At 42.8% G+C, this 60,948-nt stretch overlaps 1 protein-coding gene across 1 annotated transcript; it reads right to left on the bottom strand.

The window, feature by feature from the left end:
• Positions 1-250: 250 nt before the first annotated feature.
• Positions 251-21,811, bottom strand: YWHAQ (tyrosine 3-monooxygenase/tryptophan 5-monooxygenase activation protein theta). The gene is made up of 6 exons (XM_036381410.2): positions 21,681-21,811; positions 20,293-20,671; positions 5,349-5,472; positions 2,835-2,998; positions 2,374-2,469; positions 251-1,320 (listed from the first exon to the last, which is right to left on the bottom strand). The coding sequence occupies exons 2-6, from the start codon at positions 20,584-20,586 to the stop codon at positions 1,261-1,263; spliced, it is 738 nt and encodes a 245-aa protein (XP_036237303.1). The 5' UTR covers positions 20,587-20,671; positions 21,681-21,811; the 3' UTR covers positions 251-1,260.
• Between the last annotated feature and the right edge of the window lie 39,137 nt (positions 21,812-60,948).

Genomic DNA, 60,948 nt, shown 5'->3' with positions numbered 1-60,948 from the left:
TTGGCTATCTTTTCTTAGTTCACTACTAAGGTGAATCCATTTCCTCCAGTAAATTTAGTTATTAAGAAGTCCACATGTCAGATTAACTATGAAAAGTTATCCAGGGTATTTTTTTTAAACAAGTTCCTTTAAAGGCAGACTTTTAAGAAGTATGCAATAAATTTGAGAAAGACATTTCCAGCACAAGATACTTACTTTTTAAGTTCAGCCCTTAAGTTACTATATGGAATTGTTACAAGTCAACAGTAGGTGGTTTATAAAATGTAATTTTATTTAATGTTACTTTGCTGTTACAGAGGGCATAACATTTTCACAAGGCTTTTTTGGGACTACAATCAATGATTAGCAACACACAATAGTGGTCCAAACTCTCTAACAATCACTGGACAAACTTGACACCTTCTCACATGTGCACAAACCTGCATGGAAAAGTACTAAATTTTATACTTGGACATGTGAACTTCAATTGGTTTTCCCATTCCAGTGTATTAAGAAATGACATGCACTTTAGTCTGCCAAAAAGCACTGCCTGTACTCCAGCAGTAACATGCTGCTTCTAATACATAGTAAAGTGAATACCAGAACTACAAAGGCAGGAGTGTAAGTGAACTTTTATTGGGAAGGGATATCAACTTAAACAGCAGCAACTGAAGATTAAGAGAAGCCCCTGTTTTTGAACACACAAGCTTCTGTATTACATGATACGGGAAGCAACTCAATTTGTGGTTTTCCAAACTTTAAATGCTCAACTTGATCTGGCCCAAAACTTCCATATTCCTACTGAAATGAATACACAGTAGCATGTGAAAGTCAATTATGGAAAGGAAACCCTGCAGAATAAGAAGGGAATGTGGAGAATTAAATGCTATGTGGAACACTCTTTAGTTGCAATTAACTACATTTTCATATCTTACTGTAATACAAAACACAGTCAACTGGCAGGAACTGGTTCAGATTTGTTTTTAAATACCAGGTACACTTTAGTCCGCTACATAAGTGTTTGGAAGTTACTCATGTTTATATGAAATGAAGCTATTAATACTTTTCTACAGCAGTAACCGCACACCAGGAAGGCCAGGACAAACACAAATCAAGGAATGGAGTTTTCCCAAAGCTGCAGTGTGAAAAGACTATAAATTGATTTCCATACACATGGATGGGTTTTCTTTGCTATAGGAAATCCAAGTGGAGCTATAAGGAATGGAGACGTGTAAAAAGGTTTTTTGAGAAGGAAAGGGAGAATGACGCCCCACGTGCAGTTTAGTTTTCTGCACCTTCTGCAGCATCACATTCTTCTCCTGCACTGTCTGATGTCCATAACTAGAAAGAAAAGAAGAACAGTGTCAGCTTTCAGAAGTGTAGCTTGAATTCCAAAAAGAGACAACTACTGAGTGTAAGGAAAAGATAATGAATTAGACTTAAGGATGCCCACAGAGCACCAGTGCACTGCACTGCACAGCCCTGGCTGCCAGCACTTGCTGGGGCAGAGGTAACTGGACAGAGCTCCCCACGCAGGGCAGGGCACAAGGAGCTTTTCCCCTCAGGCACAGCAGACACGTTCTCAATGGCTCCAGCTCTTGTGCCTAACAGTGAGCTCTGCCATAGATCCCAAGCCATTCAACAGCCTCAACAGCACCTCCAAGGGCAACTTCCATTTCAAACACAGCAGGCTGAATTCTGCAAGTGTAGATTGCCACTCTGGCTATCGAAGCTAAGCACTTCACTCTGCTAACAACAGATACTTCTACTGAAGGACTACTGAAAAATAATAAATGTTGTTGTAATTTTAAACACAGTAATTATTCAGAGAGGATATTCCCCAAAAAACTGCCATAGTTGCATATTTTAATACAATTTAGTTGTTCCATAAAGCAGTTTCTTAAATGGTTCAACATTATAATAACATACTCAAACAAATGATTTTATTCTTAGCACACTGAAATTTCAGAGCTTTTGAATGAAAATCACAACAAGTCAAGCAAGCTACACTGGATGCACACCAGGAGAAACTTTGTTTTGAGGTAGTCATCAAAAAAGTTTGAGTAAAATTCCCTGATAGGTCACAGATGACCTTTTTCAATTCCTTGTCCTATCTTATACATTAGGTTGGGCTGAATGCCCCTTCTCCCCTCTACCATAAACACCAGGAAGGATGTGAGCTAACCAGGCTGCTTTTCCACATTACACAGCATGAAGTTGTACATCAACTTACACAACATTCAAACTAGGTTATGAAAAGGTATCATAGGCAAACAGCCCAAGTCAGTGCTGTGCTGTGTCTGAGAGGAAAATAAGTGTTTTTTTCCATCACAAATTCAGTCTAAGCAAACACCTGGAGAACAGAACCAGATAATACATAAAAAGGCAACTTACTGTTAGGTTGTCTCTAAGCAACTGCATGATGAGAGTACTGTCTTTGTATGAGTCTTCGTTCAGTGTATCAAGTTCTGCAATTGCCTCATCAAATGCCTGGAATAATTAAATCATCTTTAGCCTTCCTATTAACTGATCATTAAGCAAGCAGAAGCTAAACCTATCAGAAAAGGTAGCTTAAAAAAAAGGTAACATCAGACATTAAATGACCTGCTCTACTTGAAACAAAACCATATTAAAGACATAATAAATTTTCAGCAGCATGGGAAGCTTTTAAGTCACATTGTAAATACAGCCTGCTTGTACCCCTTCAATCCCACTAACAATACGAGCTAGGAAATCAGAAACTTTAAACATGATTATTTCATTCCCAAACTCTAGGAAGCAATAATTCATGCAGTTTTAAGCATAAACTCTCTTCTAATTTCCCTGCAGGTATACTGGGAAAAAAAGTTACTTACTGTCTTTGCCAGTGTGCAGGCAAGCTCAGGATTGTTGAGAATCTCATAATAAAATACAGAGAAGTTAAGAGCTAGACCCAAGCGAATTGGATGTGTTGGCTGCATCTCCTTCTTGCTGATATCAAATGCCTCCTGATAAGCTCCCTGTGAGTTTTCTATTGTTTCTGTAAAAGAATGACAAACAAAGTGGGTTTGTTTAAATTTTTTAAAGATATTTCTACCTAGATCACTCCATCTGTAGGAGACTCTACAGTGCTGCATGTAAACTGGTTCTTAGGAAAACAGTGCACTTAACTTTAATCAAAGTAATGATTATACACCCATCTTAAGTACAGCTGGCACACTGACAAAGCACAAGGAGCAAACTAAGCTACTACAAAGGTATTCAAGAGAATAAATACGCAGAACTTGGTAAACACAAGCATCCAAGACTACTTCAGTCTTCAGTGGTCTCTGATACTTTGGGGGTGCGGACAGGGGAAGCATTTGTTCATTACTTTTTCTACAGAACTTGTACTTCATTCCTTTCTCAGGATGGACAGGTTCATGTGAGTTATGTGTGCAGAGTAAAGAAGGCCCAATTCCTTGAGGACGTTTGGAAGGCATGTACAGTATGTTCCTGAAAAACTGAAGGTTTGCCTCCAAAATCTGCATGTAGACAGGTCAAGATTAAAAGCCCCAATGTTGTGCCCAGAATAACTGGGACAAACACCACAGAGAAAAGAGGTTATCAGGTCAGAGAGTACTTCAGGAGTGCTACCTATAATCTATTCCAGATTTACTTCTGATAGACAACCAAAGGCCAACAGCTGCCCTAAACATGCTGCAGAATGCAAGAAAAAGAAAGGTCATTGTCAGAGCTCAAAATACTCTGTGAGGGAGCCAGCTAGTACTGGCACTGCTCCAGCAAATGCTAGTAAAAGAACTTGGTAAGTAAAATATAATAAGTATTGAAAAGAGTCAAGACTCAAGTAATGAGTACCCAAGGACTATCCATTAGTTGAGAACAGGTGAAAGAAGGCAAAAGGCTAGCAAATCCTGGAGATAAATTAACTTTTAAGTACATAAAATCTATTTGAAGCTGAGAAAATAAACAGATGTTTTGAGGTGGAACATCAGAAACGCTTAAGGTCTTGAAGTTTGTAAGAAGTTCAGCAGAAAAGTCCGCATGGTGATACACGAACTGTAACTTCAGAGCTAAACCCCAGCAGGATCTGCTAACAAGGTTGTATCAATCAACCTCTCCTGCACTGTATCCCTATCAGCACGTGTGGCATTTAACTGCAGTCATTTTAGCAAACAGGAGCTGGTATTTCTATGCTTGGACAAGCCCAGATTTGTAGCTGTTGCTTGAAACAAAGTATAAATCAGATCATCTTTGGGAAAGCCAAAGGCAGTTTTTTTCTCTGCTACCCATGGACTTGTTGCTGGCACTTGAATCAAATTAAGGGTTAAGAATTTCTAAATGCAACACATTAATGCAAAGACTTTTACTCCATTCTGTATATTTTCATCTTTGAATGTGAATGCTCCTACAACAGAGGCAGACTAACAAAGCCTTTACTGAAGAGACAACGAGCCCCATCCTCCCACTATGCACTGCCACTGGTTTCAGGCGGCCAACAAGGACAGATCCTGCCACACCCAACCCCAGGGGACACCACAGCATCCACGGGTTCCAGCAGTCCCTCTCCTTGGTGTCACAGCATTACTGCACAACTAATTTTAGTCTGTTATGTAGAAACAGATCACTAGCTTATGCCATTCCAAGAGTTTTTAACATCACAACACTATCTGGGCACCTTGCAAGACAGTTTTAATAATTAATTCAATACATCTGCTCAATACAGAGTTAAAATCTTCCCCAGAAGAGGCTCCCGAGGTACTTACAACTACCCATGCACCTGTTCTAATTCCTAGGAAAGGACTACAGTCTCAAGATGCCCAGTATCAAGTGGCAGTTTCCAGGATTTTCCTGCTGAATCCAAAAGGGCAAACTAAAATTCCCATTAAAATCAATCATTTTAGAGTACAGCTCATGCTTTTTTGCTAGAGTATCAGCCTAGCAATTTTGTTGCTTCTTTATAAACACAGGTGACTGCAATGAAGTCTGCTTCACAGTGAAATGGTTAAATTTTAAAGACCAACAGGAATCAACCATGGAGTACAAAATGTTACAGAGATTTGTTTACTTGCCCCAACCAACTTAATTTTAGTAAACCATTATAAAAAAGCACCATTAAATATATTATCGTACCTTCACCTACATTGTTTTCCAGAAGATTTGAATAAGCATTACGGAACAACTCTTCAGGAATTTAGGGTAGATGACAGGAACACCAGCTAAAATTCCCAGGCATACTTAAGGCCTAGTCAGATTTTGCTCTCAGTCTGTATGAAAACTGGAGCTTTCTGACTGAAACACAGCTAACTTATGTGAATTTGGAGTCTGTGTATTTCATTTCCTGGCCCCTCACCCACAGACCAGAGCTGGGAAAGACCCAAGGTACTTACGTTTTCTGTCATCACCACAGGCAACCTCAGCAAGGTATCGGAAGTAGTCTCCCTTCATCTTCAGGTAGAATACCTTGCTCTCTGGATTAGTTGCATTAGCTATTAAATATTTGTCCAAGAGCTCCTGAAACCACAACAAAACACACATTGACACATGGCAAACACCACTGCAACTAAGTTCAATCTACTCTCCCAGATTTGAGTTCATCCAGTTTGGATGGACTCAAACGTTTGCTACAAGGCTAAACGGAGTTCTAAGGCACATTTAGAGCTAGAATAGGTGCACACTTATTCCAACAAACTGAGTTGGCACACAACCACTAAGATGAACAGCCAACTGGCCTATCAGACTGCAAGTAACAAGGAAAGGTTTACTGATGTACAGTTTCAGGACCAAATTTAGTTTCGGGATATACACTTCTCATTTCAAAAATGCTGCAAATGAGTAAGCTTTTACAGGAAAAGCAAAACACGACACAAAGTTTCAAAGCTACTTTTTTTTTCATCAATTCTGTTTATTAGACTTGTGATAAGGAATCTCCAGCCCACCTACCACATGGAGTCAAGGATTCAAACCCATTCAGTCAGCAGCCAACCTCACCAAACTGCACCAGCTCTTCACAAGGTTCTAAAGGAACACCTGGCTGCAGCACAGCAGGGAGGCATCCTCATATCCACCTTGCTATTCCCAGAATGGAAAGAGCTATACAGTGCTCTCCAGCACACCCTGAGCACCCTGAGCTGCTGCAAACATCACTCCCCTTGTCCACAGCTCCCCTACCTGATACCAGAAGGACAAGGAAAAGTTTGCAAGCCTTCAGCAAGAGAAGGTAAGTCTCTCTCCAAGGCTGCAAGTCATCCTACGACAAGGGTGAAGAAAGGAGAGAAGAGGTACAGGACTTTCCCTCAGAGAACAGGGTAGCTCAGAGAACTGACAAGCAGCAGAACAGCTTCTGGCTGACCTTGCCCCTGAACTCCAGAGATTTTACCCAACTCATTACTACAACCACCCATGCTCTCCAGAGTTGACAAAAGATGCAAGTGAGTTCAGACACACTCAAGGAAACCCTGCAGTACTCAGAGAAATTTCACAGTAGGAATGTAAGTGATAAAGATCTGCATTTACTTATTTGGAAAGTGAACAGGTCAAAAAAGGAGCAGAAAGTTTCCACAAGGCTTGCAGCTGGCTAGTTAAGATTTTTGTTACATGAACATGTATCCAAATACATGAAGCAGCTACAAAGGAAATATTCAAGGAACTGTTAGCTTTCTGCACAAAAATCCTTAGCACTTTACTACTTGACTACTAAAGCACTATAATCAAATCAAGCTAATTTTAGACACAAACATACTCCCTATGCACACCACCACACCATTATTACTTCCTTTAATGATCAATAGAAGCAGAGCAGTCCAATTCAAAGTGTTTACTCAATCCAAGTCCATTTGAGGTTTTGGCAACTATTTTCAACTGACACTTGTGGAAGGGTACTTCAAATTGGGTTAAAAAAGCATTTTTGCATCCAAACTCTATGTGTCCCATGGATGCAACACTGCAGTGCCCAGACAAGCTGCCTCAGAGATCCCCACCAAGGCAGTAAGGCAAGCAGAGTGTCATACCTGCCCTTGATACCACCCTAGGGAAAGCAGCAGAAGGTAAGATGATACCAAGCCTGACACACCCTTGCACCTACCAAATCAAAGACAGACGTTTTTAGGAGTTTGTGTAAGGCTATAAAACCACTGCCAAAGCCCAGACACTGGCTATTTGGCAAAGGCATAAGTGAGGAATCTGTGTAACAGTTTAACACAGTCAAGCATGCAGGGGCTTGAGCAAACATATAGAACAGTACAGCTCACTGGTGTTATGGAAAAAGCAGCAAAACCTTAGGTCTGTTTCAAAAGAAGAGTTAAAAGGTAGTAGGCAGCTGGGTAATACAACATTGGATTAATACTGTTATTGTGCATGAATCATTCCATACTGGAATGAGTTATTCCCACTTTACAAATTTCTGCAAAGAAAAGAACTTCACATTTTGGCTCAATGTTTTCCTGCTACTTTTCTCCTATGACAATGTCCACGTCAGCCATAAAAGTGCAACACTGCACAAACCAGTTTCAGTCTCTGAGACAACAACGTGGTAACCTCAAGTCTAACGTCTGAGTTTGATTTTCCAAGAAGCTGCCCAGATTGATGAAATGTGACACATAATACACCTGTGGTTTAGAAAGGTTCCTTAAATCCATGATGTTAGAAGAGTAACCACCAGCCTCCAAAAGCCATCCTAGGGTTGGGACTGCATTAAATAGCAGAGATGTGACCTATCCATGTGCTCAGATGAACTGTGCCACAGTCTAAGGAGTGCTGACCAGAGAAGCAGTGAAGATACTATATAGCATTTTAAACCAGGTATTTTGCAAAACTCTATCTTTGAGTCATCTTTCAAATACTGAAATATAACTTTCAAGATGGTACAACTACATCAACAAGGAACAATCAGGCATTTTTCTTTTATGCTTTCCAAAACACAGAAATTTACTGTATACTTAGCCCACAATAAGTATTACACATTTCATTACAAAATTCTGTCTTTGGAGAAGCTCTAGCTCTAGAGCTGATATGGCTTGGTTATGGCTGAAAAACACTTAACCCCTGGCATCTAGTGCACACTAAAGAATGTTACAGGAAAGCTTTAGCGTGGCCAATTTAAGCCAAATCTGAAAGCTACACTCCCTACTCCCCCTGCCCCACCCCCGATGGCATAGGCCACACACTTTTTCTGGGAATATGAAAGGATTTTGCTGTGCCAGCCCTCCACAAGCAAGCAGCACTGTGGGCCTGTGTGTCAGTGCATCCCTAAAATGCTGCCTTCGTTACGCACATCTGATAACCAGTGGCTCTGTCCAAACTTCAGAGAAACTTAGAGAAAAAGTGATGCAGAGAATGAGCAGTAGTTTTTCAGACAGCAAAGAGTGGGTTATTTCCTAGGCACTTCTCAGGTGGAGAAGCTCAGTAGCCCAGCAGCTCTCACTCCCAGTTAAGGGCCTCCTAATCCTTACATAACACAAGTAGGGAAGAGACCTGTGTCTTTTCCTTCAGCTAGGGTGGAACATTCTCCTTCTGGACTTTACATATTCAGTTTTGGTTTTTTAATAGCCTCAAATGGAACAAGATCTCATTTATGAATCATGTAAGTTAGAACAGAATCCAAACAGACTTTGAGTGAAGCTGATTATTTATCAGGCCAGATGTTAATCTTTCAAATCAATAATTTATTTGGTGTACTTCATGAGCCATTCATCTCAGGATTATCGTAACTTCTTGGAAGGCATCTTACCCTCCCTCTCAGAGACAAAATGCTGGTGGGGTAGTGAGAGCAGACAGCACAGTAAGCCAAATTATTTGCTTTACACTGCTGTGAGTCAGTAAGAGCCAGGAAAACTCGATTTCCTGCATCTCTTCTCTCATCTTTCTTCACCTGGACATTTTTACCTTTCCAGCAGAGAGAAATTAGCCAGGAATCCTTATTTTCAACATCAGCTGATATTAAGTAAAATGGCTACGGGCAGGCAAAGCAATGAAGCAGACCACAGAGAGATCAAAATTTTTGTGATTTTACCTAGGCAGAGATAAGCACTGCAAGAGGCATGATTCTGGGATGAAGTAAGGCAATACAGTAGTAGGCTGCCATCCACGCTCACATCCAGTGAATCTGCCCATCCCTTTTATGTATTAAAATACAGCTGCCACCATCATTTAAGAATTGCAGCTCTTCCCATCACCTTCTAAACCAAGCCTTGAAAAACCAGCCATGATGTGCTCTGCAGCACAAAACATGCCTCAGAAGCTGCATGAAAGCCACACAATGTCCAAGCTGCTGATCTGCCCTGATGGGGATGCCTCTCAGAACCAGGAGCAGGAATCAAAGCTCTATCCTCAGACCAGACCCTTTGTGTCCCACTGCAGTTGCATTACAATGGGTTTGCAGTGTGACAGGCTGTGGTTGGCAGCTGCTGCCTCCCCCACACTGCCATATTACGCTCAAGTGGCACACTGGTCCTCCTAGAGCGTGACAAGATTTCCCACTCCTCTTCTCCTAAGTGTTGCTCATCCATCTCAGTTTACTTCTACCTTCACAGTGTGCAAACACTCTTGTCATCCTAACAGCATCATATTCTCATATATGATATTCTTTTCCCCTCCCATGAAAGGAAGGTTTATTTATCTACTATAGAGATGCCAGCAACAAAGGGCTGACGCTCCCTGGAACAGGTCTGCAGCTGCATGAAGAAGCCATGGGGAGCAGGCTGGGAGCCTGGCAGCTAGATACTTCTTTCCCTTTCTCTCTCCATTGGCAAACATATTCCTCCTCTACATGCAAATGAAACTTACATTTCAATTGCCTTTTTGGATCCTTCTCCACTCTACTCTTGCTCTTTCCCAGCTAGGTAAGTATCCTCTCAGTCCCCTTTCCCTTCTGTTTAAGTAGGCTCAAGGGTTGAGCACGCGGTACTCACTGACCACTGCAATTAACCTGAGCCAGAAATATTAAGTATATCTGCTCTCATCACTTCCCCATTTTTTCAGCTTTATGAAAAGCAAGCCCTGAAGGAATGTGAGGTATACCTTTACCTGAAGGTATGTCTGACACAGACAAAGCAGCTCCCTGAAGACAGAGCTCCTTAATAATAATTTTTGGTGTGTGCATCCAGCCAACCTCACCTTGCAACACACTGGCACACCTCCCCTGCAATTCATGTTCCAGTCCCACTCCACACATGCTTCCTGTTCTGTCTTTTCAGGGCAACACCTCCTTGAAAAAGCTGACATCATAACAGAAAGTCCCACTTTCTCCCCACCTAAGCCTATTTTAAAAGGCAAGACTGGTTGAGACATTAAGTTCAACCATAGTGTACACTAAATACTTTCTATACAGTCTAACTACAGGGTAGGTTCAAGTGGCAGAAAAATACCACTTCTATCTGGTCTGTGCTGTTCTCTCTTCCCACATATCCAGCTATAAAAAATCTCAACAGCAAAGATAAATTTGAAAAAAAAGCATCTTGAATACCCAACTGACCTTTTAAGTTTCCTTCAGCAGTTGTGCCATTTAGACTTGGGCTTCAGTAAGAGTAGCAAGTATATGAGTGTAAGTCTCCTCATATATTCCAATACCACGAGCTAGTGAACATATTCTTCACACTCAGCCATTCAATACCAGAGGATAAACGTGAACCAGGTCAGCTCCAGACATTATCTACTCATCACAACTAGTTTGAGGCCAATTTTCAAAGGACATTAAAGACATCATGTGCCTAGGTACAGACAGGAGTTCACAATGTGGTAAACTCAAGTAACCTAAAACATTTACAATGCCACCATCACTCAGATGTCAACACCTATGACATGTTTGGGTCACAACACCAGCACCAAGTTATTTAATGTTATGCTATTAAAAGACAGATCTACATTGTCATTTGCAGTCCTCACTGAGTACAGTTTATCATTAATTTTGTTCCACTAAAAGGAAAAAAGTCAATGTAAAAGCAACCATCAGAAACAGCAATGGTCTCCAAAAGTTTGTCCCATCAGTTAAGCTGCTGCATGGTATTTAACAAGGAGTGTGTTGATGCGCTAAACAGCTGGCACACAACTTTCTGAATGAAGTCTATGTTGGATAAAGTTTGATTTTTCAAGTCAGACTGTTTCAGCAATACTCTTGAGCCTTAAGCCCACGTATCTTACTTCAAGATGTCTAAAATTCCTTATTTCAGCACCATCTCCATCTTCTGTGAATGCAATTTTAAAGGCTATTTTTAAAAGTGAACATCTTAACAGTTTGTGTGAAGTAACTGGCATTTGCAGGTTTTAGTAATTAAAACAATGTCCTTCACCTGGCTTGAACTCATATGACACAAAAAGTATATAGAAAAAAACCCAAAATCTTATAGTAGTAATTTTTTGACAGAAGAACAAACTAGTAAATATCAGTACTTATAAAATCAAAGAAATTATATTCCTCCTTACTGCATAATGAAAAAGTTCAATTATATGGGGGAAAAAAAAGAAAGAAAAAAGAAACCAAGTTGAACTTCTGCTCAGCACCTTTTAGCTGTCCAAGTGTTCTCAGACCTGCCAGCAGAGGAGGTGCTGTCATTCCAGAATACCACTTTTTCACAGGTTTTACAGGAACTAGACTGAGTTTCATTGCTGTTTCCTAGATGTTTCTTTGTTTTCTCAACTGACACTGAATGTTCTCTATTTCGAGCTCTAAGTGTTTTTGGGTTGTTTTGTTTATCGAGGAGCACAGCCGCCAGGAGCACAGATGTTACCTGAGTCACAGCAAGTAACTGATTACTTAATGTTGTACCAAACACTAATTAGCCAAACCCCACAGAACCAAAAAGTCACATGTGAGTGAAGAAACTGTTTCAAAATAAACCTGTTTTGAGACAAGGTTCCTAAAAATAATACACAAGGCAGAGAGTGCATGTCAACACTTCTAGCAAGTTACCTCACCATCCTGAAACATGGATTCAACATCAGAGTCCCATCTAGATGAGCAGCCTGCATCTCACAGGAACACCATGAGTGAATGAGGCTACATGAATTCAGGGCTGCAGTATGCAAAACATTTGAAAAAATTATTCCATCTCAAGTATTTTTGATGGTCCATTCAGACTCAATATGAAAAAGACCTAGAAGCAGCATAGACAGAAATGGTTCCCACCCCAACTGCAGTCAAAAAGCAAAGCTAAAGATGGTGAGGCAGCTCAGACCAACATAATCACCTAATATAACTTAAATGTGAATTTAAACACATCAAATATTTCAAAGTCTCTGACAGCACAGATGATTGGGGTGGGCTCAGACCTTTCAATAAGGCTTCTACTCACAAATGACTGCCTGTTTTAATCGTCTAGCAGAGTAGTATTTAAGACTTCTTGACTATTTTAAGTAAAAATCAGTCATTCCAAAGTCCACAGTATGACTCACTGAAACCTAGGTGTTTTTTAACGTTCAGCAGTTGTTTTCTTGACAGGAAAGGGAGAGTCCCCTGCTGCAACAGTAAGATCACTTTACTTTCAACACTGTAATTCAGCGGAACCTTCAGGAGTTCTTCCCCCTTCAGGATTCAAGCTCTATGCATCAACTCCTTTTGGGAGAACATTAAGTGATTTTCATACAGACCTCTCCAGACTAACAGTGTTTCAGTTTATGTATTGAGGAAAATATGTGTGTACCTTTCCAGTAATGGCATGGCCTTAAGATGACCTGACAAAGCACTACTGAAAGCAGAGACAAACGTACCTGACATGAAAACAGAGAGGGTGACCTAATTCATCTTTTCCATTTGGTTCCATGTCTTTGTCCATACAGTTGTAAGAACTGGCAGCCAATACCTAGGATTGGCCCTGAATGAAGTATCTGGAATCTCACTTAACAAATGCACTGAAAGCCTGCGCTGCAGCACGTCTGCCCACACTATTCCCACCTGGGGCTGAGATTAATTTAATCTAGAATTTACACTCACTGCTTATACTTCTCCTCAAGTTAGAAAGTTCTGTGGTCCCCAGAGAACTATGTAAGCCAGGAACTAGAAATGTATGGAAATACAAGTTCTCCTTTCTACAGATTTTTCAGACAAGATGAACAATACAGTGAAAGTCAGAGAACTATTTAAGTTTTTATGGAAGACCCTAAAGCTTTCCAGTTTCCCTCCATCAAATGTAGAAATGAGTATTAAAAAAGAAGTCATTCCTCTTTTCAAAAATTATAAAATTTTGATGAATTAATGGCCATACAGCCAAAAGCTTTCAGAAAAATTCCTTGGTATCTGACATTTATCTCAGATTGATTCTAACATTCTTCCATGACTGCGTTTCACATATTTCTAATTCCTCAAAATACTTCCAAGTGCTCTTCTCCTCTTAGCAAACACACATTTTAGACACCAAATCCTTCCCTTCAGAATCCTGGCCATCTAAAAGCTTCTTTCAGCATCCACTCATGACATTGTATAATATGACAGAATCAAACAAAAAAGTCTAAATTTTCATTTGAAAACACTTTATGCTCTGCAGCTACAGAAGCCTAAAGGTAAGACTGAATGACTGGCCAAGGTATAGCTAGACTAACAGCACTCAAGAGGAACAGCAGCACACAGGAGTTATGTGGTCTTAGGTACATTGCCCTTACAGAAAGGGCAATTTTGACTTGCTTTAGTTCTCATCTCTCTTTGGGAGCTCTTGATCAGAGGCTTGGGATCACTGAAACTCAAAAGGGTAACACAACAGATGCACTTTCTTCCCATTGCATAGTGTAGCTTGGAAGAGCCTTTTGCATCATCCAACTTTATCTTGAAGGAAACCCAGCAATGTACTATTTTACTCAGTCTATTGGGACTGTGATTGGGAGCGTGCCAATAATTTGTTATTCCCCAAATGAGACAACCTACAACAACTTCCTGAAGAAGTTTTGTCCAGGAATGATGTGGCTGTCAGGCAGGTAAGAGTATATATAGTGTATTTAGAAAAGCTATTATTAAAGCAAATGCAAATTCTTCTGTTTTCAGAGCTGAACACTACTCATATATCAGGCTACTTCAGTGAATGGATCATATAAATTAAAGGAGAGAATAAAGAGCAATAGAGCAAATAATAAACCCTTATCAATATTAGAAACTGGTAAATCAAACCCTTGATTACTTAACAAATTTAGAGACAGGTACAAGCAAAATCATAGCTAATTCAGGACTTCCAGTTCTTAGATCTTGACACCTGATGTTTTGGTGGGTGCACAGACTACAAGATGTGAAACTCAGCACTCAAATTGTTTTGGTGCCTCTCCTATGTGCACAGCTCACACAAACTGGGCACTGTTATATATTCAGATATAGAGGATGGGTTAGCAAATGACAAGCTTACAAATCCTCAGTATGCACAGCTGAAGTGTTCTCATGTTGGTTCCAGCTTCCTGGGATGCAGAAAGGATGAGGAGGAACTTCTATATCCCTCCAATAAACTTGGTGGAGCTATACTGAGCATCACAAATGCAGTGCTCAAGAATAGTTATTACTTACCTTACCTTTGTGACAAAATTGGCTTCAAGTTTATTGGCAGTAAGAAAGCACCCGGCCCCTCAGTCTGAAAGGCCAAGAGCATAAAGCTAAATATCAAAACATTGATTAATGAAGCATGCACCTTCACCTACCAAAGTATACCCATTCACTTTTAACAGTCCTTCCTCTGCTGTTTTCTTTGCTACCTTCCTCTGAAAATCAGGCATCCCCGCACTGCTGAAACCAGAATACCAAGTTACAGAGCCTGTACAGAAACTGTACAATTTACTCCTTTAATACTGTACTAAACAACCCCAAATGGCATAATGTCAAAGAAATCAAGTGTAATAACCTTCAAACTCAAGTGTGTTCTTTTCCCATCAAGCTCTCTCTCTCTTAAATACAGCCTGCTGTGTTTTTCTTCAGAAAGGCACCTCATCACATTAGTATCCAAGGTAGTAGAAGTGCCTGTGAGACAACTGTCTAGCAGGTAAGCCTGACAGTGATTTACAAAATCTGTTAAAAGCTTCACTGCATTAGCAGAAAAACAGAATTTTTGGTTTTGTTGTCCAGTTCAACCTAGTGAGCACATCCTACTTTCTCAAGGCCACCAAAGCCATAAATGTCCTCCAAGAAATTAAGTAATTCTAGACAGCTTTCAGCTGTAAGGGGAGGGGGCAGCAAGCAATGACTGCATGGGATGGAGGCTGCAGCTCCAACAGAATTCCTTGAACTATTCTCAGCTGGACTCTTGAACAGTTACAGTCTGTTCAAGAACCTCAGTGCACTGTAGGCTTTGTTCCTGCAAGAATCAGACCCCTTTCAGAAATGATTAAGTTTCCTTTGCACAAGAGTGAGGATTCCAGCAGCAGATTCTATTGAAAGATCACAGAGAAGGTAAGAGAAGGTAAAACTATGAATAAGTTCAGATCTAAGTTTCAAGCATATTACACTAAAAAAAAATTAAACTATTAAGTTCCACAATTCTTACCACAAATGTGTTGATGGTTGCTAGAGGTTGTGCTAAGAACACAAAGGAAAAATCATCTCTCTCTCTCTCCACAAATTACTTTTCACAAAAAAATATTTTTTATTCCAAACTATTCATTCAATTCACATTCACTCCACAATTCTGGACTTACCAAGAAGTAACATTCCCAACCTGACTTGTATGAAGTAGCCTTTCCCTTTATTCAGTCACTTAAGAATAGCAGCTCCTTTAACTTAAAAAAGGTTAAAAGTCTACTTGCAACACTGTCCCCAACCACAAGTAGGACAACTAACTCAAGTTCAAATGTAATATTAAGTGATTAGCATGCCTGACCTTCAAAATAAAACTGCATCCTACACAGTTTCCTGTATCAAAAGACTATATGTAATACCCTTTTATTTATGGGTTTCACCTCTATACCACATACATTTCTGTACAAACTCTCTTCCCTGACAATAGCAACACAGAGACAAAGAATTCACAAGATATGAAACTTTGGCAATTGTTTAGACAGCATCATGAAGCTGATACCTACTGAATATGGCAAATTTCTCCATGTGCAAAAAAACCTACAAAGATTTCACTTTTCTGTAGGCCAAAAGTAACAGTAGGGAAGAAATAGGGCTATGGTCAAAGTTATTAATCATCAAGACATCAGATATTTTAGCTGATATGAGGAATCTATTTGCTACTGCATGAAAATGCCAACTTCACTTTCAATGATCTCTGAACTTGTGCTGTTGAAACAAACTGCTCTACCTTCTAGCATGGAGATTTTTGTTCTACTCATTTTAAGTGACTAACTTTAGAACTAGATCTACAAAATGGGTAATAATCAGAAGTGGACAGATTTTTTTACTCATTTTCATTCGCTTTTATTGTTTCTTAAGTATGTGAAGCAGCAGCACGAACACTGCAACCTCGGGGAGGAGGGAGGGAGGAAGGAAGGAAAGGGGAGCTGGCAAGAGCAATGCACCAATACATGCTTTCAACAATTAACAGTAAAATTTTAGAAGTTCAAAGCATCCCACCAGCCTTAAGACATTAAAATACAGACATTGCACACCTATAGCTCAAAACTATTTCATTGCAGGCACTGCCACAGGGTGGCAAAAAGAATCAACAGCACAAGTAATGTGACTGCTCCATCATTTCTCAGAGTTCACAATGCCATCGCTCATTTCATGAGAAACAAGGCATCGTGGGCCTGACACAATACAATGTAAAAACGTTTACAGAGGACACTGTGAAAACTGATGTTGAGAAACAACTTAAAAGCCTCAGGTATGTAACTTTTCTACACAAAATTTGTTAAGAATATTTAAAAAACACTTTAACACTTCAGCTAGAGACAGGCGAAGTAATAATCAAGACACAGTTGTTTTCAAGATCTAATGACTTTGCATATTCATCAAAATTTAAACTGTGGGCAAATAGTTACCAAATCTTATCTCTATTACTCCACGAAGAGCTCCAACACATCAGGACCTAGAAACTGAACACATGCAAACAGGCACAAAAACCGTCAAGCTGTAAGTGGAGAGTGCTTCCAGGCAAGGGCTGCTGTCTTTCCTGCCTTCACATTACTGCTAAAGAACAAAGGAGCCTGAATGCAACACAAGTTATACCCATGCAAAACGACCAAGGCTCTCAGAAAACCCACCAGTTTAATCCACCTTCCCAGAAAGGTTCCAATTCAGAAGTTAACTTTTTAAAAAAACTATTGTCACTGAACAGTGGAGTGTGCATAAAATTAAGCAGATCTTATACTGTGTGTTCCATCTTCAAAGTTCCCCACATCATTTCACTAATTATAGGAAAGTTGCTGCTGCATCCACCCCTTCTACATTATCTAGTACCTGTCTTGAAATCACTCAAGTCAAGAGAAAGCAACATGAACTTTGTGCTCAGAGTATATGAATCAACATAGTGTAACTTTATCTTGAAAAAAATTAAGTTGCTAACCTGTTTTAGCCAAGGAGAAGTGAGTTTCAAGAACAGTTTTAACTATGAGTCATAAGGGATGATTCAACATTAACTCTCTACGTTACCAAAGAATTAGTCAATCAATACAGAGAGTTCAGCAAAACTCCTATGTACCTTTCAAATAAAACATTTATGCAAGTTGTTTGACAGCCATACCATTTCTCTATTAAAGAGCTACTCTCATCTGAAAGACCAGTCATAAAATTAACAGCTAAAAAGCATTCAGATCATGCCTACTTATAAGGTAGGCAGTTAAAGAATGTCAGTTAAATAATCAGTAAAAGCTTTATTTTTATGCATATACCTATATACAGATATCTCAATGTAATTCTGAATATTTGTATTCTAGTGGTGATTAAATTTAAGTTCCTTATCAAACCATGACCTGAAACAATGCCTACTTAACTGGCTTGGGGCATTTTTTTGCAGGAAAAAAAGTAATTACAGATTCCGTGTTCATGCCATTTTAATAAAAAAACTAGCAGCATTTTTAATGCTAGCACAAGTACTTATACATGAAGATTTAGAAATATGCCACACCAGCAGTTATAAAAAAACCTTTTGAAAAAACTGTTAGTAGTATGACTAACAGCAGTCACACTCCACCCAACACACCCACCCTTGCTAAATCCAAATACTCCAGATGACAAGCAACCTTTCCATACTATTTGCCAGCAGTTGTTACAGTTTAGCTGCCTTCCTAGAATTAAAAAAAGCATCTCTGAGATTCAGCTGAAGAGATCTGAAAAAGCCACAAGCTGTTACCATAGTACTAGTACAGAAAAAATTATCATTCAAAGGAGGAGCCAAACCCGTGGTGTGGCTCAGCTTTAGGAAACCCATCCTTTGTAACGCCTGCTCCTCCTGAATTCCAACCTCTCATATGCTGACTCATGGATCATGAGGAGTGGTAGATGGAGAGGAAAGGGAGGCAATCAGAAGAGGACAGAACTGCACATGGCCCTCAAAGGAAGAATAAAAAAAGGAAGGCTTGCAGTAGATAGCCGACACCTCCTCCTACCAAAGGAAGGCACATCTTTGCAGCAGGTCAGGACAGGACAGGAAAAGCATGCTCAGCTGCAGGTTTTGGTCTTCACTACTTCCTGCAGCCTTGCAGGCCGGAAGGAGAGAGCTGCCAACAGGCCATTGCTGAGAACAGAGAATGACTAGAGTGCATTGAACAAATCATCTAGCACAGGAAGAGCTTGCTTTCCCTACACTGGAGGTCTGTGCTAGCATGGCTACCAGAACAGCTGCTGGCCACCATCAGATGGGGTGCAATAACTTCAGTAGAGACACTGTGTGAAGGGGTTCACGCCTCTCCCTATGGAAACACGAGTTCCTTGTCAAAATGGTACAACCAGTATGAGATTTTATGCATCACCTTCTCCAAGGCACTAGATTTGGTTAAAGGACAAAGGGAGATTAAGAAATCTGAAGAGTGAGCCTTACATGGAGGTCCCAAGAAATTAGTTCTGAAGCGGGGCACTGAGTAGAGAAAGAAGAGTGACACAAATGCTGGCCCTTCATCACACAGGGTTCTAGTGAAACTTTTGTCACAGGAAGCAGGAATCCTACAGAAGTCCTATCATTTTCACAAAGGTTAAAGTTTCAGAATTTCAATACACCTGTAACTGGAAAAACAATTTTGCTCTTGTGGAAGGCATGGGCTCTTAAATGTGCTAAGGAATTAACTAAAAGCTAATAAATACGAAAATTATTTTCAAGACAACTCACTTTGATTTAGAAAGAAAGAACAAACCTAGGTGGCAGCATACAAGGAAGCATACAGGTATTTTCAGCACAATCCAAAGAAGCATTCCCTTATACGTGAGTCAGAACACTTAATCAAGAAGAAAAAATCAGTTACTTCCAGACTAGTTACCTTTAAAGTCATCTCCTAAACAAATCTAGAATAAATTTACCTCAAAATTGTCTATTTCCTTATAGACTTGCTTCCTCCTGGTCTCACATTAGCAATACTAGACACCAAAAAAAAAAAGGTAACTAAGAGGAGCAAATCAACCCCTGAAGATGATCTGCCACAGAATTACTACTGCATTATACACATGCAGTTTCTTGCAGATACAATTCCCTAGTCATGTAGAACTGGGTCCAGCAGCCTCCTCACTGCTGACACACAACTCTTGAGCTCCCACTACAGTTTTCCTATCAATATCATCTGGAATTCTGCTGCTTCCACAGAAATGTACTTCTGGGTTTAATGCATGCTTAGGGTGTCATTCCAGTCTTTACACCTTAGCTTTACATTGCCCGATAATTACTGCAAACTCATCTCAAAGATACCCTGAAAAGTCAGCTTGTATCTAACAAAGACAATTTCTACATGTCTCTTTCCCCCCTTCAATACAGATGTTTAAGTTTGTAAAGTCAAACTTATAACATTCCTCAGAATGTCTCTTGAAGATCCCTTTAGAGTATTCTTCTTCGTGAGGAAGTTAACAAAATGCACACATTGTTTCAATGTTTGTAGCAAGTTATTAGCTGATCTGAATAAAAGGGTTTTCACATTTCCAGCTTATCTTACAAATAGGCTTACTAACCACAGCAGAAAGGCTAAATTCTCTGTATCTCTGCAACTACCTGGTGAAATACTGCATATGGATCACTCCACCCAAAAATGTACCTCACAGACACTCAAAACCGAGTATCTCAAATGCCTCTACACATATAGGGCCAAAAACATAGTGCAGCTGATCCTCCTCATCACGGTGACCCATGTAAGGTTGTAGAAGTTATGGTACTGACCTCACCTACTCCAGCACAACACTGCATGATATGCCCCAACCGAGTTCCCAATGCTTCCCCCAGTACGGCAGCACACTTAAATAGTGCATTTCTTTACCTTAAACGAAATATAAGAAAAAACAAAGTCCCCACTTACCAGCACCGTGGTGCAGATGGACCTGAGCTCAGACTCCACCTTCTCCCGATAGTCCTTGATAAGCTGCATCTTCTTGTCACTGGTGTCTGTCTTCTGCTCGATGCTGGAGATGACCCTCCAGGCCGAGCGCCGCCCCCCCACCACGTTCTTGTAGGCCACGGAGAGCAGGTTGCGCTCCTCGTTGGACAGCTCGGCCCCTTGCTCCGTTACTGCCTTCATGCAGGTGGCCATGTCATCGTAGCGCTCGGCCTGCTCAGCCAGCTTGGCTTTCTGGATCAACTCGGTCTTATCCATGGTGGCTGGCAGTGGGACAAGAGCAGTGCAGTAGCAGAAGAAGCTGGAGATGTCACACTATCAACAAGAGAATGCACCTCAAAACCTGACAGAAAGAAGACAGCAACCATGATGCCAGGATTAACACCACCGAACACGATCCTACAGCACCCACTGCAACCCAGCAAAAAACGAGAATTACTGTGAGCCTTGCCTTCCCTTCCCCATCTCCAGGTTCTCTTCCAGGAGAGGCGGACTGCAACATCCTGCCCTTCCACTACGGGGACTCGTCCCAAGGGTCCACCCCTCGGGAAACCACGACCTAGAAACCCAGGCGGAGAAGTCACACTCAGTCGGTGCTATCCAAGGGACGGCAGCCAGCCGCCCAAGCAGTGGAAATAGCTGCTTTTCCATCAGAAAAAAGTCATCACCCCGCTTTTCCTTCGTGCCCTACGTGAGCATATTAATATGCCCTCTAACAGGGACTGTGGAATGATTCCTGGTTACCACCCTGCCTAAGGCCCTCGCCCAAATCCCTGCCCCCGTGCGCTAGCAGCCCTGCGGGCGAGCGCCGGAGGCAGGCGGGCATGAATGCCGGGACTGGCGGGAAAAAATACATAATAAAAGCAGCAAGACGAGCTCGGCGCCGGCGAACGCAGCAGGGGTTAAACCCCTCCAGGACCCGCCTCCCTAGGGGCGAGCGAGGCCGGGGCCGCGAGGCCGGGGAGGGGGCACCGGGCGCTTCTCCTCCCCGCGGCGGGGCGCGGCGGACCCAGGCCTCCCGCCTGCCCCGGCGGCCGCCGATCCGGACCTCGGCGCGGCGGGGGCCCCGCGCTGCCGGCGGGGAGCGCGGCGGCTCCCGGTACACGGCAGCGGGTGCGGTCTTGGGCTCAGCGGCCGCGTCTCCTGGGACGGCGGGGGGCGGCCGACGGAGTCCCCGTGGCGACGGGGCGGGAAGAGGAAGCGGCAGCGGGTGCGAAATGGCGGCGCTGGATGCACCTCCCGCTTCCCGGGGCTGCCGAGCTCTCCACGCCGCGATCACAAAATGGAGGACGCGGCGGGAGGAGGCAGCGGAGCGGGGCCCATCCCGCCGCCGGCCGCGGCCCCGCGCTCACCTGGGTCCGCCGGGCTGTGGGGCCGGGCCGCACCCGGTCGGTGCCGCGCTCAGGGCTGTGGCGGAGAGAAAGAGCCGCTCCCGTCTCGGCCGAGCCAGCGCTGAAGGGCGTTGGCGCGCGCACCGACCCGCTGCGCGGCCCGCGCCCACGCGGCCAATAGCGGCCCAGCCTGCGCGCCCGGCTCCGCCCCCCCGCGCACCGCCCGCCAATCGGAGAGGAGCGCGCCGCCGCGGGGGCGAGCGCGGGCAGGGCACGAGCTCGGCTGGGCCCGTGGGCTGCGGCTGGGGCCACGGGGTTTCCTCCAATGAGATCCAGGGTGGGGTGACGTCACTGTCGCCATGGTGACGCCGCTACAACCCCCCCCCCCCCCCCACCCCCCCCCACCCCGCCCTCGCCTCTTCCCCCCCCGCCCGGCGCCCGGGACCGGGAAGGGGACCGGGAATGGGGATGGCGGGGATGGCGGGAGCGGGGCCCGGGGCTCCCTGTGGGAGGGCCCGGCCGAGGCGGTGCCCGTGCCGGCAGCGGGGCGGGAGCGGGGGGGCGAGGCGGTGCCCGAGCCCGCAGCACGGCGGCTGTTGTTCCGCCCGCGGGCGGCCGCGCCCTCGGGTCGGTGCTCCCCGCAGCGCCGGCGGGCGGGAGCTCCCGCAGGAGCGGGCGGCGAGCCCGGCCCTGCCCGGGCGGCCCTGCGGCGGCTCGGGCGCGGCACGGCTGGGAGCGGCCGGGCGGCCCTTCCGGAGCGGGCCGGCCGAAGTCCGGGCGCTGCCGCCGCCCGGTGCCGGGGCCGGCGGGGTCTGGTACAGGCACTGCGGGGCTTCGCATTCCCGAGTACGTGTTCCCGGAGCCCCACGCGGGTACAGGCAGCATTTGCCATAAGCAACGATCAGTATATTTGCTTGTTTTCATCCTCTTGATTTCACCTTAATTCTCTAGAGGTCAGACCATGCTATGACGTACAGTAGTAGCGAGTTACCCACCCGTGGCTGGATAAAGGATAAAGGTGAGGCGCCTATGGCCATACGTATGTCCAAACTGTTGGCTGAGTAGATGCATGACTTGTGTGCACTCACGCTGCCCGAGCCTCAGAGGATGTGGTGAGGACACGGTGGGTTTGTGTTGTTGGTCTTGCCGTACAAAATCAGGTCAAGTGCATCTGTTAAATCAGGGCTCAGGCAAGGTCAGGTTCTCCAGTGTCTGTGCAGTACAAGGTCTGTGCGTCAAGTGATGAGATTCCTCACCTTTGTTTTCAGCATCACCAAATATAGTCATACTGAGGAACTTCAGCATCCAGATGGGATGATGAAGTCTCTGAATCAATCCCAGGATGTTACTGTCTCAACTCATAAAGCTCTTGGTCTCTGTTTGGACTAGAACTGGGATTGTGTATGTGGAAATTTGAGCTATACTGTGAACAAGACACTTTTCTTAGCCATTTGAGTTTGGGAAACATTGCTTTATTAGAAAAAAATATAGAACAATAGATAACAACCTTTTCAAATTTAATGAAACTCAGAAACTGCTCTGGGTCTCCCCCAGAAGTTACCTCTTGGTAACTTGCTACAGTTTTAGGATGCCCATTTATTCTTCCTTGTTGGTAGGATATGTTCTCTTTTCATTAGTCCCTATTATTTATCTTCATTTACATGAAGTAAAGACCAAAATTGACCAATTGTGTAACAAAACCTTTTTTAATAACACCATGTCTCTATCAACTAACCATTCCACCTATAAGGCGTGAGTGAGTCTGTTTTATTTGAGGAAGAACAGCTGACTTAATTGAGGCTACTTCCTTTGCTGATTCACCTCAGAAATGGGGAAGATATTAAGAATTACCCTCCTAACATTTAGTTCCCATTTCTGTCCCACCTATTGAGAGGCTACATTGAGAAATACAGACCCAAGTTAAGAGTTGGGAAGAGCTGAGCAGAGCAGTTTGTGTGCACAGAGCAGTGACTGAACTCCATGCATGATGTAGAACCTGATGAATGTGTGCAGAGCAGCTGTGTGGCCTTTGTGTCTGCCTTCAAACCCTCTCTGTGCTCCTTGCTTTTCAGGCTTGGGTCTTGTGGGCTAACGTGCCCTAAGATTGCCCAGCAATATTGATTTAATCACATAGCCATAAGCTTATTTCCCCAGAAGAATCTTTTTGCTGAGTAGGAATGTTGTCTTTTGGGGAGCTTTTCAGAGAAGGGGCTTGAAGAATTTCTTGTGTTTAGTTGAGAAAAATAAATGTTAAGAGGAGATTTGATGTTGTCTCACAGGAAGAGTAAATGGCATGGATATAGAATTGTTGTTTAAATGGAAGACAAATATGTGTTAAATGGTCAGTAATGAATTTAGACTGTAACTTAGAAGGATTGGAATTTTCAGTGCAATGAGGCCACGAGACAGTTTCCCTGTGCTGAGGGCAGGAAACCCATCCACTCAGAAAGAAGAGCTTGATGAGTTTATAAAAGTGCTTATGTGATGTAATTGCCTGGAATAGCAGGAGAGTAAGCTCCAGAAGCTTTCCAAATCTGTGTTTCTTTCATTGCTTGTTACATATTCTTATACATGCTTAGTCCATGTGTAATTTAAGGTACAGTTTACTGCATAGAATTATCCTTTATTGAATTAAAAAAACTAATTTCCTGTAGAGCATTTCAGGAGTGCTATAATCTTACTGACCATTAAGGACTTTACCCTTGTCACCACTATGAAAGGGTTGGCATCATTTTGTCTTGTGTGCAGAAATTAAAAACATCAACATTTCTGGTTACCTATATGAAGAAATTTAAGCCTTAATTTCCCAAGTGGTAAATACTGTATCAAAGACCTTAATTTCCAGGGTGGTAAATGCTTTATGCTACTTTGCAGGTAGAGAAGGTCCACCTCCCACTGACTTCAGATGCACCTACTCACATTCAGCATCTTAGCAGCTCACACCACAAATTACTCAATTGGGATGTGGGAGAAAAATAAGGAATAAATATAATGCAAATTCCTCAGACTTACATGTGAACTTTACAACAGAGTTAGAAAACAGTTTTCTAGAGCCCTCTGTTATTTGCTATGAGACTTTTCTTGCTTTTAGTCAGCAGAACCAGCCCCCTCCATCAAATGCTTTCCATCTCTACAGCAAAGGAGGTTGAGATGGTACAGGCAGGAGAGTCCTTCCTACTGTCTGTCCAACAGGTACATGGCAGGTCAAAGTGGCATCTCACCAAGCAAACATGAATATCATTCACAAGCACTGTGAATGAAGCTAAACACACGAGAACTCCCAAAACAGACTTCTGTCATGGGATTTACCCAGACTACCACTGAACAACAGTGTGAGTGAGCTCTTTGGATATGCAGCATGTTCCTGAACTATACCCAATAGTCCTGTCATGGGTAGCAGTAGAAAAACTTGCTCATTTTGTGTCCTGCCTTGAGTAGGATGGAGATTCTTTACAACTAGTCTTGTGTCTGTTCACTTCATGGCCAGAGAACATATTTTATGTTTATTAAGGCCCTGTGTTCTGGTGGTTAAGGACTTTTCTGTTTTGCTCCAATACTCTTCCTGTAATCTCCTCCTTATTATCAGCCCCCTAATTTACACTGCTATCCCATCTTACCCCTTCTGATTCCTGCCTTCTGCTTAGCTCCTGCCTGTACACTTGTTCTCCTGCTGTCATTCTTTCTGTGTCTGTACCCTCTGCCCTCCCTTTTTTGTTCCAACTGGGCAGAGAAGAAGACTTTCTTAGGAGGCCTAGATATTTAGCAGTCTTATATGAGAGCTGGAGTCTTAAGGAAATTCTGCAGGCAAATTTTAAGATGTCAGCCGAGGGTATTAAAATTGAGTTTTCTCTTGATGATTTCTATGTTTGGTTAATTTTTCATGAAACCAGTGTAAGACTTAGCTTCCATCTGGCCAATTTCTTGAGGAGTTTTAAGGTGCCACTCTGATGGTTACAGGTGTTGGAATTCTTTGATAATCAAATTGTAATAAAGTGTGTCATCCTGGACACAACTGGAATTCCCTCTGATTTTCTCTGTGAAAAACAGCTAAACCATTCTAGCTAAAACATGAAAAACATTCTAAGTGTGTTCATATAGACTGGTGTGTATTTAAGCCTTTGGAGAGGAACTAAACCAGTGGTCATGACTCTTCTAGATAAAACTTAAGTTTACTTAAATTCATTTATCTTGCACTTGGTTGGGGGACTTAGGAATGAAAGGATAAGATCTCTCGTTGCCCTTGTATTTTTTTCTCATATCTTAAAGGTGCTAGAGGGTGGCACGAGTGCTCTTATATTAAAAATAGAAAGTCATCCATGTAAGAGGCTAAAGCATCATCAAGTCCAGTTAAGTGACAAATAAATCTGAGTCAGTGGGATCAAGCTCTTTAAACAGTATCCTGATTCCATATTCTGTTTGTACTCTGCTGTGAGGAGGCCATGGGACTTCTAAAATTTTTGAAAATACTTTCATGGCTTGCTCACAGCTAATTGCTCCAGAAGACAAGCCTCTGAAGATTCTGATGAATGTGTAGCTGCTGCTGGGTGCTGTTTTATGCAAATAGTTTTCTTCTGCTGGGAGAAGAGGGATCTAGGAATACTCGGCTTAGGAAGGTGACTGTCAGCGTGGCAGGATGGTACTGAACCTCAGTTCTCCTGCTGAGTGCCATTTGTCTGGCTTAAGTGGCTTCAGGATAAGTGTATCTCCATGCTGGGACTAGTTTGGTCGTTGCTTGTGAAGGATGGTATTGATGAATATTGATATCTGCTGCAAGGTAAATGCTGCTGTAGTCTGATGTGCTGAGGCAGCTACTGATCATAGTTGATAGGAGTGTCTCAGCTTTTGTCTGACACTCTTCCCTCCTACCATTTCAGTAACTGATATTAGATTCCATGCCTTTTTTGGGAAGTGCAGTATACATAACCTATTGAACATGACAGGGTTTCTCTGTATCCTTTCCATCTGTGGCATGTGGTACTGGAGAGTGCAATAAGGCTCTGGGAAGCAGAGTCAAGCCTGTGTTACCTGGGTGAGCCATCTCCCTACCTCAGAGAGCTTTCCGTTCCTCCTGATGGGCCTGTGAGGGAGGGAAGGAGGATGCTGGCTAAACAGAACTGTTTTGTGCTGTTGGCATTGAAATGCAGCTTTGTCTGTTTTGGTCCTAAGCAGGTCCATTGAATCTCTTGTGAAGTAGATCCAAAGCCCTGGGACCTCACTGTGCTGCAGCTGTCAAGAGACACGTGTGGTGGAGTCCCATATGGGATTCCTCTCCAGGAATTCCCTGCACTGGTCTAGCTGGACATAAAGCTTTCGCAGGTTTCTGTGCGCTTCTCTTTTACTTTCACTGGCTCTGTCTTACAAGTGGGAGGACAGGAGCCAGCTGGAGTTCATGGTATCCCTCAATGTTGAGGGGTGTCCTTTTTTTATGGAAATGAAGCAAATAGTCTTTTAATGGCTTTTGTTTAGTTACATGCAACTTACTCTGCTAAAGGTTGATAAAAGGTCCCCTTTTGCATGAACAAATACAACTGGAAAAAGTCACTCAGATTGTCAAGTAAATTTTATCCTCCTATCTGAAGGTAACAGGAGGGCCCCTAGAATTAAGACAAATGTAGCTCATGTCCTTTTAATGGTGATTTGATTATTCTTTCATTACAAGTAACTAGTTCCCTTTTCTAATTATATGTCTTGCTTTTATCTAAGAAAAATTACTCAGTTTATGGAGTGGACCATTAAAATTGTTCATCCATTAACAGTTTATTGTAGTGCTATGAGATTAATGGTTTCAGAAAACATCTGTATTGCAATAGATTTGTATAGAATTTTGGCTCCTCTGTCGTTTTGCCAATGGTCATCCTTGACAAATGAGAAAGCAGGTAGTGAGGATGGATGTGCAAGGCAAAAATTATATGAAGAGGTCAGAGAGCACAAACACTGCACGCATTTAATGTGCCTTTTGGGGAGTGAGAGGTATTGGAAGGGAAAGGGACACTAGAGAATAAGACCAAAAGGCATAAAGATACCCTGGTTCTTGGAAAGGCTCCAGGTTTCCTAAAGATTCAGTGAATTCAGGGAGAGCTCTGTCTGTGTTTGACCTCTGCACTTCTTTTTTCTCTCTTCTTCTCTTTCCTCTGCAATTGCCCTAAGAGCATGTTATTCAAATGGAAGAAGGGGCAGCAGTCAGCCAAGCGACCCAGAGGGGACAGGAGAGGGGGCATTAGAATTGTAGTTGGGAGCATGACTTGAGAAAGCCTTGGTCCTGCAGGCAGGTCACTGCAGGCCACTCCTGTTAGTTTTGTGGCTAGGGCTAGGGATGCCAGCAGGCAAAGCTGGTGCAGAGAGGTAACAACTCTTACTGTATCAATTAACAGTTTGAAAAATAGACAAGCATTTGATCTGAAAGTACTAGTGTAGTTTCTCTGTATAATCTAAATGTACTTTTTTTGTGCTGTGTAATATAATATTAAAACTGATGAATGTCTGAAGGTCAAGTGTTCATCTATACAGGTAAACTGACTGGTAAAGGAATTGTGAATAGTTTTACCTGTAAACTATAAGTAAACTGGGGTAATTCCTTTCATGGAAACTCCATTCTATAAAGAAAGCCACTTTTATTCTGAAATACAGTGCATGCTAGGGGAGCAATAACAACAAACTATGATTATCAGACTATTCCCAGTGTACAGCAGCCATAAAAATAAAGTAAGGAAAGGGAGAAGACCAAAAAGATAGAGATAGAAAGAAGGCAGTCAAGTGGTTAAGTAGAGATACCTGTGGGAAGATGTAATATAACTATCCTTTCTCATCAATTTGTTCAAAGGTGAGATATTTTGGTTTTGAAGAGTTCATGTTCTTCCTTCAGCTCAATGTGGCAATAGGATGTGTATGTATTGAATTTTTCCATACTATTTCTAATGACAAGGTTCTTGGTTATGAGTTTAATTAGGACTCAGCACTGCTTTTCATGTACAAAAATCAGAAGTCTGAGGACTATGAAAAACACACATTAAATGTCTCACTATGATTATGTATCTGGTACACTATTAATAGTGATTTATATGTAGAATAAAATAATTCTTCTGTGGAAGAGGGTATAGCATATGCATATATATACATATTTTAGGCTGAAATGCCCTTTGACAAGCCAAGAACAGGGCACTATTAATACATCTTTAGTAAGTGAATTAATTTTGGCAGTTAACATACTGCATCTTTGCTTTACTGAAATATTTTATCACTGTTGTACTTGTCTGCCATCATTATAGGCAAGCTGCTTAATGATGGCCTGTGGTAATGCAAATTATATCACTTAATTACTTCATTAATGTTGTAGGAAGTTTCAGGTACACAGGGTGAGTGTCCATGGAGCTACAAGCAAGGAAAAAAGCTTCAGACGAGGGAAAGAAGTGGCTAAGTGTGGGGTTGCCTCCTGCATTGGTGGGTTGATCTTACCAGTGGGAGGTTTTGCCTTTTGGAAAAACCAAATGAGAGATGCAACCCCCCTTTCCCTATTTTCGTGTTGTACTGCGTATGAGAGAGCAGAGATTTCTGTTGAGGTGAAAAGCTGTGCTTGCATCATGGAGAGACATGCTGATGTTGGCAGATAAAGCCATTTCTGCAGCAGGAGATACACTTCTGAACAGGGAGATTCAGATGTGGTCCTGATCCATGGATGAGTACATGAGCAGTTTAGTCTGAAGGTGCTAGATGTTCACAGTGTTAACCATTAATGCTGGGAGGAGTTTTCACATCTAATTTCATGTGTTTGAATACCAGACTTCCAGGTAGAACACACAGAACAGCTGTAAGTAAATGCCAGTATTTATTTCATTCTGCTTCTTTATGGTGTTCCTCAAATTATTGTTGTTTGTGTAACCTTCAGTAAAGTATATTTGAATGTTCAGATGTTATATAGTTAGCATTGCTCCCCTTCTTCAGAACAGGCATTTCTATGAATTGGCCTTATTTCCTTTTTAAATACAATGTTTCTATACATCTTTACCTGAGCTTAAAGGCTATGCATAGATCATTAATATAATAAGATAATTAAGGTGAAAGTTTTGGAAATATAAAGGGAAATATAAAATGTTATATTAAATGTATCAAATATTTCATCTTTTTTTTTTCTACTGTCACCAATTATCACCTTTGTTAGCTATTTCATTCAAATGTTTTTCAGGAGGGATGGTATCTTACTTTCCTGGGTGTGATGTTGGAGGAGTACTGGTTGACCAGCTTGCTTTATTGTACCCATGCTACTGTCATCACAGCTAGGTAGGAAACAAATGTCCTGCTCTGTCAAACTCTTCAGGAATTCCTACCCTGAAGAAGAAGGTTGCCAAACTTTTCTCATGGAAAAAAAACCCATGCTTCTACAGTATGAATGAAAGTACCTCCATGCCATGAGCAGGGACATCTTTCACTAGACCTGGTTGTTTAAAGCCCCATCCAACTTGTCCTTTGGCACTTCCATGGATGGGGCATCCACAGCTTCTCTGGAAAATGCATACCAATGCTTCAATACCCTCATCATAAAAAATGTCTGTCTTCCTTATGTCTGATCTAAACTCTCAGTTTAAAACTGTTGTCCTGTTGCTCAGGCCCTGGTAAAAAGTCCTTCTCCATCTTTCTTGTAGTCCTCTGTATATACTGAAAGGCTGAAATAAGGCTTCTCTTACAGATAAAGAGAAGTGTGTATCCTGGAAATGTCAGATCTGTTTTCCAAGACATTGTTAGGATGCTCCACAGAAAGATAGACTTGGATTTTCTCTCCAGTAGATGTAGTTCCAAGTTACTGCATTTTTGAGCATAGTAGCCCCAGCATCTCTGTGTAGCCTGTGGAAAATATTTCCAGGGAATGATTCTTCCCATCTTACTGAGGTTCTGAAAGTGTCTGTTTCCAGATCCTTAAGCAACTAAATAAAATTAAATAGGCTGAACATAAGCCAAAGCCTACAAAAATGAGAACAATTTCATGAATAATGGCTGAAAATTACCCCTAATGGATCAATACAAATATTACATACTAATTATGAGCAGGTTATTGTTATGTGCTCAGAAAGCACATAAATGATCATCAGGCATGTATGAAGGGCCCAATTTCATACTGTATAAAATGGCATTTGTTAGGGGACTGAATTTTCTACATTTTCCCCTTTTGTGTCATACTTATATACTTTCATTCAAAGTCATACTTTTTTTCAGGTGGAGAGGAATATTCCTTATTTCTGATGCAATTGTTTTATTGTTACTCTTGGCACACATCCATTTAATTTGTTTGAAAGAACAGTAGTTGCAGGGCATGATAAGTAGAACGATTGTCATCAAGAGTCATTTAGTGTTCGCTTTCACAGAGCACAAGGTCCTTTTGATTCACTTTAAAAGGATAAGGCCTGATTTTTGTCTGGTGTAAATCAGAGAAAAATGCTGCCTGTTTTGAATATGTGTCTTTTGTATTTAATTAATTCCTTGAAGATTTTTTATTTTAGGATTTGTACCATCTCATTTAGTCTGTCCTTACTTTTGAAATTCTTCAGTTATACCTCTGTGGACTCTTATTTTCTCATATATCTCTGTGATGGGAGACTTGGTACTGGACACTGCTTGCAAGGTGAGACTATTGATTTAAACAGTGGTTTAGTGCTTTCAGGACTTTTCTCAGTACAATTCTTCCTGATATTCTGTCAGCTTTATAAAATGACACTGAACATGGTGCAAATGTTCTTATTTTGCTGACCACATCTATACCTAAATCATTTTGTCCTAGACTATACTTGATAACATGGCATTTCTTCTGTTTCATGTTGTCCATTCAACCAGCGTTTGTTAGGTCTGTATGAAGGTTTTCCACAACCTTGTCTCAGAGTTCTGTTTTGACTGTCAGATAAAATTGTGTCACTTGTAAACTTGCCCTATTCACACTCTTTTCCAGACCATTAAGTCAAGACATTGAGCACTAGCCTACATCTTTAGGCACCATGCAGTTTATCTGTAGCCTGAGTGAAAAGTAAAACCTGTATTCCCACCTTTTTGCTTGTATCAGTGACAATAGCACAACTTGATGCATCTGAGAAGGTGGCCAAACAAAACTTGTCCCCATAGACTTTAGCATTGTTTGAAGTTTGAACCAGTTTGGATAAAAAAACTATGCTGTGGGCAGCTGTGGTGGCATCAGTCTCAGAGCGGTTCCGAGAACCCTGTAGGAGTAGAAGGAGGGGAGCTCTCGGATGAGTGTTTCCTACAGCCTCAGAGCCAAGCACTTGTTAGCTGGGGTCAAAGCACCCTAGGCTGCCCCTGGCTGGCAGCTAAGCCTGTGGCTGGCAGTGAAGGGTGGGCCGGGGAAATGGGCACGTGTGGCTAAGGCTGTGCACCGCAGACTCCGTTGTGCTGGGATCCATGGAGGCACTCCACGTTTTCTCCTCTTCCTTCCATCAGTCTTTTAGTCATTACTGCAGAGATATATTTCTGTGCATAGCTTGTCAGTCAACATGCAGAAGGTAGTGTGGAAGTCCACAATCCCTGGAAACTGCTTTTTTTGCTATGTTATATTCCCAAATGATTGCCTGGCTCCAACTCAGCCATGGGCTTTGCACTTTTCTCATGCTGCTGAATTATTGATTCTGCTTCATTGCAAAAGAGCTCCTTAATGCCCATGTTGCAGCACAGGAGCCTGATGTGAGACATTCCCTTCTGTAGTTCATCTCATCCCTCAGACTCACATGGGCAACTTGCAGAGGGAATGGGTTGGGGTGAGGGAGAAGAGAATATATGAGCAGATGGGGAAAAATGGGATCAAATATCAAAACATCAGGATAGGAGCCCCAGCTGAGAAAATGGGAACAAAAAGACGTGTTTCATTAGTTGGAAGGAGATGGCTATGTCTAGTCCAATTTGGCAAAGAAGATCCACATTAGTTTTCCACATTTTGCTATGGCAGCTTCTGAGGGAGTTGTTCCTGCAAGCCTGCCTCCCCTCTCAGGTTTGCCTTTAATTATGAGCAGCAGAAGTATGCTGATGGAAGGCAGTACAGGGGATGTTGGAAGGCTCTGTGCTTGTTCACTGAAGCATGAGAACAAATTCTGTGCACATTTCAAGACAGGAGCATGTCTGGTTGCCTACATCTGCCTCAGATTCTGCAGTCCTCCTACCTTACAATTCACTCAAGCTGCCTGTGCAAGTTCAGCCTAAACCTAAGTGCTAGTCCCTTTGTATCTGCCTCTTTCCCTCCACCAAAACAGCCTCAGAACCTCTTGAGCCTGAATTTGTCTTTGTTCAACAAAAAAAATCCCCAGTTCCTTAGAATATCCCAGCAAGATCCCCATAAGACTTTTAGTACTAGCACAATAACATTTTTACTGGTGAAAATAACTCATACCTCTTGGCATCAAACTTTTTCAGCCCTGCATCACATTAGCAAGGGATGATTGTGCTTATGTAGAAATAGAAGGTGTTCCTAGTTGGCTACTAAATTACAGGCTTCTAAGTTTTTAGCAGAAATTCTGGTGTTAATCCCCTAAATACATTACTTTATACTCCATGATCCTCAGTTTAGTCTGTCTGTTTTAGCTTACCTGTGCAATACTCTGATCTTCCTCTGCATTGACCCAGCCTTTGAATCTTGTGATATGCTCTTGTTTCTTTAGCATGTTTTCATTTTCTTGTGCCAAGGTTGTTAATGAAAGTATTAAATAAGATCAGTTCCAAGGTCCCAAGCTTGAAGAAGCTTTAATTGGATGTGCAGGGTACATTTTGTAGATAAACAAAGGACACAGCGGAGATCCTCATGGGAGAAAATCAGCCTAATCCTGATGTCTTCTGTAGAGTTATTCTGCTTATTCAGAGGATGCTGCTTCATTTCAGTCTTTTGTCCTGCACACAGATAGCAAAACAGCCCACTATCCTATGGCCTGGATAGCTTTATAAGGACTATGAAATATGATTTGGATGAATCATGATTGAATGGACAGCACTGATGTTGAGGTGGAAGTAGGACAGAAATACTCTTGCAGCAACTTTGTAAGGGAAGAACAAGCAAGAGGGTATTGTGTAGATGTGGGAAAAGGCAGAGGATACACAAGCCAAAAGCCCTGAGTAGACAGAAGAGGAGCCTCACAGAAATGCTGTACATTCTTGGGGCCATCAAGTCAGAAATGCATTGTGCTCCTGGCGTGGCTCAAACAGCCACTTGTGAACTACAGATAAGTCTATATAAACCACTAGTCAAGTATATTGCATATCTTCTTGTGTATGGAATACTATTGTCATGATTCATGTGTACCTTTTACCTTATTTTATGTGCGGAATTAATTGCACTTTCTGTGGAAAGGAAATACATTTTTAGTGGGGTTTTTTAAAATTAAATAGCGGGGAGCACATAGAGTAAACACTAAGCAAAACTACATTACTCAGCATCTGAAAAGCAGTTAGGAGCATTAAAACCATGAGCTTCAGGAAAATTATCTGCCCCTCCAGGGTCCCCCAAAGCTGTTGTGCTATCGGGTATCAGCCCTTTCCCCACACTCTTCTGTCTCCTCTTTATCACACTGATGATCTAGGGATGTGCAAAGGAGAAAACCAAGAAATTACTTTCCAATTTACAGACATTAACCCAGTGCAGTTGTCCTTTAGCCTCTTCCTCAGGTTTAGGTCTTCTTTCTCACAGACTCTGTCCAGACCTAAAGAAATCTGAAGCTACAAGGATTTCATCTTTCCAAATTCTTCCTTGTCCCCTGAGTCTAAAGGCAGTGCTTTTCTGGTAACTCAAGGAGAAATTTATTAAACATGGCATGGATTCCTAGATAGCCAGGGAAAGAGCAGAGGGTAGAAGGCTGTTACCTGGGAGAGGCTTCAGGGGTTGTGTGTGTCTCCATTAGGAGGGTTGATGGCTGCTTTTGGTATGGGGTAGCCAAGTGCACGAGAGGCAGATTAGTAAGTGGGCATGTGTAGGGCTGCCCTCAGTTTGAAGGATCTCATTTTCAAACTTGTTGCAAGCAGGCAAAACTGGATTTTTTAAAATGAGGATAAGGACAGAGGAGGAAAAATACATCCTATTCCTCCAGAACACCAGGCCCTAGGCACAAGCACACTCCCTCCCAGTCTGAGCACCACCAGAGACCTGTGTCAATGAACAATCTTCATGCTAAGGACAGCACTACTTTTGGTATAAGTTAATTTGTTCCAGCAGTTCAGTATAAAGTACACTGCAAAACTACAAGAAAGCTGCAGAGAATTCCCTATAGCAACGCTCAGAATTGCTTTCCTTTAGCAAGTGTCTGAATAGCCTGACCTCAGCAATTTCCCTCATAATAATGATTTATACTGGCTCAGAACTGAGGGCACCAATTAAACCGTAAGCCAGCAACGCATCTCTAGAAGTTTTCTTCCTCTGTTTACAGTAAGCACTTTTAGAATAAGAACTTTACCTTCCAACTGCTGTAGTTTTCCTTTAGCTGTGAATTTTTTTGACTGATGTAATAATGCCCTGTATCACCTGGGCAGTCAGCTCAGTGGAGGAGGAGGCAACACATTTCATCAACAATCTGGACAAGGGGATTGAGTGCATCCTCAGACAGTTCAAAGATGGCATCCAGTTGGGTGGGAGTGTGAATCTGCTGGAGGGCAGGAAGGCTCTGCAGAGGGATCTAGAGGGATCTAGACAGGCTGGATCAATGGGCTGAGGCCAATGGAATGAGGGTCAACAAGATGAAGTGCTGGCTCCTGCCTGCACTTGGGTCCCAGCAACTCTATGCATTGCTACAGGCTGGAGGCAGAGTGGCTGGAAGGCTTCTCTAGTGAAAAGGACCTGGGGGTGTTGGTTGGGAGCAGCTGAACATGGGGCCAGAGTGGCCAAGAAGACCAATGACATCCTGACCTATATCAGGAATAGTGCAATGGGACACCTTCCACTAGACCAGATTAATCACAGCCCTTTCCAACCTGGCCTTGAACACCTTCAGGGATGAGGTGTCCACAGTTTCTCTGAACAACCTGTTCCAGTGTCCCATCCTTTGGAATAGTACCTTCCCTATCTACAACGTAGAGAGATGTTCCAGCTGGGGCTCAGAACCAGAGTGCAGTCAGGTCTTGGTAACAGTGTACTGTAGTAGGCCCTGGTACCATCCTTGATGTCTTGCTCTATTTATTTATTTCTGTCACAGTCAGGGTCCTAACTCTCCCTCTATCACTCATCTGCTTTTTTTTTCCCTGCACTAAGCAGTTGCTAGGGGTTTGGCCAAGAGGCAGGCTTCTCAAGAGGCCATCAGTTCCAGACTTCAGTATGGGATTGTGGTGGTAAATCAGCTTGCCACCAGCACTTTGCTCTTTGCCAAAATGCAAGAGGGCAGGTAATGGCTGCAGAAAAAACCAGGCATCTAGCAAAATATGTTAGGATATCAGTAAAAGAATATGGGATATTTTCAGAAAAAGGATCCACTTCTTGTCATCCTGAAAGGGTTAAGCTCCCCTAACAGGTTACTGAATCTGCCTGCAAAATGGCTTTAAATCTTTGCCAGTTTGCAGTAAAAAACAAACATGAACTGCAGGAGTAAGCCTAGTTAACACTATTCTACAAGCTGTCCTACAAGGATCCATGGAGAAGGCAAGGATGGCATTCTTCCTTCAGTGGCACTGGTCTCCCTCTTGTCTCAGAAGGCCAAAAGGGAGGTGGAAAAACTCATGGCTCCTTGACTTGAAATACACCTGGCTGCGCAGTGCTGCCCTTTCCATTCCTGTACTCTTGTTTTAGCTGTAGTTCACTGTTGTACCAGTCCTCAGGCTGAAGCAGATCTCTGAGTGCACTGGAGTAGGAGTTGCCATTCCCAGCTGGACATGGCTGTCATTGTTTATTGTGTACTGATGCTGTTAAAGCAAGTTTGTGAAATGCACTGCACATAACTATAGTAGAGGAAAAGTATTGTGCTTGAATATCTGTACAACTGTTAACAAGTAAAAGAAAAGGGGGAAATATAGTAGAGGTGGCCTTTGAGTCCTAGCAAAATGCATGTATTGTACTTGAATATCTCTGTATAGGCTTTGCCCCAGGAAGTCCCGGTTGTCCTTGATGGGCTGCAGCTGTGATGGCCTTAATTGGGCTGCAGCTGTAACCAGTGAAGATGACTGGGATAAAAGGGGGTGGGTTAGCCAGTTAGGGTGGGGTCTTGGTGGGGCTCTGAGCTGAGAGAGAATAGCATGCAGAAGAAGGAGTCAGTGAAGATCTGCAGCCATGAGACTACACTGAAGAGGTATGGGCTTTAGAAATCTGATAATATCATTATGGGACTCTAGAGAAATAACAGAACAACAACACATAACTCCTGTCTCTGACACCCATCTAGCTGGAGTCAGGCATGGAAAGAAAAAGACAAAAGTCACTGTGTTGGGTCATCCCTTATAGTAGGAGATCACTCTTCTTCCATTTTGTCACATTGTTTACATTCTTTCACAGTCAGGGTTGGGTCTGGAGGAGAACTAACCAGATCACAAGCCTCCTGCAAAGCCACAAGCTTGAGGCACAGGGATAGATGTTAGTTAATGTTAACCTGCAGGAGAACAGGGAGTGTGCCTCATGGAGCATCTTGCTCTTTCCATTGAAGGATTAGGAATCTGTTTCTACAAGGAAAGGGAACAAATACCCTCTCTTCATCTCTATTGCCTTTCAGGGATGGGGAGAGGAAAGGTTTCCTTCCCCTGGTGAAAAAGTCAGGACCAGCAGTAGATTTGGTCCCTGAACTCAGGACATCACATTATCTACTTCCCTGGGTGAATTTTACCATTCATGTGTCCCAAAATCTGGACAGACACTTCCTAGCACACTTCCAGAAGGATGTGACACGTGTTAAGGTACACTAAAGACAGTGTGCCTTGTTTGTACAGTAATTAGCTCATCCCCATTTTGATTATTAGGCAAGCTTTCACTGCCTAATATTTGGGAGAAGCTTAGTTCCTATGATATTGCAGGTATACATCTGCCAGGATGGATCTGCTGTGAATGATGTTTGCTTTCAAGCATTTGTCCTTTGAAGCATTGTCCAAAGCAGACACTTGCTTTGTAATGCCTGGCAAAAAATCACTTGAGAAACCATCCCAACCTGCTTTAAGCCAGCTTCTGAGCTGAAAGGAGGAATATGGCCACAACAGTGCATCCCATTGTCAGAGAAAATAAAGAGGGAATTGTTGCTTTTTTCCTGCTCAAAGAAAGTGAAGTGAAACAGGCACCTCACAGTTTTTGGTGTCAACCTAAATGAATAGAGAAATTAGGGCCATAAAGTAATCTGGACTTTATACTGAAATCTGATCTCTGTCAAAGCATTTCAAGGATGTGCATCATGCCTGTAAAGGGCATTATAATTATGGCAACTGAACCTGCACTCTAATTTGTGTTGCCCTTGTCATAAAGTACCCTGACAATTCTCCTTCTGTTGTCATTCTGCATCCTGAGAGATGCTGAGCTCCCATTAAAGGTTGAAGTCTGGTAGTGGAAGAGTGCCTGCCTCACCCAGGTGTGTCAGAGTTTTTGTTAAGAGGATGTAAACAATTTAAAGGCAACAGCCTGGAGTCCTGTGTGTTTTCAAGCAATGCCTGGGCAACAGGCAGTGATGCCCTGCCTACAGTACCTTTGTGAAGCTCCTATGACTTTGTCATCGTGCCTGTACCTGGTCTATCAGGGGCAGTACCCCTGTAGGTGTGAGGTTACTGCTGTATTGAGTCCTGCCCATGCCTCCAATATCAGCCCTTTCCAGAGGTACTGAAGCTGGAGAAGACACTGGGATCTTTCTGAGGAAGAAGCATTTGGATTGCAATGCAGCATTTCACTTGTGCAGCCAGGAAAGCTTTGCTCACCCTTAGTAGCTGCAGATACAGGAGGGAGGCTGTTGGACACAGCCCCTGCTCCCATCACCTTTCACTGCCTGGATGTCACTTATGTGCTACTAAATCCTCCTGCCCACATTTCTCTCATAGAGTTTTTCAGGCTTTGTCTGATTTATGAATTAGATCTAATCCCTGCTAATCCCTAATCTAACCTAATCTAATCAAGCACTGCTTAAGAGCTTGTTAAAACTGAACATCAACATCTAAGTAATATTCCAACACTCCATATAATTTCATTCCTTTTGCACTTAATGGAATTTCTTGCTTTTGTTTAATGCCACTTCCTTGCCTGTTTGGGTTTTTTTGGTGTATGCCTACACAATACTTAAATTTATAATACATCATTTTAGCTGAAATCATTAGGAAACTTGAAGCACTCATTGAACCTTAGGACTGAAACACTTCTCAGCTCAGTTTAGAAGTTCAGCTTTCACCCACGGATCAAAGGTTCCTAAATGTTACAATCACCTCAGTTATGGAAAAAGGGAGATCATATTAACAGATTTCTTGCAGCTTAGAGTATTAATTCTCTGTCAATTAACTCAAAAGCATCGTTAAAGGCTGTGGGTCTGGACACTTAGGTGCACTGGCTGATGCCTGGTGGCAAAGCCAAGCCTAGCCAAGCTACAAGAAAAGCACATTTCACCCTCCAGATCATTTTAGCAGGGTCTTTACTAGGGCATAACTTGTTGTTTACAACAAAGGAAATACTACAACTAAAACACGGTCCCCAGGGGGCACTTCCCTGTCTCCGTTAACCGGAGGAAACAAGACACACCTTCCATGTGACCTGAGAAACTGCTTTCTATCGTGCCATATGGACCGGAGGTAGGCAGGGATGCCAAAACCATCCCTAGGCTGCTGTCTCATAAAACTCTGCAGCAGTTAATGCATGTCAGCTCTGGCAGATGTAAAATGCATTGCAGTGCTTTTGAAGATTGCACCAGAACCCTTGTCTAATCGAAAGGTCATGTATTGCTGTGATGTGTCTTGAAATAAGAAAAGTAATCCTTCTTCTTAATGAGTTGAGAGCAGCACTGCATGCTGGTAGGGGTACACTTCCCTGTTTATATTGTGGATTGTTTCTCACCACTTGCAAACTGGAGCTCTGCTTCATGGAAATGCTGCACTCAAACCGAGCACTTAAAATGCTTTGGCTCTTGCTGGCAGCTGGGGCTGATATCATCTTGTGAGGGGTTCTCAGAAGTCTGCAGGAGGTGTTTTCAATGGGACAGCAGGTCTCTCTGTTCCTCTGGATTATAAATTGTGTCTTTAGGTTGATCTTCATATTCAGAGTTGTGTTACTGAAAAAGTCAATATTTTATCAGGTAGCTGTCTGCATCTCAATTTTGAGGACAGTTAGTGTCCTCAGAAGTACTGAGCACTCATGATTCCCAGGCTTCTGGCAGCTCAGTTTTGTTTCAATTTATATATTTAACTATGATATCCTGCATTTGTTATGCAAGCCATGAAATATTTTTTTAAGACAGGTCTTTTGTTAACAATAGGTGAAGTTAATTTGCAATGCTTTTTACAACATATATTTTATTAAGAACTTTTGATAAATGTAAACAATGGGAAGAAAGGAATATCTTCCATCCCTTCCGTGATCATCACCACACTATCAGGCTTGTGAGTATACTACAGGGGGAATTCTGCCTTGACTGCAGGAGGCTGCAGGATCCCACTGCTTGCAGCAAGGCTCTGAGCAAGATCCTCAGGCCAGGTCAGGCCCAGAACTCTCACCTAAAGAAAACATTAAAAATGTACCAATTAAAACACTCCTGCAAATGATGCCCAGCTCTAATCAGCAGAGAGCAAAACAGCAAGAAAAACTGGGAAAACTCTGAGAAGGATTCTCCAAAGGTGGTGGTTTAAAATCTGCCCTTATATAACTTGTTGAAGTCACCAAATATGAACCTAGGCCAGCAAACTCATTCAATTTTTTATTCTATAAATAGTTTCCTCTCTCCAGTGGCATGAGTCTAAGTGGTTTGGCAGTTTGCAGAGAAAAACCTGAGCAGTGTGCCAGTTTGCTGGGAGGGAGGAGCAGAGGGATGGTGAAACACCCTTGACTCATTCTCACTGCAACCAACTGAAGGTTTGGACTTAACTCATTTGTGGGATTCAACCTTCAACATGTCCAGTTATTTGGAAAACATAGGAAAGGCCAGACCTCGGGGGAGGCACTTCCCCAGCACCCTGCCTGCCTGCAGCACTGGAGCCGCTGCTGCTCCCCGCTGTGCTCCAGCACCCCGACAGGAGAGTCCTGTGCTTTTCATGCACATCAATTTCTGCATAGTTCTTAATGTGGGGGAAAAGCACCCAAAATGTTTGGGTTTGTTTGGTTTGGGGTGGTTTTTTGGTTTGGGGTTTTTTAAAATTATTATCCCTTACAATTTGCTTTCCCAGCCTGGTTCTGTGTTGCTAACTGGAAATGCAGACTTAAAGGAGGCAGTACTGGAACTAAAGAAACCAGGCAGGAAAGAGAAAACAATGGCTTGGATAAAAATCATTCCCCTGGACAGAAATGGATAACCAGGCTGAGAGGGATGAAGGGGGATCCCCGAGCTCCAGCTCCTGTCTTTGGGAGGCTGCTGTGGGAAGGCTGGGGAGAGGGGGCATGCCAAACTGTGAGCCAAGGAGCCCTGTAGGAAGGGAGGGGCTGCAGGAGTGTGTCAGCTGGAGACTGAGGGAGCTGGCTGCCAGCTCCCAGCCCCAGAGGATGAGCAAATGCAACTTGCTTGGCCTGTGAACAGAGAGGATGTATGTGGGTAAGGGAATGTGCTGGGAGACCTGTGTGTGCCTGAGGCCTTATACCTTGGCCACTGTCACTTCAGTTTTGTTGGGGATGAATAAAAGGTTTCTGGGGGGAACTTGCAGATTCATAGCATTTGGCTGGTGGAAAGCAAAGCTTTTTCTGAGAGAGCTGAAGTAGGTGTAGTTGGTCACAGCTTAGTGTGAGCCTTGGCAGCCCCCCCAAGAGAGGGACAAGTCCCTTTGCTCTCTGAGCATCCCAGCTGAGACCCCAGGAAGGAGGACAGTGACTGTGGCACAGTAGTTGTGACAGGACAAAACTCTCATTTGTTGCTTACTCTTGTTAATCTTCAGTTCAAAAATAACACAAACACATCAAAGTCATTCCTGTCTCTGCTGTGGATCCTCCACTTGAAGGAGGCCTCAGAGGGAGGACCCTGGAGGGCAGCTCAAGCTGCAGACCTGCTTTGTGTCACTGACACAACTGTGTGTGCAAAACGAGTACACCCAGAGCTCTGTGCCCCAGCCTGACCCCAAAGCTCCTCTGTGCACACTCTGTGTTCTCCTGTGCAACTGAGAGCTGCTTGCAGGGCTGATGCTCCTTCCCACCGCCATCCCAGGTACAGCTAGCCCTTTCCTTTCAGGAATGTAACCCCCTCAAACAAGAAAGGGAGGAATAACCTGTCCAGGAGGTGCCTAAGAGGATCAAATCAGGAGAAAGGAACCTCTCAAGATTCTCCTGTGCTTTTGACCTACTATCTTACCTCTCCTTAATAGTGGCTTTTACTTCAGGGCAGGGCTTCAGAATGGTCATTTGGTGCTCAGGTCTCCATCCCTGCTGTGGGCAACCTCTACAATGCCTTGGCATCCCAGCTGGCCTAGGTTTTGTCTGCTGCCCCTTGCCTGCCAGGGATGTTCTGTGTGCCCCCAAATAATGTATGAGGCTGGGCAGGGAGAAAGGATCTCCAATGACAGCATCTTGAAATGCCAGACTGCACTTCTTGGCCAGGCATTTCCACCTTACACAGAAAGTGGGAACCAGTTCTTAAATGCCTTGAATGAGGTGTTTTCAATTCATAAAACTTTCTGAGATTCTTCACCATTTGCCTTTTCACATTTTTGTTCATTGAGCAGAAAGGAACATTTAATTTTTAAGCAGACAAGGAGTATGTATGTTGTTAAGTAAAAAATGTGTTAAATATTTCATCAAGGGAAGTGTTTTTATAGGCACTTAGGGTTTCATGTGCTGTTTACTTTTGATAGCTTAGGTGAAAACTGTTTCTTGAGAGAAATTGTGATCTTCTTTTGCCAAGACAAAATGTCTCTCAGCCCAAGTCATTACATTTACTTGTCCATGACCCTGATCAGACAGGTAGTGACGCTAGTTCATAAATTGATGTTTTTATCAGCAGCCTGATAAAAGACTAGAGCCTTTATCTATAAGACAGGCTTTAAATACTGAGCATGACACTAAATTTCAGAAGTTGTGCTATTAATATCATGGTCATTTTCATATGCAGTGAATTAAAAGTTGTTATATGGTCTGTCTCCTGCATGTGGAATGACACTTGGTCCAAACAAAGGCATTGCTGAACTTCACAAGCATTTGGGGTTAGATCCTCATTGGAGTAATCTGTGTTTCATACCTTCACCTCATTATGCCTATTTGATAGATTTATATGGCAGTTAATGGTGGGCTGTGTTTAGACATTTGCATATGACTTAATGTTATGCTATTTCCATACAGAGCACGGTCCGTAGGAATACAGTCTGCTCTTTGGAGTCTGATCAAGTGCCAGGGAGCTTGTAGGTGTGATGCAATGTACCTGTGATCAGGGATGGCTGAATCAGGGATTGAAAATGAGCTGTCAGGGAAGATGTCATGAAAGCAGGCTCAGCCTACAGTGCCAGCTCATCTAACCTTTGGCTGCAGGGGGAAAAGGGAGGAACACATTCTCCCTTGGTCTAGTATCTAAAATGACTCCATTAGCACCTGCAAAAATGAGAAATAAAAAGTAGTCTGTTTCAAATGGTATTTTGGGAGGATTGCAATCCTACAGATTATGTGGTTTTACATAAAATAATTTTGTTGCAAGTTGTGAAGTGAGAAGTGCAGAAAGGAAATTTCTGTTTTCTTTACCAAAAATTGTTGTCCTCCTTCTTGGCTGTGCAGAGAGAATAATTCAGACACAGTGGGTTTGTTTCCCTCCTAAAGGAAGCAGCACAAATCAATAATTCTACCCGGGTCAGGACTCATCTGCATGGGAAGTCAGACTGCTGTAATTATAACTGTATTGCTGCAGTTATGCCATATAATCTCTTGTGTATCCTCTTATTAAAGAGTGACTTCTTTTCAGCTTAGTTTAAACTACCTCTTCTGATGTTAAGAAACATCAACTGTATTGAAAATGGTCATGGTTGATATTGGAAGGGAAATACTCACATGGGGAATTAAGTTGCCAGCATGATTAATTCACACTTTATTTATGGTGGTCTAATTCCCCTTTTCTGTGGTTAATGTCAGGTTCAAGGCAGTGTTAATACTTCTTCCAGTCTTTTTAAACTTCTGTGAGCCTGCTTTTTTTAAACTTTAGAGCCTGGTGCTAATGAGCTGCCCAAGCAGAAAAGCTGATTTCTGACATTTTAACAGGAAGGGACTTTCTGCTGCTACAGCTAGAGGTAGGCAAAGCCAGAAGTCAGTAATGTAACCTGCCCATGAGACCTCAAACCAGTGGAGAGTGTCCCATAAACATTATTGCTCCCACTTTTACATCCTTATTTATTTGTGCTTGGTTAAAAAAAAAAATCAGATTTTTTTTTAAAAAATCAGCCCTGCTGATAGTGATGGCAGAAATTGGAGAGGGTTGGAGTGAGACAGGTTTTGCCCAGAGAGCACAGAGCATTTCTCCAGAGTTATCTTTGGTTCCCAGCCCTGTGTTCACTGCATCAAGCAATGGTTTTTGTAGAAAAGAATGAGTGAATTCTGTAACTCTTCCCCCGTGAGATTGGTTAGTTTTATCATCTCCATATGCACAGAAACTTGCTCAAGTTTCTGCATGAAGGTTGAGCTTGAGCTGGTAATAAGGACTGACTTTTAGCCCCAGGGACATTTCTCCTGGTTGTTTGTCATGAGCTGCTACACCTCAGAAACCAGAATGATCCCCCTTCCATTTCTCAATCAGACTGGGAAAAAGATGCAATATTGTCAAATATGATAGTCAGCAGTTTTGGTGCCAGAAGGGCTGTTCCTAAGCAAATTCTCCTTGGCCTGGCAGCGTGCTGTGCACTATGCCATTGGTGGTGACCTGCCCTGGGGACAGAGTCCACTGCTGGCTGGGCAGTGCTTGGATATCAAGTAAGTTGATGCTTTTTTATTCTGTTTAAAGGCAAACTGAAATAAAATGGGTATTCCTTATGTGATTATTAAATATACACCTTACTGGTTTTATTCCATCAAGAAAATTAAACCCTGTGGTTTTGCTTTAGTGCATGCAAACCTTTGAAAACCTAGATTACAGAGAAGTGCAAAATGTCTCTTAGAGGTACTGAAAACATTGTGAATAAAGATGGACCAACAAATAGCTTCTGCCTCACAACTTGATTATATGAAGATTTCACAGCTAAAATGTGAGGTCAGAAATCTGCCTCCTGCATCCTAGGGTTCTGGTATTAAAATCATTGATAAGTTGATGCCCATCACTGCTAAGAAGAGCTGTATTTTTTACCTGTAATTATTTTTTAAGGAAAGTGCGTTAAATTATCCTGTCACTAAGTCTATTTTGACCAGTGCCTTACTATGTGTTAACAAAGTGTTAAAACCTGAATCCTGCTTTTTCTGAAAGAAAGTGCACCAAAATCCCTTCTGCTTGCTTTGGTGAAGGACACACATATGGTACCTGTGCAGGGATGATCAGTTCAGAAACAGTGGATCTCAGCTCACTGGAGGTCTGACATACGAAGTCAGGGTAGGATCAGGCTTGGGTTTTGTGTCTCTCCTGAAACAGCTTCTTTCACCTGAAGCTGTCAAAGGTGAGACAAGCTGAAGTGTATTCCTTGCATCACTCCCAAAGTACAGCTCCACATTTGTATGTAATGCCTACAGAGTCATTTCCCATACAAGAAGAAGCTATTCCAGCTTCCAGACCAGAATGGTTACAGTGATCAGACTTACTCCACTTTCTAAGCCTCTAGGAAGCTTAATAGTCCACGACTCTGCAAAGAGAGCCCAAAGGTCTTGCTGCATGAGCTGATCTGTAAACTCAATGATGAATATTTTTGGTGCAATATGGGCTCTTTCTTTAGCTGCCATTTTTCAGCTGCAATATGGGCTCTTTCTTTAGCTGTCATTTTTCAGGGACTAGCTCAACATTGTGCAACCAGCTCTACCAGTCCCTAGGAGTATGACCCTTTGTGCTCCAAACTCAGGTGAGCTTCTTTGCCCCTGTGTTCACTGGTAACAGGACACAGCAGGGAGGGGGGAGCTGCACACCTGAAGCATGGATATGCTGCATTCTTCCTGGAGAGAGGGAAGAGCATCACAGCTGATAGAAGTTGATCACCTGTGCATGTTGCTACATGGAGGGATGATGTACAGGCAGGTACAATAATGTGCCTTTCTCTACAGTTTGTGTCCGTTCCTTTTCTCTGGTGTGCTAGACCTGTTTCCTCAATACTTGGAATTAATTTTCCTGACCTGCTGCAGTTGGCATGCAGAGGTGATACTGCTGCTCTGAGTCACTCCCGTGGGATGAGGTAATGCTCCCGCTGGCTTCCCCACGCGCTGGGCGGTGGCTGCTCTCCCCCATGGGAGTGGAGATCCAGAGACAGTGCAGCTAAGCATGGGGGCTGTGCCTGCTCCCAGACCTCACTCCTGCAGGAGGCTACTACATTCTCCCATTCTCCTTTAAATTGATTAACACCCTTTCTTCAGGCTTTCCTTATGCTTTCTTCTCTGTACATCCTGCAGACAAATGCCACAGCCCAGCTCTGCTGGTTAATGGGGGCAGGATTAGTAAGTAAAGGTTTTCTTCTTGCACTGCATGTGAACATCTGCCCCATACAACAGTTCTCCCTGCCCTCCCTCAGGGTTTAACCACACACTAGGTGCAAGTCTTGGCCTGTGGCAGCTGCAGGTATCACGTCAAACGGAAGATCCCTTTTCTCTTGGGGGTCAGCCTATGCTGTGTCTGTTTCCTGTGAGCACTTGCATCCTTCTGCTTATGGCTGCATCCCTCTGCATCACTCTGGATTGCTCTGCATCATTCTGCATCCCTCTGTGTCCCCCTGCATATCTGGCAAGGTGTCAGGCTGGTGAGCAGGCTTCCATTCTGCCTGCTCCTCCCGTTGGGAAGCAGTCAAATCTGAGGGAGCAAGGCTTGCTGAGGCTGTGTCCACTCTGTTTGCTCAGAGGCCATTCACACCATGTGCCCCAATATGTATTTTTTAATTATGTTGCTTCTGGCTCAGGTGCTATTTACTGGGAACAGGCAGGTTTTCCTCCAGTGCAGCAGTGTATTTACAGCTCTGCTAATGCTGGCACAGAGAGGATGCATCTGGGGACATACCCAGGTGGTCTGACAGTCCACCAAAGCATTGATTTTCATTTATTTTTTGATTGTACATTCTATATCATATAATATCGTATATTTTAAAAGGTATCTTTATATTTTATATTACTCCCAGCCCTCCTTCTCTCTTGCTGGGAGCAATCCTCCCTGTCAGGATGGAGCCCTAGCTACAGGAATGTGGGACAGGGGTGTTGTTGTCCAGGGACCACAATGCACACTGGGGCCTTGTGGCTAATCAGTTCTTATCTGCTCTCCCAAAGCTGACAAAAGCAGGCATAAAGCTATAACAGGAGCACAAACTTGTCATTACCAGGTCCTATTAATTCTATATAAAAGCAATTATGTGTTAGTGTCAAATCTAGACTTCATACATACCAGAGCTTTATCTCTCATACAGCTCCCTCAGCACTGATGGCTACAGGAGATGGTGCTCATGCTGTTCTCTGATATGAAGGTAAGCCAAAAGAGGGATGTCACTTTTGGCACCTCAGGGGACTGAAGGAGTTTTTCACTATAATAGAATGGTTTAGGTTGGAAAAGACCTTTAAATCAGATGTTAACTCAGCACTGCCAAGTCCACCACTAAACCATGTCCCCAACTGTCAAATCTATACATCTTTTAAATCCCTTCCAGGATGGTGACTCAGCCACTTCCCTGAACAGTCTGTTCCAATGCTTGATCACGCTTTCAATGAAGAAATTTTTACTAATGTCCAATCTAAACCTGCTCTGGCACAATGTGAGGCCATTTCCCCTTTGAAGATTTCCTATCACTGTGAACAGTAATTATCTTTGTGATCAGTGTCAACATTGCATCCCTCATGTTCAGCTGCTGTTTGCCATCACTGCTTTCAAAAGAGATCAATATGACACCAATCTGTGAAGAGGGATGTTGCCATAGACCTAAATCTTCCAGCACATAAACAACCCAGGACTTTTCTGAAGTCAGTACATCTTTCAATGAAGTAGGGATGTGTCCTAGGCTCATGGAAGAAGATGTAGTGATTGAGGGCATGAGTGATCTACAAAATACCTGCACCCTTCTCACGCTATTCAGAAATCACTGCTAGATTTTATCAAATGGCTAAAGAAGCTGAGGCAACACTCAGTAGCCTTTAAACCTCTGATTTAGGTGGGGAAATGTGCTAGAAAGACTTTGATATTCTACATCTAGCTGTATAATGAAGACAGTCACATCCAGTGGTATTTGCGTGTCTGAAGCCTTCAGATTTCTTATGCATGCTGTGACATTTTCCCTCCATTTAATGGCCTTAATCCTATGCTGAGATTGCCTTGGCTTGTTGCTGATGCTCTCCTGCCCAGCCTTTTGCTGCAGTTGAGCAAATGAATACCTTGTAGTGTACAGAACTTGCCATTTGGGTATTATTTTTGCTATGTGTTTTTTCTTATACTCCAGCACCGCTTTCCTCTCTCCCTCTCTTTCGTGTGTTACTTTCCGTGTAGTGTGAGCCCATCTGCGTTTAGCTGAACGAGTGGGAACTGTGGGCACGCAACAGTACATGATCCCTCTATTACATAATTAAATTGCCATAATGTATATGACTTAGAAAGATGTCTGAACAAGTTGCTATGAATCATACATTTTTCAGCCTGAAACTGCCCTATTTAGCTTTTGTTAATCATATCACTGCTCCTACGTTTCAAAATAAAGCTTCCCTTTGCTTCAGCTCCAAAGGCAAAAGGATGGGAAGAGTGAAACACATTTCCATCTCAGTTATTCTAGTGCAATATGAACATAAGGTAAATTACAGCACGTGCAGTTGAGATCAGAATCTGGCACAGAGTCTCTGTGCCCCATGATAAGAAGCTTCTGCCATCCTGACCTACTGAACTACCAGTAACAGCAAGCAAGTAGATGGATAATTGTTGTAGTTCAATATCTCACATAAATTTTGGGCACAGATTTGCAGGGCAAGTTTTTAAGAAATTAAAGTTTAAAAAATTGTTGTTTTCTTTCTGTAACAGTTGCTACTTGATCAAAATAAAAAAAAAAACAAAAACACCAAAACAAAAACCAACAACAAACTGTTCTGTCTTTAGTAGGATCCTGCTTTAAGCAAGATTCATCTTGTCTTTATCAGAAGCTCTGTCTGATCAGAGAGGGGATCCTGCCAAAAACATGGGAGAGATTTGGCTAGAGCTAAATGTAAGAAGTCAGTGATAAAAGGGAAAAGTCCAACGTCTGCTTATTTATTCTGTGTCAGACTTTGTCTTCACTGGAATTGCTTTCTCTTTCCCTGTGCAGCTCAGAGCAGAGCTTGGCTGGAGTGCTGAGCGTTTGCAGTCTGTAGAGGAGACAGGGAGTGAATCAGGGAGTGAATCACGGTGTGTCTGGGGAACCCGAGTGTGAGTGTGAGTCAAAAGTGACACATACTCGATTAAAGAAATGCTCTGGCTTCAGAGAGCCCTGCCGCAGCTCTGGCACTGTCTGGGGAGGCAGTGGGGCTGATGGGCTCATGTGCTTGTCCCTCTGGGGAGCTGCCCTGGCCTGGCCATTCCCAGGCAGGGACTCGTGTCTGGAGGCTGGCACCAGCCCGTGGGTCCCTCTGTGGGGTCACCCACCCTGCGGATCTCAGTGGGGTCCCACTGGTACTCCCCACACAAAGCAGTACCCACAGGCAACCCGTGTTTCTGACTGCAGTCTGCTTTACTGTGGGTTTGGGTGATTCACGCTCCTTCCTTTCTGCCTTATCTCTTATTTCTGTTGTGTCAACGGCAGCCCAGCAGCTGCAAGCAGGGACATCTCATTACCATGCAGAATTTTATAGTGAATGAGTAATCGAAGCTCTGCAATGTGTTCTAGAGCCAGGCTGGCAGAATCTCTGCTGCAGGGAAGGCTCTGACTGCCGCGCAAAGGGAGCCCTGCCAGCCCTGCCCTGCCTGGGGAAGGCGGTGAGCGCTCATGGGCTGGGGGGAATTGGATGTTCTGCCTTCTGCAAGGCGTACTCGCGGCACTGCCCGCACGGGTCCGGCCTCTTTTTCCACACTCTGGCAGGGAGGCTGCATGGAATGAATAGCCAATGCCATGCTGTGGCTGTTCGGAAGGGGAGGGCGGCCTTTGTCATGCAGATTAAAGCACTTGACTTCATACAGGCAGAGACTTTCTCGGCGCGCTCTAGGATTTTTCTGTAGCTTTTCTTCTTTCATTAGAATATTCACCAATGTTATCCCTATTCCTTGTTAGTATAGGTGTCTAGAATGAGCTTACATTTCATTCAGAGGCTATGTTAACTGCACGATGGCTCTACTTATAAATATGTATAGAGTGCAAGATTAGAAAAATTCAGGTGGGATGACAAGGAATGGTACCCTTTGCTCTTGGTGGCTATGATGTTTTCCTCTTGCACTGCATAGGAATCCCAGGGTTTCCCAAGGCACTTGTTAATGTTAAATACTCCTGACCTTCAGACTCTTTACTGGGTAATAAAACTAGAAAATGTTCTTACTTGGTATAGTGAACTCATCTTGTCCATTTTGCACATGTGCATAAAATGCTACTGTGATAAGGCAGGATTGTACCCACCCTGAGATAGTGAATGGAAGGAAATCCCTGCTGGAAACTGGTCAGAGTATGACCCTTCAGGTTGGTGGCACAAGCAGGAGGACAACCCTGGAGTTCTGCTCTTCTTCCCAGTTCCACAATCAGCCCACATGCCAGCTCTGTTCCTCACTCTCCTGCTGCAATACTGACAGCTTAAACATTTAGTCCATATAACAGCATCCCTTGGAAATTGCAACACAATAAAGATATTGGAGGATGGTCTGAGTGGTTTGTGCAGCACTTTCAAGCTGTTTGAAAAACACAAGTTCTTGATGTAATTTCAATGTACACAAAACCACACCAACAACTATAATAAAATGATGCCATGGACCCTATATGAATGATGTTCATATAACTCAGCAAAGCCCGGGACACCCTGCTTGAACATAAGAATCTGTTACACAGCTGACATTGTGGGTGTAAAAACAAAGACAATTACTAAAAACCAGAGAAAATTACTGATGCTTGTTCTTGGAAAATATTATTGAATTGTTTTTATTAATATTTTCTGATAACTTCTCCAATGGAAATGATGCAAATACCTGTCAAGGAGTGCTCCAGATGTCCTGGTTCATGAACTTAAAAAACAAAAGCTGCTTTGCTTTGATTCCCAATGCAGACTTTTCACCCTGATAGGCCAGATTGAAGCATTCTGGATTTTGCTTAAATGACTTTTTCTTAGAAAATCCACTAATTTCCATCTCATACTAATCACCCTGAGTTACCCCTCAGTTTAAAGCAAGAAGTACTGATCAAAGTCATGCTTTGCTTCTTACAGAGATGAAGAACCACTCAGCAATGTCACAGGTTCTTTATTGTAGTGCAAAACGCTATGTAACTCTCTGTAGAGAAGGATACTTCTGGATTTATCAAGATCCTTACAGCTTCTGAGCAGTTCAGGAAGGGAATAAATGAAGAGAAACTTCAGAAACTAAGACCTGTAATTTTTTTCTCCTATATATTTTTCAGGTTTTAGAGCATTTAATTGTGTACTGAAAAAGGATTGTAACACAATGTGCCAGTAAGGGCATTAAAAAATTGATGACATCTCTTTAAATACTACATTCTAAAGTCAGATAGTTACTCTCAAAAGGAGCATATGACTTCAGTAGTCTGTAAGCAGCCAAGGACCCCTATATTAGAAAACTGATTCACATCATTGTCAGCTCCAAATCTCTTCTCAGAAAACTGAAGTGAAAATTATTCTCATTCAGAAGGCATTTGTAGTCAACATTTTATTCCAGTTAAATGTTTCTTTAATTATTTCAAAGCATATTTTTCTATTTTTATCACGACTGATCAGCCAAAACAAATCAATTTGTGTGTTAAATTGAAGAACTACTCATTGAATTGAATTAGTTTTTAGCCAGACTCTCATTTCTAACTCCAATACAGCTAGAACACCTGCCTTGTAGTAGATAATAGATTCTTTTTCTTAATATGCACAGGTGTCCTGGAATACAAGAGGATAATGATTTGGAGGGACTTATCTATGTTCAAGTAACAGCTCTTTTACTGCATGTTTCTGCTGGTTTTTTTAAAATAATGGAAAGAAAAGTAAGCCAAGGGAACATTATTATATATTAAAGGTGGGGAGTCTAATCCAAATGTCATGAAATGCAGAGCTTTTTCCTCTGCATTTGGTGAGCTTTGGACCAAATGCCAGGCTTGGAAATTGCAGCATTTTGTGATGGCAGTCTGAACCCCACTGCCTGATTCAGGGCTGGATCAGCAGCTCAAACTGTGCTGCCAACAGCCTCTCCCTGGGTGGGGAGCATGGTCCTGTCTGCCTTTCCCAGCTGAAGCTGGGAGCTGCTGGCTTGGGCTGGGAAACCTCTGGTAGGAGTGGGCATCTTCCCCTGGTGGGACAGGAGCCTGCAGTGTGATGGTGCAGAGGCTGAGGCAGGCAGGGGAGCCTGCTGGTCCTCCAGGGATGCCACCACAAGGACATGGGCATCCTTGGCAGGAATCATCACACAGCAGGTCTGAGAATGAAAAAAAGGACAGTCAGGCCACTTCACCTGGTTTTGAGGCATGTTCTCTCACACAGATTTTTAAATCATGTAATTTGCTTACTTGTAACTGACTTGCTAACAGCCACAAACATGAGTTCTGTGCTGCTGAAAGACAGCCCAGGTGACTGAAGTTATTGCTTCTGCTTCAGGAAATGATCAGCAAACCCTTCCCCGTGCAGTGCTGGCAGCCTGCCTCCTCTCTGGGCAGCAGGATCACTCAAGGCTCTCAAGTGTGAGACTGACTTACTTGGAAAGAGTGTGGGGCTCCTCAGAGTCTCATCTCTCCCCAGCTTTATTGCACAGGTGGTGCTCTGGAAAGATTGCTAACATTGACTGAAGGTGCTGGGAGTGCTCTGCAGGTTCTGAGGCATGTCTGCATCATGCTGGGATGCTGAAGTCCTTGCTATGCACTCTGCTGCCCTTTCTAAGGTGAAGTTTGTTACCTAGAAAAGGAAATTTATTAAACCTAAAGCTGATCAAGGCTTCCACTCCCCAGATGTGAGGATTTCTCCTATGGCACTCTCAGTCCATGATGGTTGTCTCCCACAGGCTGCACACTTAAAAGCAAGCATTTGATGCACAGCTTTCACCCAGCTCTGAAGAGCATAACCTAAAAAAGACTTTTGAATAGTTGTGAACCAGCACAGGAATGCCAGGTGTGGGTATGACTGGGTCCTGCCTCTACTCAGACCCTGGGACTTCTGGAGAAATGCATCCATGAGCAGAGATGGACAACCTGCAGGCTGCAGCTCTGGGAGTCTCTTGAGGGTGAATGATGGAGTAAATCCCCAGAGGGACCCTTACATGTGGTCTGACCTCTCAACAGAACTCATGAAACATTAATAAATTCTCTGTGCTGCCTTTCTGAAGGGCCATGATTTCCTCTCTACAGCAGCACAAAGCCCTTCCCTCTGCATCTTGCCCTCTTGGTTCCCATGCTCCAGCTGGGGCAGTGGGTTCATGGCTCCCCTTTAGCATTTCAGTCATTTTATCTGCTCAATGAGCATGTGATGTCTGCCTCTCCTTTCTCATCCAAGCCCATGAAATGTGTGTGAGGATGGAGAGCTGGCCTGAGAGGCTGGACAGCCGGTCTGTCAGCAGGGAGCCCTCCAAAACCCACCCTGGAGGAGGTGGCCCTGCCCCACCATGGCCAAGGACTGAGCCTGCACAGTGATGCTCAAGGGCTGCATTCCCTTGGATGCCTATGTTTCAGGACAACTAAGGTAATGCAAGCTGTGATTAAACCTTGTGTTCAACACTGCAAAATAAAGTCCTTGTACAAAACCAAAAGCAAAGACAACCTTTATTGAAACTCTCTAGTTGTAATTATCTTTGGAACAGCAGAAAGGAAAGAAAAATCATATTGTTCTTTCCATTAGTGGATGTCGTGCGTTGAAGGATGTTATCACAACAGAGATTTGGCAGTGGAGGTGAGCTGAAGCTGAAGGAGCAGATGCTCAGGTGGTGTAAAATGGCTTTAGTTTAGTGGAAGTGAGTGGATTTTCATTGCTTACCCTTTACGACCTGATTCATAAGCCCTGACACCTCGTGTCCTGTTTCTGACTGCTAAAATCACCTTTTCTCTTAAATAACACTTTTAGGGTGTTGTAAAAGAACTTTCACAAAATTTAATGAAGAGAAAATTAAAACCTTGTGAATTAACAGATTTAATGCTCTGGCTTATTCTTATCTAGTCCTTGGGCAGTTTGCTTTGAGAAAATGTTATAACAAAATCTGGGGCAGAGGATTTTAAATAAAAATTCAGCTGGATCACATAACCAGACCTTTCTTACATGAAAAAAACTCCACCACTTTTGTTTTTAGAAGTAATTATGTGATACAAACTCTTCACATTTGCCAGTATCTCAAAGTCTGCCCTGAGATAAAGGCTTACCGAATGTGTTGGGCTTTTTCCCAGACCATCTCTGTCCCAGCCCATCAGCTCCCCGAGATGCTTCCTGACCCCTTCCCTGCCTGCCTCAGCTGTGCTTGTGGCTGAGAGGAGAGGAGGTGGGAGCTCTCCAAGGCTGGCAGTGCTGTGCCTTGCTCACTGCTGGTCCCTTGCCCCATGGCCATGACATCTTCTGCCCTGGTTTTCTCGTCCTGGAGTTTGAGTTCCTGTAGGTTATTCCCTTCTGCCTTGTGTTTGGTTTCTGTTACAAGTTTTTAACTCAGTATCTCAGGTGAGGCTGGACTGGCTGTGAGCCCTCAGCACTGTGGGAGGTGGGTGGAAGATCCCATCTCACAGAGCAGGCCAGTACCCCTCACACTCTGTGTTTGCACCTCAAGCGCAGCTCTGCTGTCAGCTTGCTTGTATCACCACCTTGCCCCCAGATGATCCTCACCTTCAGTGAAACTTGGCTGAGTATGATGCCAGGCCATCACTTCAAAATGTGCACTTTACAAAAATGTAAGAGAAAGAGATTAATAGATTTCATAGCCCATTTTTTCCAAGAATCTAATAAACAAAGCTAGATGTGATGGTCTCAGCGTACCTCACACATTTCAGAGAGAATGAAATAACACAAAATAATATTTCCACTAGTGCAGATATCCACTCTTGGACCAGATGACTCCCAGAGGTCCCTTCCAGCCTCCACCCCTCTGTGAACCTGTGGTGGGAATCTGGTGCCATTGGAAGCAGGGATGCAATCACAAGCACCATGTGCTCCCAGAGGGCTTGGCCTTCCATCAGGTGAATGGTGAGGCTGTGCTGAAGAGGGGCACAGCCTCTGCAGCACAACTCTCACAGAGACTTTTATTTCCCCTTCCCCTCCCCCTGGCTGGAGATGTGTGGGACAGCTTTTCCCTCCCAGCATACAGATGCTGTCATTGAATCACCATGACAACTTTCCAGCAGGGGAAAGAGGAGCAAGTCTTGGTCTTGCCACACCTGCCCAGCTGGATTCGCTGCTGGAAAGTCCTGGGAGCTGATGCAGAGTGAAACTGTCAGCAGCCCTTATAAAAATTCTGTACAGCAAAGATCAAAAAGGAATTAAACCCATCGGTGGATGAAATGGTAGGGCTGGAGTAAACTGAATTTGAACACTGTCAGATTTGGTTCAATGGTATTTTTAATTGAAGACTAAGTAAATAAATAAATAAATAAATAACATGATTTCGTGCAATTTCTGGCCAATAGTAAAAAAAAAAAACTTGGTTCTTTGCCATGGAAAACCATCTGTCTTACACCTAGCAGGGGTTTGCACCTAAGTGATAGTTTTTCTCTTTTTTTTTTTTTGCTCTTGTTCTGCTTGTAGTATGAGTTATTCCTTCCCCTGGATTTCCTCTCTCTCTGCCTCCTGTGAGGCTGAACCAGTCACATATGTCAGGTTTCAGCAGGCAGCAGGCTGCTTGCCCAGGTATCAAATTTAATGAAAATTCTGTTTTTTCCCATCCAAATGAACCAGTTACCATCCTCTGTGTGTGCAGGAAAGGCATGATAGTGTCTCAGGCCAAGAGCTGTCTCATCAGTGACAGACCCCTGGCAAAGGGCTGTCAGGGACAGTGGTGTGTTTGTGAGTGCCCTGCCCTGCCTGCATCCTGAGGATTTACTGTGCTTGCTGTCATCTTTATGAATGTCCTGCTCATTTCTATTTCCTGCCTCAGTATACTATCCTTGTCACACAAATGAGACAAGCTATTAGGACCACAGCTGAACTGTAAATGGCACATATACATATACATATACATATACATATACATATACATATACATATACATATACATATACATATACATGTGTGTGTGTACAATTAGAACCACCATAACCCTCTAAAATTTTTTCCTGCTTTTTTCTCTTCTCCAGTCCTTAATTAAAGGGTTTCTTCCTCAGAAATTTAAGAGGTGAGGTTCAAAATTTGTAGTATTGTGTTGGCCGATTTTAGCATGCCAGGTTTGCATTATTATTATTCATCTTTCTTTGTTTTTTAAGATAGAAGACCAAGAGTTGCTTTAATAAAGGAGATGTCCTTGGCACCATGATAGTCTTTACCACAAGAGACACAGTCCAGCCATAATCTTGTCCAGTGGTAATCCAGTCCAGCCACAGCAAAACTCAGCCAGCTGCCTCATAAAATTGCAGTTCAGAGGTCAGAAAGACTCACAAGAAATAAATTTAGGATACAAGAAGAGCGAGGTAGAAGAGGAGAATGAAACTAAGTAATACAATTTTGCAAAGTTCAAGAACTTTTCTGTCATTCTGTCACCACGGGCCCCCAGCTGGGTGATAATTAGCATTGACTCCATGCTTCTCAGAAGGCTGACCAATCACTTTATTATACTATACTTATTAAGAAACCCATCAGCCTTACAGACAGTCATGTTACAGTTTGACCCAATTAGTCCATCCAAACACCATCACCATTGGCCAATCAAGAAGCCATCTTCTGGTAAACAAATCTCCATAGCACATTCCACATGCTCACAGCAACAGGTGCAGTAAGGATAAAAATTGTTTCTCATTCTTTTCTCTGATCTTCTCACTGCCTTCCCCAGGATAACGCCTGGGAAAGTTGTGCTTGCTGCTCGCTGTGGCCAGAGAGCTGCTGCCACAGTTTTCTACTTTCTACCTGGCCTTCAGGTGGGGCAAGGATGCTGAGGTACCAGCAGGAGGGACCTCTGGAGAGCAAAGTGCCCAGGCTCTGCTCAATGAGGGTCACCCACAGCAGGTTCAGTTAGATCCTGAGTATCCCCAAGGATGGAGATTTCACAATCTGTTCCTGTTGGGTTCTGAGTATCCCCAAGAATGGAGATTTCACAATCTGTTCCTGTGTTCAACCACCCTTACAGTAAAAGGAGTATTTCTATAATGTTTAAATCTATTTTCTTGTGTTTCAGTCTGTGTCTAAGGCCTCTGGTCCTGTCCCTGGGTGCCATGGAGAAGAGCCTGGCTGGGTGCTCTTTGCTCCCTCCCCAGCAGGTATTTAAACATATTCATAGGATCCTGCTGAGCCCTCTCTTCTCCAGGCTGACCAGTCCCACCTCTCAGCTTCTGCTCATGTGATGAATGTTCCAGCCCCTTCATCACCATTGTGGCCCTCACTGGATTTGCTGCAGAATGTCAGCATCCTCAGTGTACTGGGGAAATTCCCAGCTTCCAGGTTCTGTAACAGCAGCATGGGTTTTGCTTACAATTCCTCTATATGCTGTCAAGGAATTAAAAAGCCATTGCTCAGCAGAGTTATTTTTCAAAGGAATTAGTTCATTGCCAGGGCCATTTTAGGCTTAAATTTAACTCTGGCATGGGAGTGAGTTGAAAGGTGTCTGTGTAATAGCTGCACTGGGATACACATCTTCACACAGGTACTTCATGGGCTTGTTGATTGTACATCTGCACACAAATAACCAAAGCACTAATAATGTGTGCAAAGGAATGGAGGCCATTAGGAAACCTGTAGAATTTTGATGGAGCATAGGATGAAGAATATTTTTTCTCTGGCCACGTGCTTCATCAGACTAGTCCATTTTATTCATCCTTGAATAGACTTTGATCTTCTACAAATGTACTTGATATTCAAATTATTTTGCCAGTGATTAAGTAAATACATTTCCTTTTAGAATTTGCTTATGTTCCCAAGATGTTCATGCTGCAGGAAAAGTCACCCAGCTCATACAATGTGATTTTTGCTTTCTGTGCATCTGACTGACAGACCTTTCATGCATTTCAGTTTGGCCAAGCACACATTCCCTGAAAACCCCACGATTAATGTCTGTCTCCAGAAGTATTTATGATGCTGTTCTGATGGATGCATTAGCAAAAAGTTAGTTAGTAGAAACATTAGTTGAAAGTGAACAAAGTCCTTAGTGTGTCATGTAAGCATCAAAAAATGTAAATGGGATATGATCCAAGGAATATATACCTGTCACAGCTGTAAGAGCTCCCTTTTATTGCAAAACAAAGCATCAGTGACTGTTGTGATTCTCAACTGAGACCTACCAGAGCAGTCCCAGAGCTCTCTCACATCTGTGTTGTCTTTGAACAGCATCACAGCTCTTGCACCTGGTTTACCAGCCTGGCCAAAAGTCAGTCTTGTCAGTGGCCAATTGTGACAACACAGATATAGTGATGTCCAGATTTATTCCAATTTTTTTTCCAGTACAAAAGGTAGATATGTCTGTATCCAGTAAGACTATAAGATTTAAAGATTAGCATTGAGGCATTTATGAACATACATGTAAAAATGAGAAGGTTTATTCCTGAAAAAATCACTGTTACAATATAAAAGAGTGGCACTGTAATGTAGTCATCTCCAAAAGAAAATAGATAGTATTTCTCCATTGTCAGGGTTGGGAAGGAGAAAAGGATTTCATTATATAACCTTATTATATGATTATATGAATCAGTAATTCACTGTCTTTGTGGACAAAGGTGTCTCTTCTGTGGAAATATGTAAATGTTTCCTTTTCCACTTTTGTAATAGAAAGAAGTATTGAACTGACTTGAGTTTTCCTCTTCTTTGAAACAAGGATATGGTTACTCCATATCAGTTAAAAACTTGATCTTCTCCAAATACATTTTGGATATTAAATGCCTAGTATAAAAATATTGGCTTCAGATTTGTATATTCACCTAGCATCCAGTACAGAGTGATGCAGGTGTGTTGTTGGGAGCCTGAGGTGCCACACCACAGAAATAATGATTGCTCATCAAAATGCTAATGTTGCTTTGCACTGTTTAAATAAACTGTATTGAATTAACAGCTTCTTGGTAGAGCCACTTATTTTAGGGTTGTTTTTTCTTCTGTTGCAATTATATCACTGTAGTTGAAATGACTAAACTCTTTGAGACACAGGCCAGGCTTTAGAGGTGTTGCAAATTTAAGCAACATTTGATGGATACTTTGGTAAGTCAAATGATCAGAAGTTACTGCTATGAATAAACAATAATATTTTTTCATCTTTTTCTTAGTGTAGTATCAAACAAAGGTTCCGGATTATGTCTTGGGGACTAAATTCTTATGGAAGGAACCAGTGAAGTTCCTTCCTTGTTTTTCACTCTGCCCACACTTCTACTGAGCTGGTTGGGGAACCTAACAATGTCCTTGTGTTATTTTGAACTTTCCAGCTCCCATTGGCACCACTTTATATAGCACAAAGCAATTTGTTTTCATTACAAAGGACATTAAGGTGATGTAGCTGAAATTTTTCTGTGCCCTAAATCTATATAATTTGTTGCTCTTGAGCTGTTCAGCTCAGCTTCCATTAGCACAGGCTGACAGCAACAAACCATTTCATCTTCCAGGCCTGTCACATCAGGGGTTTTTTACAGCACTGTTATAACTTCATTTCAGAAACTGACTGTGACAAAGAAGGGGCTGCATTAGACACAGTGTCAATAGCAATCTGATTTGCTTCTCAGAAACTTCATTAGCTAAAAATCAATTAGAAAGTGACATGTGTGGAGCATTGGCAGTTCAAAATACTGAGAAATGAAGCGCTGTGACAAAGCAGTGCATGTCCCAGCAGCAGCACCTTTGGCCACTACCAGTTCCTTAGTGGTGCCATGACCATTGCTGGTTCCATTCTCCAGCTGCCAGGAGAACATTTGTTTGCAGACTGGTGTTCTCTAGAGTTGCATTAATGGACAAAAGTTTCAGAGAGGTACCAAGATCCTGCTGGTTTTCATAATATCCAATAGATAACAAATCTCTTTGATGAAGAAAACAGGTTTTTTAGCTGTTTATTCGTCACTGCTTTATCCACATAATGCTTTATAAATATTGTGTATTGACAATTCCTAATCAGAATGCCAATATGGTGCTCAGAAAGAAACCTTGCAAAACTCTATTATGTCTTTGCTGTTATAAATCAAACACATAATCTCCTCAAAGAATGAAATATTCTCTTTGGCAGGTCTTATCTTCCATAATTACATTTCTACTCTTGTCCCTCAGCAGTTTTTTACTTTTTTGTCTAATACTCCAATTCCCTGTCCTTCAGTTGCTGAGAGGTGCTAGCCTTCTATTTTTGAATTTGTTGCTACAGCAGCCCTCTCCTAGGCTTCACAACCTGCTCAGGAAGACAAGGTTTATCCAACACACAGCACCAGCAAAGTGAACATCCTGTCTTTCCTTGTCCCCTGTCCTCCTACCTATGGCCTTTTCTTCTACATACTTAGTTTTCTTTATAAATTTCCTGCATTTTATAATATTGGATTTTGATGCCACAGAAGGCATAAAATAGGGCAGGACCTAACTGATGTCTTCCTTACTTTGTTCACTGACATTTAAAGGGCATTTCAGCTGTGCCCATGTAGAGGCACAGTGCTGGCATGAGCACCCACGGGACAGGGGAGTATCCTTGGGGACACTCACCCACAGCAGACCAGACCCTGCTCACACTGCTTTTACTGTCAGCACAGCCAATTCAAATCAATATTTCTCAAATTTGTTGAAAGTACCCCTTATTTTGCCTCCTTCACCTAGCCAGCACTCCTCTGAGCTCAGCTTCCCCCCAAATTAGCAGCCAAATTTAACATGTTTCTGTTCAGAGCTGCACTAAGCTGATCAATTTAAAATTAA

This window comes from Molothrus ater, chromosome 3 (assembly GCF_012460135.2).
Source record: "Molothrus ater isolate BHLD 08-10-18 breed brown headed cowbird chromosome 3, BPBGC_Mater_1.1, whole genome shotgun sequence".
In the NCBI taxonomy this organism is placed as follows: Eukaryota; Metazoa; Chordata; class Aves; order Passeriformes; family Icteridae; genus Molothrus; species Molothrus ater.
Note: the sequence above shows the minus strand (reverse complement) of the source record. Positions and strands in the feature narration are given on the sequence as shown.

Coding starts and splice junctions, on each gene's coding strand:
- YWHAQ (XM_036381410.2), bottom strand. CDS start 20,586: ATGGATAAGACCGAGTTGATCCAGAAAGCCAAGCTGGCTGAGCAGGCC. Junction 5,473..20,292: donor CCATCTGCACCACGGTGCTG/GTAAGTGGGGAC, acceptor TTGTGGTTTCAG/GAGCTCTTGGACAAATATTT. Junction 2,999..5,348: donor CTGTGGTGATGACAGAAAAC/GTAAGTACCTTG, acceptor ATTCTTTTACAG/AAACAATAGAAAACTCACAG.